Source organism: Ovis aries, chromosome 22, assembly GCF_016772045.2.
Source record: "Ovis aries strain OAR_USU_Benz2616 breed Rambouillet chromosome 22, ARS-UI_Ramb_v3.0, whole genome shotgun sequence".
In the NCBI taxonomy this organism is placed as follows: Eukaryota; Metazoa; Chordata; class Mammalia; order Artiodactyla; family Bovidae; genus Ovis; species Ovis aries.
In genome coordinates this window covers 48,268,325-48,339,757 of record NC_056075.1, presented here as the reverse complement: position 1 = coordinate 48,339,757, position 71,433 = coordinate 48,268,325, and the positions used below count along the sequence as shown (strand labels likewise).

The window sequence follows — 71,433 nt, the reverse complement described above, 5'->3', positions numbered from 1 at the left end:
ATATACTCTGAACAGCCTGAAGTGTTTTCATGTTACTGCGCTCCCAGACCAATGACTGCACATCCCCGCCCTGCCCGCCGGGGGCGGGGCACACTGGTGGCGCTTGCGGTACCAACACAAGTCCGGCAAGGAATACAGGAGACCAGAGCAGGTATATAAAACAGGCCACATGCTGGAGCTCCAGCCAGTCTGCTCTGGGGACAAACGGGTACGACGACTGTCACAGAGCCCCGTTTAAGGACTGCACGCCACACCACAAGGCCCCTCTTATTGATTTCAAGGTTAAACAGAATCAATCACTAATAATTACAAGAGGGGCCTCCAGGTTAATCATATTCTTAGACTCTCAGTACTGAATTAAATGACAAGCATAGCTGCCCTGATAAATAAAACACAACTGAGGATCCAAATCCACATTTCAGGTGTCAACAGGACGGTACTAAGCACAGCACCCAGCGCCGCCCCAGACCTCAGCCTCTCCAGTGCTGAACAGAGCAGTCTGTCCCAGCCACCGCTGGGCCCCGAGTGGACCCAGAAGCAGAGTGCTGGTTATCCTCTGAAGATGCAAAGGGTCGAAGCTCAGAAATGGTGAAAGTTCACAACTTCAGTGTTCCTTCCAACAATCCTAAAAATACCCACACGTTTGAGACATTCTGCAGAACCACAATACATACTGTGGTTTCTGGCAGACTGGCGACCTGGGCAGAAGTAAATCTAAGTCTCCCACCTTTATTTACTACATTCCCTCACCGATGCGCCACAGTTTTAACGTGGGCCAGTCTGGTGCAAGTGTGGGCTGGCAGGCTTCCAGGGAGAAGCACCCTGCTTAGTCCCCAACTCTACAGAGACCTCCAAAAATCCTCAAGACAACTTAGCATGAAAAGCAGCAAACTGCATGGTTCTCAGGATGCTCGCTAGAGCCCAGCAGAATGACCACATGATGCTCCTCGGTTCCAGCAGGAGCAGAGTACGAACTGACCCAGAATCGAGAAAATATAAAAAGCAACAGAAACTCCCAACCAACAAGCTGAGGCTGTAGGCCAGTACTATTACCCCTCTTCGTGTTTAAGAAACCCAGTCATCCAGTATTTACTCCAGTCCCACCTCCCAGCTTCCCTCAGGGCCTGGGGCCTTGACTGCTTTCCAGCAGGTCCGCCCGGCACCAGGATATTCCAGCAGGGTCTGTCCGGCACCAGGATAAGACCAGGCCTGCCATGGTCCACCGGCCCCCTGGTGTCTTGACCAAATCTGCCAGATTTCCCTTCTAAAACCTCTGGGATCCTGGTAATAAGACGGGTTTCTGTTCATCCTGTTTTCTTTTATTCTGATACATCTTTCAGGACGCCAAGAGCTAAACCTGCAAACAGTCCTATTTTTGAACACTGATTACCAAGTTATCTTTATCTCCCAATGCCAACTTCATGTGCAAACCCCTCATGAGTCCTGTGCTTTTCAAGTAACATCATTTAGTCTGCACCTCACCTTGTATTAGTCAGATCGAGCTGCTATAACAGAATATCATATACTAAGTGGCTTAACAGACAGAAATTCATTTTCTCACAGTTCTGGAGACTGGCAAGTCCAAGATCAAGGCTCCAGCTGATTTGGTTTCTGGTGAGGGCTTTCTTCCTGGCTTGTAGGAAGCCACCTGCTGCCAATAACATCACCCTCTCTCTTTTCTTATAAGGCCACCAATCCTACTGGATCAGGGCCCCTTCTTCCAACCTCATTTATTCTAAACAATCCCCTAACATCCCCATCTCCCAATACAGTCACAGTGGGGGTCAGGGCTTCAACATGTGGATTGTAGGGGCACGTTCTGTCCACAGCAACCTGTGCCCTGAATCCTTCGCTGGGCCCTGCGTCAGGCGGAAGCCCCACACCAGGCCATGGAGAGTTTCCAAGACAGAATGCCAGCATCAAGAGACAAGAACAGTACAAGTCAATCAGAAACCCAAGTGTACGTGTGATGGGCCCGAAGGGAGGAGACATTACAGGGGCTGAGGAGATTTCCAGAAGGGCAGGGCTGTGGGAAGGACTCAGGGAGAGCCTGGGAGCAGACAGGGTCTACAATCAGGCTGAATCAGAAGAGGATCCCTAGGCAAGACTCTCTGGGGCCTCCCACCCATTCACTCTGCGATCGAAGAGCCGACGCACGGGTTTCGAGAGAAGCTGCCAGAACAAACGTGGAGGGCCTTGGGGCTAAAAGTGGTGCCAACAGGAGCCTCACAGGCTCGTGTTCCTCTGGGGCCTGGGTGGGAAAGAGGGGTCCCCTTGGAGCATCTCTGCACCCCTGCCTCCAACAGGAGGAGGAGGAAGTGGTCCTTGCTCCCTGTGTCTGCCGGGGTGCCCAGCTTACAGGGCCCCGTGGGGCAGCAGCTCTCAGGGACAGAAGCAGGCAGACGGCGTGGGGCACACCAGGCAGAAAGGACCCAGGCGGCTGAGGCTGCAGCCAGGCAGCGCCTCCATCAGTGGTGGAGAGACAGGAGGCGGGAAAGGTCAGCCATCTGAACCCAGAGTCCATGAGGACTTTGCTCTCCACCCCAAGAGACAGCCTCCAACCTGAGCGCTGACAGAGCCAGCCTGGCCCCACGCAGAGACCCTGCCTGGCTTCCAACAGGTGATGCTCCAGCCGAGCTCAGCCCCGGGCAGCCCGGCGCCAGGGCCCCGCTGTGCTGAGCCAAGCACAGGGCAGCAGTGGGCACCCAGACAGCAGAATGGAGCAGACACCCGCACAGCCAGGCCTCAGAGCTCCCCTAAGAAGTAGGCTCTGCCACATGAGCGCCGGGGCAGGACTGAGGCACGTCAGATAGCTGCTTCCACATCTGAAACCACTGGAAACATGATTTCAGGCCAACACAAAAGAGCATCTCACTAACCTTCTCCAGAATCCACCCTGCCTGGATTGTCCACAGCCGTGTGTAAAAGCACCTCGGGCCCAGAGGTGGCCTCTGAGAGAGAGAGAACACCACGAGGAAATCAGAACTGTGACCTTAGGGGGGCTCTTCTGGCCCGATAAATGGTCCAGAGGGTACCCCTGGACAACAGCAGGTTCTCAGACCACCAGGACAGAACAGCGGCTCCAGGACACGTTCTCACCACACTCAAGGCAAAAATAAACAGGTTAGGAACACCTAAGAGGAGGTCTTTAAAGCCCATACTTTTAGTTTAGGGAAACTGAACTCCTGATTGTGACTCAGGGCCCACGTGGTTTCAAGCTGGTGGTGGGGCGCCAGCAAGCATGTCACCCCCAACCCAGGACTGATCGTGTCCAGGGCTATCAACCACTCAGCCTGCCCAGGGTCCCCAGTGTCAGCCCGGAAATGTCCCGCGTTCCATTAAACCGCCGGCCGCCCAGGACGGACAGGACACACAGCTCTCCAGAGCCTGTCTTTCTTGGGGCAGAAGGCGACCACACCAGCAGTCAGCGAGGTGGATAACGCTGCGTTTCAGGAATACTTCATTTTAGAACCTGCATTTGGTTCTAAGTAACCGTTCTTGCAACAAATTTCAACAGCCCCCTGGCAGGCGCAGCCACCCTCCGGTGACCCCCCGGCCCGCCGCTGCCCTCCTCCCCAGCAGCCCCTGCCCCCAGGGCAGCCCGGAGACGGATGGTCGGTGCGGGTCCAGCAATCAGCCAGCGGCCGCCTCGACTCACCATCCATCTGACTCGACAGCTTAATCTGATGATAACACAGTGGTGACAGAAACAGATTCTTCTGCGCAATAAAGAATAGCACACATGGGCTTTTCTCGGGATAGCTGGCTAAATTCAGGAACTTTTAGAAATACATCATTTCTGTGCCTCGCCCTTCATTCAAGGAACTTCCACTTGAGTGTGGAAAGCCTCACAAGGAAGGGTCACCGTTCACTTCTGGGACACCAGCTCCTCTGAGTCCCTTGCCCCCCAGCACTGCCCCTCTAGCGTGCCGGAGCCCGGCGACAAGCGCGGCACCTGGAAAGCTCGGGCGGAGTCTGGCTGTGGGCATGTCGCCAGGCAGCACCTGTTCCCCCTTCTCCCGCCTCCCCGAACACGCCCACCGGGACCACCGGGGACCACCCGGGCCTCCCTCCCTGGCTGCTGCCTCTCATCCTCCAGCGTGGGCTCCCCGGCCACTCGGCCAGTCCCACCATCTGTGACCTGCATCTGAGGAGGCTGAGCACACACCTTATTGGTGATCTACATTCTGATGTGACTGCACACCCCAGTCTCGACAGTTTCATTGTACGGATTCTGTGACTACTTGCAGGAAAGCACAGGTAACCCCACAGAGCGCAGGCTGGGGATGGGGAGGCCTGTTAATGAGCCTCACCCTCCCCGCTGACATTTCTGCCTGAACGAACAGGTACAGTAAGGCAATCTCCCAGCTTCAGAACCCAAATGCCAGGCCCGACAGACAGGACCGACTCCCCTCCACAGCCAGCTTGCCCCCACTTCCCACTTCCTGAAGGACTGTCTTACGGGAATAAAACATACACACCAAACGCTGGCTCCTGTCTTTAACAAACGGGATCTTCAACTTGGGCCTCTCCCCCAACTGTCCCTCCATCACCCCACACTGCCCACCAGAAATGCCCCCAGATGGACCCCAAAGCACATGAGTTTGAGCAAGCTCCAGGAGTTGGTGATGGACAAGGAGGCCTGGCGTGCTGCAGTCCATGGGGTTGCAAAGAGTCGGACACAACTGAGCGACTGAACTGAAGGGCAGGATGCTCACTAGACTGGAGGGAAACAAGGATTCTGGTTGGCTCTTGCCCTTTTTACAGTTAGTCTCATCGTTCTATGAGTCTATGGTTCCAAATTAAAATTTCTATCCAGGTTGTGCTTCGTGCTTCACAACCAGCCATCCATGACTTCCCGTGCTTACTCTCATCCAGGGGGACTGAGTCTGTGTGATCACAGCCATCCCGCAGAAGAGGAGGCAGCTGGGGGGTGAGCAGCTGCCCAAAGCCACGCAGCCAGGAAGCGGAATCACCGGAACCCCTCCCATGGTTCTCCCACCCACAACTCCAGCACTTCATCTGTAAAAATTCAGTTCAGTTCCCCAAAAATGTATTCGGTTGTACATATGGAAGTTAACCCTGACCTGAGACCATAAAAATGCTTGTACCCAGAGGGTGAAAAGGACAGGCCAGCCATTCAGAAGGAAAGATGGGCGTGAAATATAACACGGCTGTCCCTGCTTAGCATTTGTTTGTAAAACTAATGCCAAAGTTTTGGTAACATCTGCATCTTCTGTCATAACCATAAGACCGAACACTACAAAGCTAGGATAACGTGTTGGGTTTGCAATTCGAAGAGATTCACACGTCTCTGAGGACTTACAAACCAGAGACAGACGACTCAGAACAGCGATGCCGGCCGGGCTGTGTGGGCCAGAGAGCTCTTCTCCACCATGCTCAGGGAGGTGGTGGAGACGCCAAAGACTGCCCGGGAGATGCTCAAACATTCGGGCCCCCTGGCAAGCTTGCAAAGACAGCCTCCTGGGTTCTGACCCAATAATCTCCTTTTTAACCAGCAATCTTGGTAACTCTGAGACCAGCAGGGCTCAGACCACCTCTGAGAAATGCTCTGCTACAGCTCACGAATGTCTGACTTCAAAAGGAGCAACAAAGCCCATGTTTCAGGGGGTGGCTCTTACTTCTGACACCAACAAGAGGGTGGGATCTGAAGGGGACACCCTCAACCCCTTAAAATCCTATGGTTTGGGAGGTAACCTGTAGCTCAAAGTTTAAAAAACAAATGAGAAATAACTACCAGTTTGTTTGTTTGTTTAATTAAAGTACAACATTTAAATGTCTTGTCCCATACTCTGCCCTGAAATTCAGTTCCCTTTCCCACCCAGCTAAAACCTCTGAACGTCCAGGGCTGGAATTGCCCGATCCGTCAACAAGGTCAGAGTTTTCTAAACTACTATCCATATGACTCAATTTGTCAGTAAAAACTGCCACCAGCGCTGCGCTTGCAGAAAAATGTCCATAAATGCATTATTCCGACTGGCAGATCGATGTCTATAATAAAAACAAACAGATTTAACAAGCGCTGGCTTTTACGCGTCGTGCCATTGGTGGACCGCGCATTCAGGTTCGCCCCTAGACTTCTGGGAACCGGCAGCAGAGCCTGGCTGGTCCTCTGCTGACTTCACAAGTGTTCCGGGTAGGGAATTATTCTAACAAGAAAATTTTCCAAGTAGGAGAGCAAGCACGCTCGGCATTTACTGTTCTCTCACAATCGTTTCACGGCCACACACATACACACATGAAAAACACTAAGAAAATGTTTCTGCAGAATTTTTAACTGGTTTTATCACAGCTGTTTCACAGGCCCCAAGAGTTTACTCCAGGTCGGGGAAGCAGGGTATACAAGGGGGATGTGAAGCCTGGAGACCCCCACTCCTCTGCCAGGCCTTCAATCTAACTGAAAACAACTTGTAGTGTCAGAAACAAGTGTCCACATTTAGCACGTGGCCAAGGATGTCCCAGGCTTCCCAGGTGGTCCAAGTAGAAAAGAACCCGCCTGCCGATGCAGAAGGCATAAGAGACACAGGCTTGACCCCTGGATTGGGAAGATCCCCTGGAGCAGGAAATGGCAACCTGCTCCAGGATTCTTGCCTGGAGAATCCCACGGTCAGAGGAGCCTGGCAGGCTCCAGTCCATGGGGCTGCAAAGAGTCAAACATGACTGAAGCGACTTAGCACACACATGCACGAGGATGTCACTGGTGTGTCAGTGGCCCCCGGGGCAGCCTCTGTGTTTAGATGTTCAGCTGGAGCAGATGTCATGAGGGTGGCAGCCACAGACTGGCTGAACTGCCAAGGATTCTGAGCACTTTGACCTGACACTGTCTGTGACCCATTTATACGTGAGCCACGTCTGCCAAAACCACTCTGGTTCCTTCAAAGGTTACAAAATGTCACAAAAATGTTTCTTTCCTTTCCTTAAGCGATTCATTTTAACAGTGGTATAAAGGAGTGAGACATTCACTGGATCCTGTATATTCTTGATGTGGCTTTCACCAAACCTTACAACCCTCCTATACAGTAAGTTTAAGTGCTGCCGTCCATGGGGTTGCAAAGAACTGGATATGACTTTGTGACTGAACAACACTGTTGTTAAAATTTAAAAGAAGACTAGACTATTTCTTTCCACTGACCAGCAGATAAGCAGCAGTCACCCAAATGCCGCAGAACATACATCCTGCGGAATCTTGTCTCGAACAGTGGATGCCAAACACTCACCACCAAAGCCGAATACAGGGCTTCCCTGGTAGCTCTGTGGTAAAGAGTCCACCTGCCAAAGCAGGAGACGCAGGCTCGATCCCCAGGTTGGGAAGATTCCTGGAGAAGGAAACGGCAACCCACTCGATTATTCTTGCCTGGGAAATCCCATGGACAGAGGAGGCTGGCGGGCTACAGTCCCCGCGGTTGCAAAGACTCAGACACGACTTAGTAACTAAACAACAACATGCCCAAGTCAGGCCTCCAGAGCTAACGGAATGGGAAAACTGATGTCAAAGAACTGAAAACTAGCCACGCCACACAGCTCACACCTCCTCCCCTCACCCAGATAAACCACAAACACTTTCAGACCAAGACTGGGCACTGGCTTGGTTCATTTACCGTGAGTATATATGAAAAGCTCACTTTTCTCCAATGGTAACACTGGGTTGGCCAAAAAGCTCATCTGAACATTTTTTTGGCCAACCCAATATTATATGTTTACATGTCTCTGATTTTTAAATCTTCAGGTTTCATTTAAGTGATAATCTGTGGTAAGACCCATGCTCATTCAGCAAACAGTTGTATCAGAAACTACGCAGAAACAGGGGTCAGAGGGGACTGTGACAGGAGCCAAAGGGGCCCCCGACACAAGCCTCCGGCGCCCAGAGGCCCCTCAGGATGTCCGCAACCTCGGGGAAAGCGGCCAGAACAGACGCGCTTCACACTGGGGCCAGGAAGGCAGGCGGGGTGTGCACGGACACAGACTTGGCAATAACATTAACACATCACTGCTGGCAAACTGAGCGAAGGTGAGGGTCGCTCAGTCCTGCCCCTCTCTGTGGCCCCATGGACTGCACAATTCATGGTATTCTCCAGGCCAGAACACTGGAGTGAGCGGCCTTTCCCTTCTCCAGGGGATCTCCCCGACCCAGGAATCGAACCAGGGTCTCCTGCACTGCAGGCGGATTCTTTACCAACTGAGCTATCAGGGAGGCCCAGGGAGAGGATTTACTGAATTTACAAAGAGAATTCAGAAATCACTGTTACGCTTCCTGCTTTTCCTACAAAGGAGAATATAAGCTGAAAATGGCATTGATGCCCCCCAAAAAGGGAGTTGAAATAACAACATTCTTGGTTTGAATCACTGGCCTCTAAATGTTTGTCCTCTGCAAAATAAGAATAAAGACAATTTGGAAGTTCATTTAAAAATACTGAGAACTGTAAACTGTTTGGTGTTCCTGAAAAAGCAGGAGGAGAGGCCTGCAGGAGGAAGTCCACAGGCACGCTTGCCCAGGCCTGCCTTCCCCTCCTCAGAGGGGCCCTGAGTGAGACACCCGTAAGGGAAACTGTGGAAGGGCAGGCCTGAGCTGAAGATAAGGCCCAGGTGAGGCTCCACTGATACTCAAGCAAGACCAAGACAGACCGGAAAAGAAAGGTTTAAGAACCTTCGCAGCTGAACAAGAGTAAGACGTCAACCACTGTCCGCACCTGGGGCTTTTATTTCTTTAAACCTGGATCTCCGACAGTGAGGCCTTTTTAAAGCAGCATCTAATAACACTAGTTAGGTCTAGTTTGTGTGATACAGATTTGTTTTAATGGCAAGAATGCTCACCGAGAAAAGTACCTTCATATAGCTCTGCCCTTGAGGCCTGCTTCACCCTGCCCCCAGACTGTAAAAGACACGACTCTCCCACTCAAATCCTAACTCAAACCAAGAATCCAAGGAGAAATGAAAGGCCTCCCAGAGCCAGGCCAGCTCTGCTTGTGGGCTCTGGACCTCAGCAAGTGTGGACCTGGCGTCACTGCCTCCTGGGACAGACTTGAGTTAAAAGGTTTTCAACCGCCAGCTGGGGGTGGGAGGCGGCAGCTCTGACATCCTTTTCCTAAAGACAATCGCCCCCCAAGGCGTGCTAAGCTTTGTGATGTCTTCTCTACCTCCCTGAGTGTTTTCTGCACTGGGGGACTCATGAGAGCAACTCAGCCCCCACCCACCATCACGCCCTAGGCTGGGAGATGAAGAGGAGCCCTTTGGCTGAGATACTCCGAGTGAGGGCGCAGAGTTCAAGGCCGGCCTAACTCTTAGCTCTTCATGTTCAACACCTCCACGTTCTTGTGCAAATAGCAGCGGTGACCCTTCTCTGGACAAAGGAGTCTCCCTCTGCCCGGTGACCATCCATGCAATCAAGCCAAAGCTGCGCTCATGTATAGAAAACGTCCTTCCGGAACAAAGCCATCCAGGAGCTGAGACACAGAGAGAAACACCACACTTAGGTTCATCATGAGCCCAGCGAGTGAGGAATACCGTTGAGAACTGCTCTGCTGTGTTTATCAGGTCCTTGGGAATTACTGTGCCCAGTGTATGTGGCTCTCAAACTTCCACTTGGTCACTCCACGTGTTAGTGTTTACAGATGCAATGAGGGCATAGAGTATACAGAGGCGGGCCCTCCTCTCACATCAAGGAACAGGACATGAGGCCTCTGCACGGGCGGTTTGCTAAGGGCCTCCTGCAAGGAAGGCCAGAGAAGGGGTTCCTGGAAGCTTCCTGGGAACAGAAGGCTGGGGAGCAGTGCAGAGCAGGAGGGCTTTGCAGGTGTTGACCAACTAGAGGTTTGGCAGGAGCAGCACAACTCCCAGGCCAGGCCACTGTCATTCTACTTGGAAGAAGAACCCCAGGCTGGGAACCCCTGGTCGCTCTTGGAGCCACCAAGGGGGGGGTCCGAGCGGGCCCCACCACCATAGCAAGGGGGACGGGGGCGGTGCCCGGAGGACCACTGGGGGCTGGACTGCCCGACGGGCTGCAGACGCCTGCTCTCCCCGGGGAGAGCCCCGAACTTTGGCGGGAGGTGACCCAGACAACTCACCGCGCTGCCTAAGCCGCCAACCGCAAGGAACTCAGAGCGCAGGACCACGCAGCGCCGAGGGAGCACAGGAAGCCCGGGGGACAGGCGCAGGGCGGGGGCGGGGCGGGGGCGGGGCCGAGGCCTGGGGGCGGGACCTGGCAGCGTGCTCGGGGCCAGCGCGAGCCGGGATTCGGCGGAAGCGCGGCGAGGACGCGGAGGGGCGGGACCAGGCCGAGGCTGGGGGCGGGGCCCAGGGCGGGGGCGTGGCCTGGGCGCCAGGACCGCCCGACGGGAAGCGCGCGGCGGCCTGGGCGGGACCTCGGCGGGCGGGGGCGGGGCCGAGAGTGACGGGGCGGGACCGAGGGTGGGCCCCGCCTCCCCGCCGGCGCGCACCTTGCTAGGTCGGAGCATGCGCAGTGAGGCAGCGGCGTCCGGGCCGACACCCGACTCTGCGCAGGCTCGCTGGCCGGTTGCAGCCGCCTGGCGAGGTACAGGCTGGCTGGCACACCGGCGCTATCTTCGCTGCCGGGGCCTCGCGATCACTTTGCTGGTCCTTCCTACCCGGCAAGAGCTAGGCCGCAGCGCCTTCCCTCCTGTGCACCCTGGGCGCTGCCTCAGCTCCTGCGGGGTAGGAAGGACCGGCAAAGTAAAGCACGTTTGCTGTTTGTTCTGGTGTTTTCCTGTTTGCTCACTGTGAAACTTTAGAACGTTTTTTCAGCTTCTCTAATCCTCGAAGTCACCATCTCTGGGGCTTCTCTGGTGGCGCAGTCGGTAAAGACTCCACCTGATATGCAGGAGATCTGGTCTCGATCCCTGGGTCGGGAAGATCTCCTGGAGGAGGAAATGGCAACCGCCTCCAGTGTGCTTGCCTGGAAAAATCCCATGGACAGAAGAAAAGGAGCCTGGTGGATTACAGTCCATGGGGTGGCAAGAGTCAGACACGACTTCGAGGATCTTTGTAATAATCCTCTGTATGTAGGCATGCACGTAGGGCTAATACACATCAGGGACAAGAATACACCAGTCCAGGACCCAGTCAGAATTGGGATCCCAACAGAACTGAAGAGGGAAAATAACACAAAAGCTGGGTCAAGATGCTTACCAACACCCTAACAAGTGTACTGGGATGTAGTTGGACAGTCCCTACATGTATCCTGCTTTTCTACTTTTCTTTTTATCTGAATAGTATTTTAATATGAATTCCTAAGCCATTATCAGCATCTCTGATTCCCACCCCAGGAAAGAAAGACCATCTTTGGTGCCTGTTTAAGTGGATTACGTGGAGTTGGGGAAGACAGGGGAGAAAGAGTGAGGGGAGGGCAGCATCCAGGGGCCAGGCGGGCACCTGGCTATGCTCAGCAGGACCCCCTCCTGGAGAGGCTGAGGGGTGCTCCAGCTGCCTCCACGGGGAGGACTCCAGGGGCAGGAGCCAGGGGAGGACACAGGAAAGGCCACCGCCAAGGACTGGTCCTGCCACAGACCAAGACTCTGTCTAGAATGCGACTCTACCCGGAGCAGAGCTACAGTCTGCATTCCCTGTACTTACTGGTAAGTTCTTTCCTTCTTGGTGATGATTTTCAAAAACTCAAATCGCTTTTTTCAAAAGCTCCCCTCCACCTCATGACCCTGTCCCATCACACCCGATCCTCATCTATAAGCACAAGGACGGCTCCCAGTCAGGGAGCTAGCCTACTGTGTGAGGTTCACGGGGTTCAGGAGACGCAGGATGCCGTCTTGCTTTGAAGGCCACCTGATCTCGCTGTAGGATGACAGCGTTGCACAGCTCGGTGAGGTTCCTTTGGGCTTTGCCATCCTCAGATCAATAAATCATACCCATTCTTCTCTGGACACAGGTTCCCATGAATGATTTTTTACAAAAGAAGTGTAAAACCCCAGAAGCCTCTGCTCACCTTCACTCTGATTTCTTCACAGACCTCCCAGGATGTCCTTTACCATAAGCCAGCTTTCTTGTGGGCACTGGAAAGTGTTCATCTGCATCATTTCTGTAAACATACAAATGGATACTGGGTTAAACAAATGAACATGACATGTGATTGCTTCCAATGATTTGCAACCCAAGAAATTTGTTTAATAAGCCTCTCTTTCCAAGCTGCTTTGTGACATTAGAGACCATTTACAACAAAGCTGTCTTCAGTAGTCAAACTTAATCCTTACTACCCTGCCTTTGGGAAAAGAAGGGATTTTATAACGATCACTTAAAACCTTGTGTGGTTTGAAAGCCCTGAACTCTGGACAAACGTGTGAAAGTCTTGGAACAAAAGAAACATTACAGAGCTCACTATTTGCCACTTTGTTTTACATATGGTTTTCTTTAGGACCGCATCTCCAGTGGAGAGCGTCGCCTATTAACACAATTGATTTTCTCAGCCCCAGTGTTCTATAAAGGTCGGAGCCAAAAGCTGGCCGGAGCCAGCATCCTGGACCTGGGTGATGTGGTCAACCAGCCTGAGAGGACAGGAGCACGGGGTGTTCTGGATGGGGGAAAAGGAGACCCTCGGGACCTGGGGGTGGGCTCTGGTTGCCTCTGATTACACTCTGCTCTGCCCTAGTGCTCGGCACAGCTGGAGCCAGTGTGGTGTGGCTGCCCCACAGGAAGTCTTCTAAGAGGGGGAGGGGCCTTGGGCTCCATCCTTCTGCAGGGGCAAGGGGAGCAGGTGGAGGAAGGCAGGTGCAGCCTTACCTGGAAGGTGCCACAAGCTCAGCTCTTGCATTCCTACAAAGAAGCGAAAAGTCCTTCTGCCCAGGGGCCCCTGGGTGCTTCTGTTGACAGCTGGAACTGTTTCAGGCTCACCTTGGGTTCCGGAGGGCTCTTCCAGAGGCAGCAGGAGGCCTCCGTTCAAGACTCCTCCTGAGACCTGTGTCAGCTGGCCTGCTTGCTGCAGGGCTGGAGACGCTGCATCTAATGGGACGACCTCCTCGCACGCACAGCTGAGTGATGCAGACAGATGAGTAAATGGGGTTTGTGGCTGAGGCAGCGGGGTGGCACCGCAAGGCCCCTCCCCGTACTAAAGATCCCCTGCCTACCCGGCCCTGAGCAGTGGGTGGCCCCACGTGGAGCAGACCTGATGAACAGCCAGGGTGCCTGCTGGGGTTGAAGGCTTGATGTAAGGAAAGGCCTGGAAGACAGTGAGTGGCAACGTTTTCATTGTCTTCCCGCCACCCCCGCCCCACGCACAGGTGAAGGACTGCTGTTTTTCGCAGACTTTGGATCCAGTTGTCCAGTAACTGTTGGACAGAGAACATCTGAATTTTACATACCCTTCCTTCCAAAATGTGGTGACTTTAGGTAATTAAATATATATGCAAATAAGTGAATACAGGTCAGCTCTTCCTGACTTGTATTCGGGAAGAATACATTTGCATGAGTTGCTTAAAGAACCACTTCTGCCAATGTGAACACTGGGGGGAGTTTTCCCACCCTGAGTCGGCCATTGGGTGTGGGTCACTCAGGACCCAGGATTTTGTTAGATGCTGGCCCTTTTGAAAGCAGTGCCTTCACTCATTACAAAGTGTTTTTGATCCATTTTCGGGTAGGGCTCTGTTGGTAACACATTGTTGGCAGTTTGGGCCGAATCTTTTAAGTGGTGTGAAGTGCTGGGGAGTATGCACCTGGGCCGCCAGGAGGAGGCAGGTCTCCCCCTACCTCTGCCCTTCTGGGATGAGCCGGACGCGCCTGGGTTTTTGTGACTTGGAAATTAAAGCCAGAGACATGGGGATTAAATGCTGAGATGGTGACTTGTCCTTGTTCTCATCTTCCTGGGAAACTGCAAAGGAGAATGCAGACAGGAAAACCAGCCATACCAAGCGTTTTGTCTCAGCCTCCAAAATATTAATCTGAAGAAGGAAAAGTGGTGTCTTCCGTCTAAGGGGAACGTCTTCAATCTATCTCCAGTGCACGGAGCTATTGATTTAAAGTGCTGTGCTTAGTTGCTCAGTTGTGTCCAACTCTTTACGACCCCACGGACAGTAGCCCTCCAGGCACCTCTGTCCATGGGGATTCTCCAGGCAAGAATACTGGAGTTGATTGCCATGTCCTCCTCCAGGGGATCTTTCCAACCTAGGGATCAAACCCAGGTGTCTGGCATTGCAGGCAGACTCTTTACCATCAGAGCCACCAGAGGAGCCCCTTGATATAAAGTAATACTAGGCAAAATTGGAAAGAGTAATAAGCACGTGAGAGGCAAAACTGATGATGAGGATGGAGCAGGGGGCTTTCTGCCCAGTTGTCCCTTTATCTGTTAGCATGAGATGACCCAGCTGAATCTGGGGAGTCAGGAGTGATGAGAGTGAGGTCCTGAGAGTGGTCTCTCCATCTATCTCACCAGCAGCCCCTAGAGATGAAGCCCTCCTGCATCCAGGAGGCCACTGGACAGGAAAAGACGGAGTTCTCATTCCTGGTGGGAAAGGGAGGAGAGTTGTGAAGCTGGAGAGGGTCACTCCCAGGGAGGGGCCTCTACCAGTATTCAGAGATCTTTCTGAGGCAACTAGGAAGCCATTTAATAAGCCATGCAAATAAAGGGCTTTTCAGAGGAGGTCAGCCAGTCCAGCTCAGAGAAGTGGAGAAAGGAGGGCTTCCGGGCAACAGAGAGGCCAGCTCTCCTCTCCTCTTCAGCTCCAGGCCTGACCCTCGTCTCTACCTTGACCTCAACACTACCTCCTTTCAGCTCTGCTTCCTCAAAGATGAAACAAACTCCCTCTCCAGCTTCCCCTCGGGGGGGGGGGGGAGAGAAAATCACAGGGAAGGGCTCTGATTGGCCCAACACAGGTAACTACGACACACTCTGAACCAATCACAGCAGCTGGAGGCGTGAGGTACCATCCCAGGGGACACATGAACCTGTGTGGTCAGGAGAACTGAGGTGATGAGGGCAGGACTGCCAAGAGGTAGGCAGCCACCATGCTTGTACCCGGCCTGCTCACGGGGATGGGCCACCTACTGTGTGCCCGGCCCTGGCACATCAGCTCACATGCTGTGTCTTCAGTCGTCACGACTCTCCATCACTCTCTGTGGGTGGGTGGGGCAGCAGGGGTGGCAGGAGGGGAGCTGCTGGGCTTCCTACAGCCCCTTCTCCTCCCTGGGAGTAGAGGTGTTCTCTGCCACCAAGTAAGTGCCCAAATGGGCTTGACTCTGTGCAGCGGCATCTTTACCAAGTCTGTGGACAAGGGGACCTTTCTCATGGGGCTCACGGATGGAGACCACTTGGTACCAGCCCAGGGTGCTGTCCCAGAGTTGAACCTCCACCACTCAAGGCCAAGCAGAACATTACCAGATGGTGCCTAAATTCATCTACAATGGGGTGCCTTCATCTTAGGGATTATCTTCATTAGCACTTTATTGGATTCATTAAATTATTCAAACCCTAGAAAGATAAGACTCATAGAAATTAATACAATAACAATAGCTGAATATTATCAATGGCTTATTACGTAGCAGCCCCTCGGCTGGGTCTTTGATGCTCATCACCTTTTTGAATCCTCACAATAACCATATAGGGTAGATAGTATAGAGAGTTATCATTATCATGGTTTTGTACATGAGGAAACAGAACAGTTGAGTAATTTGCCAAGGCCACACAGCAGTGAGAGTTAGTGCTGTTTACGTCCTGGTTTACTGTGTCTTTGACTTGCAGAAGCAGCACCAGAATGGGAAGTGTGTTCACTTGGTTTCATGGAGGGGCATTCCTGGCTCTCTCTTTCAAGCTCTACTGTCTCCACTGTAGGTGGCAAATCTCCCAGCAGACAGCCGGTTGGACCACTCAGATTCTTGCCTGGGTAGATGTTCAGTTATTCACTGCTGGGGCACCAAGAAGGGACCGTGTGACTTGGCAATCTTTGCTAGGAAGGAATCCCATCAAGGTAAATAAAAATGGCCCAGACCACACTGTTGAACCCTGGATCCAGCCAGATCTGAAGGTAGCCACCCTTGGACTTTTTTGTGTGACAGTGAATTCTTTTGTTTGAATAGGCAAGTTTGAGTTGTGTTTCTGTTTTTTGGTAAGCACAAGTCTTGGCTGTTATAAGACTCAAGCATCCTACAGATGCTGTACCACCTGTTCTTAAGTATGTTATCCTTTTAAGAACTCCCAAGTTTGTGAGACAAACATCATAACATTTATTGTATAGGGAAGAAAGTGAGACTTTCAGAGGTCAAGTTACCTGTCCGAAGCCACTCAGGTATGAAATGGCGGAGGTACAGCTTGCACAGAGTTATTGATCCTCCAAGGATTAAACTTCTTAAGAATTTTCCGAGTTCTTAAGGATGTAGGATGGTGGAAAGGAGGAGAAAGTAAAGAGGAGAGCGAGGGGGAGGAAGTGAGAAAGAGAGAAGCAGAGAAAGGGCTCTGTTAGCATTTTTGAACTGAGGAATTTAAAATCTTTTGGCGGCAAGTTATGATGGTGTATTTCTAAGGCTTAGGAATTTTATCCTGCTATTTGTTCTTCAAATAAAAGAATCAGAGTCACTGACTTAGTTTAAACCAACTCCAAAGACTGCAGAGTTGACTCCTGATTAAAAACTTGTCTTTCTTAGTCGGAGAGAGGAAGAGCAGATGCGACTTTCCTGAATGTGTTGCATCTTGCAAACTTGACTTTCATTTGTAGCACTTGAGAATGTCGATGATTGGAAACATGAAACTTGATTATTAACAAGCTGGAAATAGTAACTGAATATTCACTCTGCCATCTACCCTGACTGTATGATAAAAACTACATTGGAAGAAGTGTGAACGAGACAGTAAAGGTGATTCTGGACTCATTAGTCTTGCAGTTTTTTGTTGCTCCATACTAGGAAGTCTGGGCCTTCTCAGGAGGGCCTAGTGGTAACGAACCTGCCTATCCATGCAGGAGACTTAAGAGACAGAGGTTCGATCCCTGGGTTGGGAAGATCCCCTGGAGGAGGAAATGGCAACCCACTCCAGTGTCCTTACTTGGAGAATCCCATGGACAGAGGAGCCTGGTGGGCTACAGTCCATAGCGTTGCAAAGAGCTGGACAAGACAGAAGAGACTTAGCATGACACGGCACGCTAGGGAGTCCATGGCTAATTCTCAAGTATACTGGGCTCCTAAATTAATGGACTCTCTAGATGATTGGAGATCAACCCTGAATATTCATCAGACGAACCGATGCTGAAGCTCCGATACTTTGGCTGCCTGGTGCGACACAAGTTAGTGACTGAGCAACAGCAATATCTGTGTCTGGGCCAGAGATCCAAAAGTCAGGAAGACCAGTTAGGCCTAGTTGCAGGAATAATCACATTGCAACCTGATGTCTGCAAAGAGAAGCTTGCACCATGTGCCAGGGCCCAGGGAGCAGAGGGCAGGGAGGCTGCTGCTGACACTTCACAGAGCCCTGGCCTTCCAGAGGAGGGGCACTTCTGCGGAGATGCAGAGAGACTGCCGGTACCAAGTCTGGAGTCAGGAGAGGGATGGAAACGAGCCCGTGAAGTATTTACCAGAAAAGTCGACGCCTGATATGAAAGCCCTTTGGACGGCTGTCACTGTGTCCTCCCACTCGGACGGAGGAAGTCAGGAACTGAGGCCCCCGGTGCGGTTCGGGGAGCATTGTGGTGGGCGGTCCCACTCCCACTCCGCATTCAGCTGCAGACCTTCAGTGAGTCAGGTATTAGGGTCTCTGTTTTACAGACAGTGTGCAGGCGAGGGACCTGGAGAGCGCAGCAGGCCAGGAAGCGCAGGAAGCCGGGGTGAGCACCAGGGTCTCCTCTCTGGAGCCACCCTGGGGAGCGAGGCAGCTACTTTCTTCTCATGCCAGCAAAGCAAGCTGAGGAATTCAATTATTTAAAGGTTATTTTTGGTTCCTTATCAAACACAAGTGGAAATCTCTGTTGGCAGAGTTTAGCTTGAAGAAAGCTATAGTTCATCAGTTCCAATCACTGGACATAAATCCTGGGACCCCCTGAAAAGGCTGGGTGTAGCCATAGACCCTGGTTGGGGCGGGGGAGAACATATCTAGAAAAACTGGCATTTGGGTGCTAATTAAAAATTTTTTTAAAATCTTATTATTAACATGTCTTTTGAATTAGACATTCAAATAATTGTACTTACTGTGTGAGGAACATTTTGCTTAAGAATGAAATAAAATGTGGATGCAGGAACATTTTATGAAAGCATAACCATTAAATTGCCTCAGATTATGTGCCAATTATTTTCATTTCTATGTTCTTAAAAATTTAGGGATAAAATAAAAAAGAATTTAAACTAAATTCCCAAAAGTTGTTTCCAAAATGAGACTTGTAAGTTTAATGTTGGTAAATATGTATTCTGCGGCATCTGTTAGATCACCTTGATTTCTGGGACATCACTGAGAAGCATCACATTTTTTGAAATGACGGGTGTTTAACACTTTTGTGGACTGAGAGCCAGCTCATCTTTCTTCATTCTCCCTGCTCTCTTGTCTTTGTGAGGATTTTTCATCAAACCCAGAGGAACAGGAGCACAGAGCCTGTTTCCACCACCCTCTGGGCATTTCCATCTCCTTCCTAGTGCCCACTTTTTCTTCCATGCACCATGATGTCATCTATCAAAGCCCTAAACAGTCCCTCACTCGGCCTTCTAATGCTGAGCATCAGTGCTTTGTTTTTGCAGCAACACCAGTATCAGAGAACAATTCATGACGTCCGCTTACTGGTGCCGTTTTTGAAATATTTTCTGTCACTGAGCATCTTCGAGGCAGAACGACAAAAGTGCACACGCGGACCTTTCCGTGATAAACTCCAGAACCAGAATCGCCTTTTGATAAATGCTTTCTGGTAGTCATCTTTAAGGAGCTAATTTTTCAAGCTGAGAGAGAGACAGAAATAGAGAGATTTCTATTTCTTCCTCAGGTAACTAATGAGGAAAATAGATAATTTAATATATTTACTTTGGCACATATTAAACCATATCTGGGCTTCCCTGGTGGCTCAGATGGTAAAGAATCTGCCTGCAATGCAGGAGACCCAAGTTCAATCCCTGGGCTGAGATGACCCCCTGGAGAAGGGAATGGCTACCCACTCCAGTACTCTTGCCTGGAGAATGCCATGGTTCTGGTGTAAAATCAACCTCCCTTTGATTAGTAGCAGAGGTATTTTCATTTGGGGTATTGGATTATTTTTGATTTCTACTTATTATACCAAATTGAATATCATATTATGAAATCTATTTCAACTTTTATGGACATCCCTGCCTCCTCCAGGGGCTTCTTTAGGCATTTGGTTTATTGGGGAAGAGTCATTTATTCCCTGCAACGATGCCCACGGTGCTGGCACATTACAGCAAAGAAAATAAGCCACAAAATTCAAGTTCTTATTGCGGAATAGTATCAACTTACATGATTCTCTTAAAATAATGAAAAATGTTAGAATATGACATCCCAGGGAAGGCTGGAAGATGCTTGCATATCTAATCAAAATGTTATCATCCCAGAAACATATTTGTAATATGACCTTTGTCGGCCGCCTCATAGTGAAGAAATCCTTTCAAAACGGCAAAAGTTTTCCACCGAGCATCACAGGCTGGAAGAAATCCTCCAGAAGAAATTGCATTTTCAACAAGAGAGCTTCAAACAGCCAAGGCTGCACTCGGGAGATCCCCAGGACCCTCTCGCCATTGTCTTAAACTGTCAAAGTTTGACTCGTTTTGGATTTTTGAGCAATTCAGAAAAGATACTTTCATAAACAGCTTCGTCAATGACAGCAGATCTAATTCCTTGGCTTCTGAACACTGAGCTGAGTACAGCATGGGGCCGATGGAGAATTTCCCCCGAAGCCGTAAAGCAATCTAGGAGGTGAGTTGCCAAGCTGTTGATGCAAGGAAACGGAAATTCTCCAGGAGTCTCTCAGACGCTCCTCCTCCGTTCTGCTGGCCTGATACTAGCTGATTGGTGCCGTATATCTTGATGTTAGTATCCCATTTCAGAAATGTTCTGACATTATCTATTTGGAAGTTTGAAAAATAGTATAAAACCCCCAATGCATTTGAGCCCACATTTCAACACAGCAATCACAATACCCATCTCCACTGATGCAAGATGCAGGCTTGAACCCAATTCCAATCGCTGCATTTCTAAGTCGATGGGAAACTGAAAATCTTTTTGTGGCTAACAAGGTTAGAAGAGCCTGACTCCCTCCTTCCTGAATATTACCATATCCCTGTCCTCAGCCCTTCCTGGTGTTCAGCAAGCAGGGGGCTTGGGTTGTAGAATATGTATGAAGGGACAAATAATCAGGAAACTGCTTTGGGGGAAAAGTTTGAGATAGCAGCACTGAGAGCAAATGAACCAATGAGGATTTGAAAAATGCAATGCAGTAGAGGTTTGTCCACTAAAAATGATGGCACACCTCCGAAAGAGAGAAGAAGTGAAATGGCTGGAATGTGTTTACTTCTTGAAGGACTCAGGCTCAGCTCATAAATGGCGAAGCTCACTGAATCCTGAGTGGCCTTTCACATTACCGTCATCTGTTATCGTTCCGTCGCTCAGGTGAGTCAGTGTTCGGACTCTTTGTGACCCCATGGACTGCAGCACACCAGGCTTCCCTGTCCTTCACTGTCTCCCGGAGTTTGCTCAGACTCAAGTCCATTGAATTGGTGATGCCATGCAACCATCTCATCCTCTGCTGTCCCCTTCTCCTCCTGCCCTCAATTTTTCCCAACTTCAGGGTCTTTTCTAATGAGTTGGCTCTGTACATCGGTGGCTGAAGTATTGGAGCTTCAGCATCAGTCCTTCCAATGAATATTCAGGACTGATTTCCTTTAGGATTGACTGGTTTGATCTCCTTGCAGCCCAAGGACTCTCAAGAGTCTCCTCCAGCACCACAGTTTGAAAGCATCAATTGTTTGGTGCTCAGGCACATAAGAAGTAGCAATAAATAGTAAGAATTAATTGTTTATATAAAAGAACAAATAGATGGATATGGTCATTTTCATTTTTAGGCAACATTGAAAACATAATTTCTAATAGAAATCCCCTTCTCTCCTCTCCTGATACTGTTGTGGTTTCTTTCTAAATAAATATTTTAAGAAGTACCAGGTCTGTCTGTTTCTCCAGCCCTACCACCAGGGCCTTCATCTAAATCTGAACCATCTCCTCCCTGGGTGACTATAGGAGACTCTACCTGGTCTCTGCTACCAATTTCCCTTTCATAGCCCAGGTCATGTACCCAAGGTCAATCTCATGAAATCTCAGTGCAGCCAAGGATGCAGGCCCTGTCCAACCTTGCCTTTGATCTCCTCTGCAAGTTTACCTCCAAAGCATCCTCAGAGGACTCAGCTCCAGCCAAATCCCAAAGCAAGACAACCCACTGCCGTGATGATGTCTGTCCCTCCCCATTCCGACTTGAGTGGGAATGGGGCTGTGTCTTCTGAAACGGCGAGGCTGTGACTTGTTCATCATGTGTCCTTGACACCTGGAATAGTGTCTGATGCTTGAGGGGCTTCATAAACATCTGATGGACAAACAAACAAGCGAGCAAATGAACCCAGGACCCAATCATTCCACTGAAGAGCAGGAAATTTGAATCCATGGGTTGAGATGGTCTCAGAAGGCTTCCTGGGGCTTCCCAGGTCGCGCTAGTGGTAAAGAACCTGCCTACCAATGCAGGAAGTGTAAGAGACGAGGGTTTGATCCCTGGGTTGGGAAGATCCCCTGGAGGAGGGCATGGCGACCCACTCCGGTATTCTTGCCTGGAGAATCCCATGGACAGAGGACCCTGGCGGGCTACAGTCCATAGAGTTGCAAAGAGTCGGACGCGACTGAAGCAGCTTAGCACTCATGCATGCAGAGGGCTTCCTGATGGAGTCAGGACTCAGAATGGAGCAACGAGGAAACTGAGCTGGGATCAGGAGGCCTGGAGAGGGGAGAGTCTATCCAGAATGGGAGTGGAACGTGGGAAAGGGGTGCGTGCAGGAATCGGGCGGTCAAGCAAGCGCTGGGCGTGATGCAGTGTTGGTGGGTGCGGGGGCCGGGGCCAGCCATGGAGGGCCTTGAGAGGGAGGAGGAGATGGGAGGTAAGCCTCTGGTTTCTGGCTGGTCCCCTTTATATCCCACTTAGGACAGGACTGGTTCTTTAAATCCCAGGGGACATGGACAATAGCCAGCTTGTTCCCATAGACAAGGGGAACCTTCCGGGAAAGGCCTCCAACAATGCATGCTGCTGAGTCACTTAAGTTGTGTCTGACCCTGTGCCACCCCGTAGACGGCGCCCCACCAGGCTCCTCTGTCTCTGGGATTCTCCAGACAAGAATATTGGAGAGGATTGCCATTTCCTTTTCTCCAAGAGTAGCTAGTGTTAAAAAAAATTTTTTTCCTTATCAAATCTATGGGGGAAATATGGATAGAATAACTGTAGTAAAACAGTGAAGATCGGCCCTAAATTATTTTTGTATTAAAGTTTTATTATGAAATCAGGACTCGATCTGAAAATGGCAGCTCCATCAAGCAGTGGGAGGCCCATTCATTGGAGCTGGCGAATGCTGTCACCAAGACACCTGTCAGGCCGACGCAGATGAAAAACTGCCATTTAGGAGAGAATGTCTGAGGAAGACATGTCACAGAAACATGTTCTCCACCTCTGGGTCCTGTGTTTTGACTTCATCTCATTCTTCTGAGGGCTTCCCAAGTGGCTCAGTGGTAAGGAATCCGCCTGCCCATGAAGGAGACCAGGGTTCGATCCCTGGGTCCAGAAAATCCCCTGGAGAAGGAAATGGCAACCCACTCCAGGATTCTTGCCTAGAGAGTCCCATGGACAGAGGAGCCTGGTGGGCTACAGTCCATAGGGTCGCAAAAAGTCAGACATGACGTAGTGACTAAAAAACATCAAATCCTTCTCAAACTGGGCAAATTTATTCATATGAAGACTGTAGCTCATTCTGAATCCAGAATCAGAAACCACTGCTTTCAGAAAGAATCCGTGGACAATCTTTTCCAACCATAAAATCATTTCCATTCTCCAACCAGCAAGTTTTCAAATAGTTTTTGTAGATGTACAAAAGCGCAAAGCAAATCTATTTTTAAAAAAAGATACCGGGATGAAAATGAGGACAATCAGAATAGGAGAAGAGAACACAGCCTGTCAGTGCCCCCCTGGCCTCAGCAGCAGCCCTGTTTTTCTCATCAAACTATAGTCCTCCCCATAAACTCTAAATCATTCTCACCTTCCCGGGAGTCTGTAAGACAGACAATTGTTAAGGGGAGCAACTCATAATATTACTGCAAAATTTCACAGTTGAAAGTCAAATAGCAATGGTTTTGCTCTGCCAGCCTGACACCACCTTGACCACAATGATAAAAAACCCCTGGGCAATGAGCGTGTAAAGCTTGGACTCTGATGGTGGCGCAAGCAACTCTTCAGTTTAAAACATGTCAACACAGCCTTTGAGGACATGCCTCTTTTTCTCAATCAAGATTTTAACATTATGATAACTGGGAAATTAATGCTAACAACCACACAAAACCCCCACTTGTTACAATTATGCTGCGTGTGTGTGTGTATATATATATATATATATATATAACTGGGCCATGTGACTTCAGAGGTTGAGAAACTCCAAGACATTCAGTCAGCAAGCTGGAGACCCCCAAGAGAGAATGGTTTGTAGTTCCAGCCTGAATCTCAGTCTGAAGGCAAAGAACAGTGCCCAACCTTGAAGACAGGCAGGCAGAGGAGGACTTCTCATTTCTCAAAAAAGAGAACTTCTTAGGAAGACAGTGTCACAGAAACATGTTCTCCACCTCCGGGTCCTGTGTTTTGACTTCATCTCCTTCTTCTTAGGGCTTCCCAGTGCTTAGGGCTTCTTGGCGATTTTGTTTTTTTAAATTAATTTTTATTGGAGTATAACTGCTTTATAATGCCGTGTTAGTTTCTGCTGTAGAGTAGTGAATCAGCCATCAGTTCAGTTCAGTTACTCAGTTGTGATGGACTCTTCACGACCCCATGGACTGCAGCATGCCAGGCTTCTCTGTCCATCACTATCTCCTGGAGCTTGCTCAAACTCATGTCCATAGAGTCAGTGATGCCATCCAACCATCTCATCCTCTGTTGTCCCCTTCTCTTCCTGCTTTCAGTCTTTTCCCAGCATCAGGGTCTTTTCCAATGAGTCAGTTCTTCACATCAGGTGGCCAAAGTATTAGAGTTTCAGCTCCAGCATCAGTCCTTCCAATAAACATTCAGTACCGATTTCCTTTAGGATTGACTGGTTGGATCTCCTTGCAGTCCAAGGGACTCTCAAGAGTCTTCTCCAACACCACAGTTCAACGTTTCAAAAAAGCATCAATTCTTTGGCGCTCAGCTTTCTTTATAGTGCAGCTCTCACGTTCATACCTGACCACTGGAAAAACCAGAGCTTTGACTAGACAGACTTTCGTCAGTAAAGTAATGTCTCTGCTTTCTAATATGCTGTCATGTTTGATCATAGCTTTTCTTCCAAGGAGCAAGCATATTTCAATTTCATGGCTGCGGTCATCATCTGCAGTGATTTTGGAGCCCCCCAAAATTAAGTCTGCCACTGTTTCCCATCTATTTGCCATGAAGTGATGTGACCGGATGCCATGATCTTCGTTTTTTTATGTTGAGTTTTAAGCCAACTTTTTCACTCTCCTCTTTGACTTTCATCAAGAGGCTCTGTAGATCTTCTTTGCTTTCTGCCATAAGGGTGGTGTCATCTGCTATCTGGGGTTATTGATATTTCTCCTGGCAATCTTGATTCCTGCTTGTGCTTGACCCAGGCCACATTTCGTGTGATGTACTCTGCATACAAGTTAAATAAGCAGGGTGACAATATACAACCATGATGTAATCCTTTCTTTGTTTGGAACCAGTCTATTGTTCCATGTCCAGTTCTAACTGTTGCTTCCTGACCTGCATACAGGTTTTCAGAAGGCAGGTAAGATGGTCTGGTACCCCATCTCTTTAAAGAACTTCCCAGTTTGTTGTGATCCACACAGTCAAAAGCTTTGGCATAGTCAATAAAACAGAAGTAGATGTTTTTCTGGAGCTCTCTTGCTTTTTCAATGATCCAGCGGATGGTGGCAATTTGATCTCTGGTTCTTCTGCCTTTTCTAACTCCAGCTTGAACATCTGGAAATTCACAGTTTATGTACTGTTGAAGCGTGGCTTAGAGAATTTTGAGCATTACTTTGCTAGTATGTGAGATAAGCGCAATTGTGCTATAGTCTGAACATTCTTTGGCATTGACTTTCTTTAGGATTGGTGTGAAAACTGATCTTTTCCAGTCCTGTAGCCATTGCTGAGTTTTCCAAATGTGCTGGCATATCGAGTGCAGCACTTTCACAGCATCATCTTTCAGGATTTGAAATAGCTCAGCAGGAATTCCATCACCTCCACTAGCTTTGTTCATAGTGATGCTTCCTAAGGCCCACTTGCCCACTTGACTTCATATTCCAGGATGTCTGGCTCTAGGTGAGTGACCACACCATCATGATTATCTGGGTCATGAAGATCTTTTTTGTGTGTAGTTCTTCCATGTATTCTTGCCACCTCTTCTTAATATCTTCTGCTTCTGTTAGGTCCATACTATTTCTGTCCTTTATTGTGCCCATCTTTGCATGAAATGTTCCCTTGGTATCTCTGATTTTCTTGAAGAGATCTCTAGTCTTTCCCTTTCTATCGTTTTCCTCTATTTCTTTGCATTGATCACTGAGGAAGGCTTTCTTGTCTCTCCTTGCTATTCTTTGGAACTCTGCATTCAAGTGGGTATATCTTTCCTTTTCTCCTTTTCCTTTCGCTTCTTTTCTTTTCTCAGCTGTTTGTAAGACCTCCTCAGACAACCATTTTGCCTTTTTGCATTTCTTTTTCTTGGGGATGGTTTTGATCCCTGCCTCCTGTACAATGTCACGAACCTCCGTCCATCGTTCTTCAGGCACTCTGTCTAATAGAGCTAATCCCTTGAATCTATTTGTCACTTCCATTGTATAATTGTAAGGGATTTGATTTAGGTCATACGTGAATGGTCTAATGGTTTTCCCTACTGTCTTCAATTTAAGTCTGAATTTGGCAATAAGGAGTTCATGATCTGAGCCACAGTCAGCTCCTGGTCTTATTTTTGCCAACTGTGTAGAGCTTCTCCATCTTTGGCTGCAAAGAATATAATCAATATGATTTTGCTGTTGGGCATCTGGTGATGTCCATGTGTAGAGTCTTCTCTTGTGTTGTTGGAAGAGGGTGTTTGCTATGACCAGTGTGTTCTCTTGGGAAAACTCTGTTAGCCTTTGACTAGCTTCATTTTGTACTCCAATGCCAAATTTGCCTGTTACTCCAGGGGTTTTAACTTCCTACTTTTGTATTGCAGTCCCCTATAATGAAAAGAACATCTATTTTGGGTGTTAGTTCTAGAAGGTCTTATAGATCTTCATAGAACTATTCAACTTTAGCTTCTTCAGAATTACTGTTTGCGGAACAGACTTGGATTACTGTGATATTGAATGGTTTGCCTTGGAAATTAACAGAGATCATTCTGTCATTTTTGAGATTGCATCCAAGTACTGCATGTCTTACTCTTTTGTTGACCATGAGGCTACTGCATTTCTTCTAAGGAATTCTTGTCCACGTAGTAGATATAATTGTCATCTGAGTTAAATTTGCCCATTCCAGTCCATTTTAGTTCACTGATCTCTAAAATGTTGATATTCACTCTTGCTATCTCCTGTTTGACCACTTCCAATATACCTTGATTCATAAAACTAACATTCCAGGTTCCTGTGCAATATTCTTTACAGCATCGGACTTTACTTCCATCACCAGTCACATCCACAACTGGGTGTTGTTTTTGCACTGAAGACCTGTGGGAACCAGCCAGGCCCAAGCCAAAGGGGCATCACCGGTTCCTCCCCTGTCTCTTGGTCCCTCATCTCACCTCCAATTCTTTTGAAAAAATCTTTTTAAAAAATTTTTGGTAAAATATGCATAGCATAAAATTTCCCATATTGCCCATGTTTAAGTGTCCTGTTGAGTGGTCTTTATTCGTGTACGTTACCATGCACAACACCTCCACCGTCCACCTCCAGAACCCTTTCCATTTTGCAGAACTAAAACCTTGTCCCGATTTAACAAAATCTCCCCACCCCGCCGTCCTCAGCCCTGTGTGGTCACCATTCTACTTTCTGTCTCTGTGAGCTGGGCTAACCCTAAGCACAGGTTTCCCCTGATGTCTGAAAGCAGAGCATTCCTACGAAACCTGTCAGAAGCCAAAATGGTGTAAAGCAAAGACGCGATGACCCCAGGACGCATCTTGCTGGAGAGAAAGCACAGATGCTCAGACGCACAGTCCACAGCTTTGGCGGCTGGATGCCGAGATGCCAAGTGAGCTCCTGGGGAAGGAGGTTGGTGGGGGCTCTCTCACTGCTCACTGTGTGGGGCCTCTACAGTGGCTACTGCGAAACAATGGGGAGTGCTGCTTTCACTCTTTTCGTGACCGTGATTTCTCTTGATTGGCAAGAATGCATACTGACGCAGGCCTTGCATAAAAGCAAAGTGGCATAATGTGGACTTTCGAAAAGTGGGAGAACCTGGATCCCATTTGAGCAGAATCATACAATACTTGTCCTATAGTAACTGACATTTCACTTCGCGAAACGTCTTTGAGAGTCATCCACGTTGTAGCTTGTGAAAACTTAGGTCGGAATTTCCTTCGTGTTTAAGGCTGAATAAGATTGCATTGTATGGATCGGCCACATTTTGTGTTTTCATTTGTCTGCTGACAGACATTGGGTTGTTCCCACTTTTTGGTTACTGTGAATAATGCTTTTATGAGCTTGGGTGTAGCAACCTCTTTTTGAGTCACTGCTTTCAGTTTTTCGGGGTACATACCCAAGAGTGGAATTGCTTCAATGTATAGTAATTCTATTTTAAATATTTGGAACAGTCATCTTGCTATTTTTCATAGCTGCTGCACTGTTTTACATTCCCGTGGGCAATGAACAAGTGTTCCATTCTCTCCGCATTCTTTCTGATATTTGTAGTCAGTCAGTTCCGTCACTCTGTTGTGTCCATCTCTTTGCGACCACGCCAGGCCTCCCTGTCCATCACCAACTCCTGGAGTGTACTCAAACTCATGTGCATTGAATCGGTGATGCCATCCAACCATCTCATCCTCTGTTGTCCCCTTCTCCTCCTGCCCTCAATCCCTCCCAGCATCAGGGTCTTTTCCAGTGAGTCAGTTCTTCTCATCAGGTGGCCAAAATATTGGAGTTTCAGCTTTAGCATCAGTCCTTCCCATAAACATTCAGTACTGATTTCCTTTAGGATTGACTGGTTTGATCTCCTAGCAGCCCAAGAGACTCTCAAGAATCTTCTCCAACACCACAGTTCAAAAGCATCAGTTCTTTGGCACTCAGCCTTCTTTGTGGTCCAACTCTCACATCCATACATGACTACTGGAAAAACCATAGCTTTGACTAGATGGACCTTAGTCGGCAAAGTAATGTCTCTGCTTTTTAATATGCTGTCTAGGCTGGTCATAGGTTTTCTTCCAAGGAGCAAGAGTCTTTTAATTTCATGGCTGCAATCACCATCTGCAGTGATTTTGGAGCCCCCCAAATAAAATCTGTCACTGTTTCCATTCTTTCCCCATCTATTTGCTAAGAAATGATGTGACCAGATGCCATGATCTTGTTTTTTGAATGTTGAGTTTTAAGCCAGCTTTTTCACTCTCATTTTTCATCTTCATCAAGAGGCTCTTTAGTTCCTCTTTGCTTTCTGCCGTAAGGGTGGTGTCATCTGCATATCTGAGATGATTTATATTTCTCCTGGCAATCTTGATTCCAGCTTGTGCTTCATCGAGTCCAACATTTCTCATGATGTACTCTGCATAGAAGTTAAATAAGCACGGTGACAATATGCAGCCTTTCTGTACTCCTTTCCCAATTTGGAACCAGTCTGTTGTTCCGTTCTGGTTCTGACTGTTGCTTCCTGACTGTTGCCAATACTTGTCATCTCTGTTTTACTTTCAGTGATGACCCCTATCTTGTTGTCCATACTGTGGATGCCCCAGGATTCGGTCCCGACGCTCTCTTCTGTGTCTGTCCTCTGCCCTTGCTGGTCCGTCCAGTCACAGGGCATCACAGAGCACCACACGCCAATACCTCTCTGCTTCAGCCCAGCTCTCTCTCAGTCTCTGTCCCTCCCCAAATCCAGACTCATTCACGTAGCTGCTTACATACCCTCCTCTGGGTGACTAAAAGACGTGTCAAACTCATTATTTTCAAACCTCAGTTCCTGCTTGACTCCCTTCTACCTCCTCCCCGCCTACTTCATTCGCAGCTTCTGCATCTCAAGTGATGACAAGCCCTTCCTTGAAGTGGTGCTGCCTGCAGACCTGAGCCGGAGGAACACTTCAGAGGGGCTTCTTACTTAGAGGGCCCCCATACACACACATCACTTTCTTAAGAACACCTGTGATCCAGAGCTTCGATCTGGTTGAGCAGGACCACCATATCCACAAACATACACTCCAGTCTGACACCATGTAGACCCCACAATCCCCACATTATCTCTGCAAGTCCTTGTTGGAGTGCCAGAGAGGAATGTGGCCAAGTTCCAGACAATGCTGGAGACAGACCCTGCTGGGGAGCCTAGGCAGGATCCGAGCATCAGAGAGCTTCAGAAGAGCAAAGACAGGCATGCTGACTTGTTAGACTCTCCTTGAAGCAGGAGTGCAATGGATTCTAGCCTAATGAAGTTGCACTCCCCAGGACTGCTCAGGGTCCATTTTCTTACTTGTGTTCATATTTGATTTGTGTTTCTAGACTTACAGAAGTGCACAACACTCATCACAGTGCTACCCGGGTGCTAAGGAGCGCAGATTGTAACATTAGACAATCTGCAGTCTCAAATTCGCATACATGTAAGTCTAGATATAACCTACGGTGTGAAATACCACTTCTTTACATTGGCACCTGGATGAACAATGCCAAGGAGGACAACAAATAGTTTTATTTTTATCAAACTACTTTGTATGTTTTAATTAAACTTCAAAACTATAAATTAAAGTTTCAGTTATATATTAATTCAATAATTGGAGAAGGAAACGGCAACCCACTCCAGTCTTCTTGCCTGGAGAATCCCGCGCCCAGCAGAACCTGGTGGGCTACACCATGGGTTCACAAAGAGTCGGACACAACTTAGCAACTAAACCACCAATGCAATAATTAAAATGTGTTTTGCCCCTTAATTTTAATAGCTAGTTTTGAATTTTAGAAGCAGAATAATTTTTGAAATCATGACAAATAGTTTAAATTTTTTCCTTTTTACATTCAATTTACATTTTTGACAAAAATACGTTCACATTTCCTTCTCTTCAGTACAATTTAGTTCTTGGTTCTTTATTTATTAATGATATTGGAAGACAAATTATGTGAACATCTCGGTCATACAACATAACTAATGATTATATTGAAATGAGGAAAGAAGAGTGAGTCTGATGGAGAAAGTCCGTGCTAATTTATCGATTGTAGATGTTTTTATTTTTTTCACTTATTCTAATACTGCTGGTGCATGAAAGTACCCCCAGACTGCAGTAAGCATTAAATTTAGTGACATGTTGCCAACGTCTAGCCACTTAAAAGCCATAGCTTTACAGGTAATTTTCTATTTCGTCATCACAAAAGCAAGAGGATAGAAAATATCAAATAGTTTGGGAACTCAGTTAGACTTCTTAGTTTAGATTGTACTCTGGCTCCAGGCCCCGTGTGCCTATGGGAGGTCACGGCAGTTGTCTGTCCCCAGTCCTCCCTTCTGGGGTGGCAGGTTCACCTGTTGGCTGGAGGTTCAGGTACATCCAGAGTCAGCCCAAGACTCCAGCAGTGTCTGCTGCTGGAGGTGGGGAGTGTCCTGGACGCCATGCTTCCCTGCAGCCGTCTCCCAGCGTAGAGCCAGAGCAGACTCTCGAGGCAGCTGGTTGCTCCTGGGCTCAGAACCCAGAAGAGAAGAGGAAGGCAAGGGAGACAGCGAAAGGTACACCAGCTGAATGCAGAGTTCCAGAGATGAGACCTTCTTAAATGGACAATGCAAAGAAACAGAGGGAAAAAGTAGAATGGAAATGACTAGAGATCGCTCCAAGAAAATTGGAGATACCAAGGGCACATTTCATGCAGGGACTGGTATGATAAAGGACAGACATGGCAAGGAATTAACAGAAGCAGAAAAGGTTAAGAAGAAGTGGAAAGAATACACGGAAGACCTGTACCAAAGAGGTCGTACTGAACCAAATAACCAAAATGGTGTGGTCACTCGCCTACAGCCAAACATTCTGGAGTGTGAAATCAAGTAGGCCTTAGGAAGCATCACTGCAAACAGCGGAGGTGATGGAATTTCAGCTGAGCTAGTTAAAGTCCTAGCAGATGCTCTTAAGTGCTGAACTTAGTATGTCAGCAAATTTAGAAAATTCAGTAGTGGCCACAGGACTGGAAAAGAGAGTTTTCGTTCCAATCCCAAAGAAGGGCAATGCCAAAGAATGTTCAAACTACTGTATGACTGCACTCATTTCACGTGCTAGCAAGGTTATGCTCAAGGTTAGGCTTCACCAGTGTGTGAACTGAGAACTTCCAGATGTATAAGCTGGGTTTAGAAAAGGCAGAGGAACCAGAGATCAAATTGCTAACATTAGCTGGATCATAGAAAAGGCAAGGGAATTCCAGAAAAAACATCTACTTCTGCTTCAATGACTATGATAAAGCCTTTGACTGTGTGCATCACAACAAACTGTGGAAAATTCTTAAAGAAATGGTAATGCCAGACCACCTTATCTGTCTCCTGAGAGACGTGTATGTGAGTCAAGAGGCAGCAGTCAGAACCAGACAGGGAACAATGGACCAGTTCAAAATTGGGAAAGGAGTACTAGAAGGCTACATCAGTTCAGTTCTGTCGCTCAACGTCATGTCCAACTCTTTGCGACCCCATGGACTACAGCAGGCCAGGCTTCCCTGTCCATCACCAACTCCCGGAGCTTGCTCAAACTCATGTCCATTCAGTTGGTGATGCCATCCAACCATCTCATCCTCTGTTGTCCCCTTCTCCTCCTGCCTTCAATCTTTCCCAGCATCAGGGTCTTTTCCAATGAGTCAGTTCTTCACATCATGTGGCCAAAGTATTGGAGTTTCAGCTTCAGCATCAGTCCTTCCAATGAATATTCAGGACTTATTTCCTTTCGAATGGACTGGTTGGACCTCCTTGCAGTCCAAGGGACTCTCAAGAGTCTTCTCTAACACCACAGTTCCAACGCATCAATTCTTTGGCGCTCAGCTTTCTTTATGGTCCAGTTTTCACATCCATGAATGACTACTGGAAAAACCATAGCTTTGGCTAGATGGGCCTTTTTTGGTGAAGCAATGTCTCTGCTTTTTAATATGCTGTCTAGGTTGGTCATAGCTTTTCTTCCAAGGAGCAAGTGTCTTTTAACTTCATGGCTGCAGTCACCATCTGCAGTGATTTTGGCCCCCCCCCAAAAATAAAGTCTGTCAATGGTTTCATTGTTTCCCCATCTATTTGCCATGAAGTGATGTGACCGGATGCCATGATCTTCATTTTTTTAATGTTGAGTTTTAAGCCAACTTTTTCACTCTTCTCTTTCACTTTCATCAAGAGGCTCTTTAGTTCTTCTTCGTTTTCTGCCATAAGGGTGGTGTCATCTGCCTATATGAAGTTATTGCTATTTCTCCCGGCAATCTTGATTCCACCTCGTGCTTCATCCAGCCCGGCATTTCGTATGATGTGCTCTGCACAGACGTTAGATAAGCAGGGTAACCACATACGGCCTTGACGTCCTCCTTTCCTGACTTGGAACCAGTCTGTTGTTCCGTGTCCACTGTCGCTCTGTTTATCTGACTTATGTGCAGAGCACAGCTTGAAAAATGCCAGGCTGGATGAATTACAAGCTGGAATCAAGACTGCCTGGAGAAATAACAACCTCAGACACAGGTGATTCCACTCTAATGGCAGAAAGTGAAGAGGAACTAAAGAGCCTCTTAATGAAGTTGAAAGAGGAGAGTGAAAAAGCTGGCTTAAAACATTTGAAAAACAAAGATTATGGCATCTGGTCCCATCACTTCATGGCAAATAAAAGGAGGAAAGCGGAAGCCATGGATTTTATTTTCTTGGCCTCTGAAATCACTGTGGATGGCGACTGCAGCCATGGAATTAAAAGACTCCTGCTCCTTGGAAAGAAGGCCATGGCAAACCTGGGCACTGTGTTAAAAAGCAGAGACATCACTTTGCTGACAAAGGCTGTTTAGTCAGAGCTGTGATGTTTCCAGTAGTCATGCACAGATGTGAGAGTTGGACCATAAAGAAGGCTTAACACTGAAGAACTGATGCTTTTGAATTGTGGTGTTGGAGAAGACTCTTCAGAGTCCCTTAGAGATCATCCAGTGAGGAGACAAACTAGTCAATCCTAAAGGAAATCAACCCTGAAAATTCACTGGAAGGACTGATGCTGAAGTGCCAATACTTTGGCCACTTGATTCAGAAAGCAAAGTCATGGGAAAAGACCCTGATTCTGGGAAAGATTGAAGGCAGGAGGAGAAGGGGGCGACAGAGGACGAGATGGTTGAATAGCATCAGAGACTCAATGAACACATGTTTCAGCAAACCCCAGGAGACAGTGCAGGAAAGAGGACCCTGGCAAGCTGCAGTCCACGAGGCTGCAAAGAGTTGTACGCAACTTAGTGACTGAACAACAACTAGTCCAATGGACTCCAACAATCCTAGGAACAGAAGGATCCTGTCTTCAGACAGGATTTGAAGTCCAGCTTATAAATAGGCAGGCTCCCCAGGTGGCGCTAATGATAAAGAACCCACCTGCCAATGCAGGAGGCGCAAGAGACACAGGTTCAATCTCTGGGTCGGGAAGATCCCCTGGAGGAGGGCATGGCAACCCACTCCAGTATTCTTGCCTGGAGAATCCCATGGACAGGGGAGCCTGGTGGGCTACAGACCATGGGGTGCAAAGAGCCGGACACAACTGAAGCGACTTAGCATGCCTGCGCACACTCATGCATGCGTATAAACAGACACAGTCATCACTGAATTGGTTGCTGGAAAGAGTGGTCCCAGGGCTTGTGGGCTCTGTGGAGTGTTGTTGGCAAAGCCCTGGGCTGGTCCAGCCCCATCTGGGGCAAATACTGACTGGAAGACCCAGAGAACACAAAAATCTTGGCTTTGGTTTTGTAGGTTTCCGGGACGGGGCTCAGGTGGGCACCTGGTCTGAGCATCAGGTGGCTGCTCCTCTGTCCTGCCTCTTGGAGGTACTTGCACGCCAGACCCCAGAATGAAGATTTTGCCTGCTCAATAGCAGAGTGCCCCTGGTCTTGAGACACGGAATAATACCCAGAGGAAGAAGACTCTTAGAACTTGCTTGCCAGATCACTTGCGGTAGAGAGAGACTAGAGTTTAGAAGAAGGCTCGCTCCAGGACCTTCCCAACCAGGGCAGAGCCAAGGTGCTCAGGCCCAGAGCCACGACATCTCCTCCATCTTAAACCTGCTGTGGCTTCCTAGCATTTCCAGATTTAGCAAATAGAATTTGTGGATTCCCGGCTAAATTTGCATTTGAGATAAACAAAGTTTTCATATAAATAGAGCCCCAAAATTATCTGTATCATTTATCTGAAATGCAAATATACCGGGACATCTGGGTTCCTTCTGGCAATTCTATCTCCAGGCCCCTGCAAGGGGGCAGGGCCCATCTCAACAACCCATCTTCAAGATCATCTCCCTCCCCAGGCCCAAGAGATAAAGCAACCAGAGGTCCGGCTGCTCCCGCTTCTTCAGCTCCAGGTAAGCATATGCTCTCATGTCTCCTTGGAGCAAGCCTCTAACCTCCACTCCTGAGCTCTTCCAGCCCAAGACTTAGCGGGCCTTGGATTCAGACAGCCTCTGAAACATGGAGAGCAGCATTTCACTTTTTCCTGGGCAGGGAAGCCCTATCTCAGGGTGGGCTGGCTGTTCTTCCAGGGAGGGAGGAGGGAAACTTGTAATCTTTTCTTTCTTTCTTTTTATTTTTTGACCGAGAAATTGATATCAATGGAAAAGACAAAATACCAGTTATTTTGCCAGGGATGTGTTTTAGAGAATTGGAATATCATGGAACACACTTAACATGAAATCTACCCTGAAGGTTGATCCTTGGCTTGAGGACTGTGAAGATATCAAGGCATCCCTGTGTGATTCCACCAGGCCTACTGGTCTTCTGACCACAGGGAGGGTGGGAGCAGGGGCGTGTACAGCCGCTCTGTGGCGGAGCGGCCCCCATCTCATCCTGTGGAAAGGCTTTCATCTAGAGTCCAGCGAGAGGAAGGGATGATTTCTATTTCTTTCTTTCTCAGAGGGGAAAAAAAAAAGTGCATTTTGCTAGTGAAAACGAAGCCCCTGTTGCCCCACAAAAAGGGCTTTGTCTCATCCCCCCTGGGGAGTGTCTGCCTTGCACAGTAAGAGGAGTCACTGACCATGCCTTACTCTCCAGGTGTGGTCTACTTAGCCAAACGAGCAAATCACATCTATAATTAGAATTATATGCAAAATGAAAAGACTCTTTAAGGAACATCTCTGGGTCCTCATCATCTTAAGTATCTGTTGCCATGGAAGCCAGAGAGCAGCTCCAAAAATCTGGAGTGGCGAGCAGCACTCGTCCACTCGCCACGAGGGTGCCTTTAAATGAAGTTGCCTTTTTCCTTTGGTTTCTGAATAAACATGAACCTGGATTTTTCGTGAAAAATCCTGATTTCAAGGTTATTGATGCTATACTAAATTAATACAGTCTGTGCAACAGCGAGCACCACCCAGCAAAGCCGGGGAGCCTCCTGTCTTCTGAAAGCTTGACATTTGTTTTTCATCATGAACTTAAAGGTCAAGAGCTACAGATGGATCAGGGTACCTGCCTGAGTTTACATTTACATGCATTTTATTTTATTCCCACACGCGCTTTTTATGAGACACATCACTGGAATAAAACTGTAGCGTTTCCATATCCTCTAGGCTGGCTAAACTAGGAGAGCTGTCAAGCTGCTCTCTCTACCTAATTTGAATTAAAATAAGAAATATATGCTGATTTGATATTTTAAAAGCAAAAGCTTTACATTTAACATTGGCTATAACTGGCCAGCATAGAGAGCACACAGACTTCTTAGTTACTTATTAGCATAATTTGGGGGCAGACTGCTGATAGAATCTACTTTTTTTTTTTTAATTGAAGTATAGTTGATTTACAATGTAGTGTTAATTTCTGCTGTACAGCAAAGGGGTTCAATGATTTATACGCTTTTCTACTATGGTGTGTCAAGGATATGGAACACAGTTGCTTGTGCTATCCGGTAGGACCTTGTTATTAATCCATTCTATAAATAATGGTTTGCATCTGTTAACCCAAAACTCCCAATTCATGCTTCTCTAGAATCTACTCTAGTGTGCACTTTTAAGTAAAAGCCAGAAACATCTCACTTTCCAGATAAAAACATGATTAGCCAATAATCTATTTCTAATTGCTGGGAATACACGCTCACTCTTTGTCTTCATAGATGAGTTTTTGTGTGTGTTTTGCTTGTGTGTGTGTGTGTTTCTGTTCAAGGTAAGCCTGCTGCTTATACTCTGGTTCCCCCCTTTTTCGTGTGATTCCAAACAACATTTTATATTTTTACCAAAATACCTGTGGAGCTGACAGAGCATGATGCGTTCGTTTTCCTTGATTTTGTAGAGAGGGAAAAGGCGAGCATGAATAATTCAAAAATAATGCTGAGACTGTTAAGATTTAGTATTGGAGAGGTCATCACAGTTGGGAGAAATGAGCTAGGAGACTATTACTATTCCACGATCTTTGAATCTCAAGGTGACATCATTATTATTTCTCTATATCTATAATGTGGCGCTGCAACCAGCTTATTGCTGTGTTTCTCATGTAGGGGAGAAAGATCAATTACATACAGACCTCAGAATGTGAACCATAAGCATCGTGCCCAATAAAACTGCCATTAACAATCCCTACAATTTCAGCTGCCTGCTTCCAGGTCAAGCTGCTTTAAAAATGATAACTGACATTGAAAGGTTGAATAAAGAGCATTCATCCTAAAGGGAGCCATTTCTTAGCCAAATAACTGAAAGTCTTTAATAACACTTGCTAATTTGGATCTGAATGGAAAAAAAAAAAAAAAACACCCTAATGGTGAGCTTAGCGCTGAGGCTGCTTAGAAGAGTGAACACGCCCTGGCGTCCCCCTTTGAAACGTGGGCCTGCTATGGGGCTGCCCTCCACCACAAGCCCTCTCGAGTAAGCATCAGGCAGTCCCACGCAATCATCTTTAATTTATTCCTATTTTCAACCAGAAGCGGAAAGATATCACCAAAAAATAAAATGCAGGCTAGAGCAGTGTTTACAGCACCTCCCTCACCATTTGTTACCACTGCATAATCAGTGATAAATCTTGCTTTCTCTGGAACGGGATTAAGAAACACCACTACATTCAAAAATATTAAAATGGAATAGAGCTATTACTATTGCAAAAATCCCTTTTTTTTTCCTGCCCCCAAAGGGTCCCTGCATGTTTAAAACATCTTTTTTTACTTCACAGAATTTTACAAGCCTTCCCACCAGCTTACTTTTTAATTAAAATGTTCTTGTTAGTGTCAGACCTCTGAAACATCACATTTGGTTTAAAGGTTTAACAGTTCGTAGCATTTGCGATTTTTGTAAGTGAGAATGCGAAAGTACGAGAGATTTCCTTTCCTGAGTGGTGCCCACACAGTTTGAATGGCGGTCGTCACCGCCGATTTCACTCATCACCCCAGTGCCCTCTGACCGCTGCACCTGTTCACGCAGATACCTCTGAATCATCAGGCTGCAGGCGTCGCTAATAAAAGACACCCTCGACCCATCCCAGAAGCCATGCTGGTTTTTAAAGGGGATTTTGAAAACGATGAGCAACTACTGCATCTGTTATTTATAAAATTCTGTCTTGTTATTATCGTGGATAATATGGATGATACCATCCACAATAAGCCTCTATGTTCAGTTCAGTTCAGTCGCTCAGTCATGTCCGACTCTTTGTGACCCCATGAATCGCAGCACACCAGGCCTCCCTGTCCATCACCAACTCCTGGAGTTCACTCAGACTCGTGTCCATCGAGTCAGTGATGCCATCCAGCCATCTCAGCCTCGGTCGTCCCCTTCTCCTCCTACCCCCATTCCCTCCCAGCATCAGAGTCTTTTCCAAGGAGTCAACTCTTCGCATTTGGTGGCCAAAGTACTGGAGTACTTTCAGCTTTAGCATCATTCCTTCCAAAGAAATCCCAGGGTTGAACTCCTTCAGAATGGACTGGTTGGATCTCCTTGCAGTCCAAGGGACTCCCAAGAGTCTTCTCCAACACCACAGTTCAAAAGCATCAATTCTTTGGCACTCAGCTTTCTTTATGGTCCAACTCTCACATCCATCCATGGCTACTGGAAAAACCATAGCCTTGACTAGACGGACCTTAGTTGGCAAAGGAATGTCTCTGCTTTTGAATATACTATCTAGGTTGGTCGTAACTTTTCTTCCAAGGAGTAAGCGTCTTTTAATTTCATGGCTGAAATCACCATCTGCAGTGATTTTGGAGCCCCCCAAAATAAAGTCTGACACTGTTTCCACTGTTTCCCCATCTATTTCCCGTGGAGTGATGGGACCAGATGCCATGATCTTCATTTTCTGAATGTTGAGCTTTAAGCCAACTTTTTCACTCTCCTCTTTCACTTTCATCAAGAGGCTTTTTAGCTCCTCTTCACTTTCTGCCATAAGGGTGGTGTCATCTGCGTATCTGAGGTTATTGATATTTCTCCCGGCAATCTTGATTCCAGCTTGTGTTTCTTCCAGTCCAGCGTTATTTCCTTGAATTTTCCTTAAGTGTTATAATTTGGGATTTATTGTGAGATAATGATCTCTAAGCTCAAATGAACTATATCTGTGACAGTCATGTCACTCTTTCTCCCCTCCATCTCTTTATAGCAGCTCCTCCCCAATGAGGGGTACAGGGAGCCCAACCAGGTGCCAGCCCTCTGAGGATGCTGAAAGGCAGGATGGGGACCCAAGGTCCTTGTGTGGGGGGACAGCTGTGCTCCTGACTTCCTCACCCCTAGACCTGCCCTTTACCTGCCTCCTTCCGTGAGGAACAGTCGGGCCTCCATTATGGAGCCACCTTTAGCCAGCTCCTATGTCTTGTGTCCACATACATCCTGACTGAAACAGTGTGTGCAAACTTGTGTTAAATGGAGAAAGGTCCAGGACTCTGAGGGGTGGACCATGTACCCAGGGACCAGGACTGGGGAAGGACAGTGATGAGTAAGCCAGACTCCACATGCTCAGGAAACATGCTAGCCCGGGTGGGATGAATGCACTGTGGTTGGTGGGATGAATGCACCGTGGTTGGTGGTTAGCAAGAGAAACACAGAAAGTGTTCTTTGCAAAACATCAAAAGAAAATTAATGGCACGGTGCGCCTCGGAGTCCAGGACAAATGCATAAAACACACACAAAAATACACATTCAGCGCAGACAATATTTGTTTGCTTTTAGCTATGCGGGCTATATTTTAACTCCCTGTGTCTGGCACCAGATTCTCAAAAGTCCTTCCACCTCTGAGTGAAAGTGCCTGAGGGCAGACATGGCCAGGGTAGGGGGCTCATCATTCTGCTCCCGGTAGGGGGCTTGCCTGATCGCCATCTGCTGAGCGGTGCGGAGACTTGGTCCCTGCGTTAGCGGCCATAATGATGTACTAACAGTGTGCTACCAACCGCAGGAGTCGGATATGGAGGTGTCAGCAGCACTGGGTCCTTCTGGAGGTTCAGAGGGAGAGAGTGTCTCAGGTTTCTCTCCCAGATCCTGGTGGCTCTGGCTATGCCTGGCGTCCTAGACGTGTAGACACACCCCTCCACTCTCTGCATCCCTCATCGCGGCCTTTGGGCACCACGCAGTGCGTCTGTGTGTCTCTGTCTCTCAAATGTCCCTCTCTGAATAGGAGACCAGCCATCGCACAAGCGTGTGCACGCTCAGTTGCTTCAGTTGCATCCAACTCTGTGCGGCCCCGTGGACTGTAGCCCGCCAGGCTCTTCTCTCCTTGGGATTCTCCAGGCAAGAATACTGGAGTGGCTTGCCATCCAGGACCCTCTCCGGGGGATCTTCCCGACCCAGGGATCGAACCCATGCCTCGTGTGTCTTCTACATTGCAGGCAGATTCTTTACCACTGAGCCACCGGGGAAGCCCTGCCATTGCACCAGGGTCCACCCTAATCCAGTGTGACCTCATCTGAACTCGATCGCAGCTGCAGAGATCCTGGTTTCTGAGTAAAGTCACATTCACGGGTACTGGGGTTCAGGACTTGGAGACACAATTTGACCTGCTACTGTTGTTACTTGTCAGGTGAGCCTGTTGCTCCTAGGGCAGTGACACCCAAGGGCCTGGCATGGTGTCCAACCCCCGCATCTGGTGCCCCAGTATCCAACATCCTAGAGAGGATTTCTCCAGCGCTGCCAACAGGCTGCTAGCTCCTCTAGCCCTTCTGCCTAGAGTAGCCAGGACTCTGGGTCCCTAGCTGTCTGAACCTGGAGTCTAGGGTGGTAGGGAGGCTTCAGAGCCTGTGCAGAGGCACCAGGCCAGCAGCCTAGTGCGGAAGGAGCCCAGGAGCCCTGGTCCCACCCTGGGGGCCGCCTTTGAAGTTGGTGGAGAAGCCTCTCACTGCAGGGACAGAGCAGAGGAGGGAGGCCCAAGTGAACTCTGCTTTCCCCACTGATGCCCTGTTCAAAGAGAATAGTTTGGGCAATGCCTAGCGAATAATGAATGATGGCGGCCAGGCCAGCCCGACGGGGCACCTGCCCGCACGGCTGTCCCTCCCTGTTCTCTGCACCTGCCTGAGCCCTGCTGGGCTGGGGATGTGCCAGGGAGGAGGCGGCCTCTCGCCTTTTGTTTTATTGTTAACATTTAATACCCATCACGCTGTCCCGAAGATGCTCAGTCCTGACACAGGTGGAACACAGACGGGCGATATCGGCCGGCGTCTTACTGCTCACCCGGGCTGGGGAGAGATGGAGGTGAACGTGGACCAGGAGCGAGTTTTCATGGGTGGAGGTGCTGTGACACTCCGGAGGCTTCTCCTCCCAGCCTTCGGCGGCTGTATCCCCTTCGGTCCATAATCGCAGCTAATGGGCTGGCCACAGAGGCATCAGGGGCATAAAATGGTCTAACACTACATTGACTATAAATAGCAAAGCCATAAGTGACATTACTTTGCAGATAAGAAACAATCACATCATTAAGCAAAGGTGTTTAGTGTATCAGTCGCCCTAACTTTGATTTATTGCAAGGCGTTTGTCACCAGCACAATGGAAGCTGTAATGCAACTCAAGGGTTTAAAGAGAAAATTAAGATGAATATTGCTGCTCGCACTTCGGTTTGCACAGATGCAAAATGGGTGGGCTTCCCCCGCTGCCTGCAGGGCTGGCCTCAGCCCAGCTTCCCAGGCCCAGAGGCTAAAGACTGCCTGCGCGGGGCAGAGAAGTTCACCCTGGGGGGCTGGAGGCTGGGGCTGCCCAGGGCAGGAGCATCTCACAGCCTGGGTTTCTGCAAAGGGGTAACACATTGCAAACGGCCGGGGCTCCCCCTTTCATTCTACCCGTTTATGGAATGGGAGCAGCGATTCCTTCTTTTGATGAACAACGTATCCTGAAGCACTGTCTTATTAAATAACAACTGTTTCTGTATTCCGTTCAGTTTTAATCCAGAAAGCAGTTTTGGAAAGCCTACTGTAAGCCAGGCACTGAGCCAGGCCTGGGAAGTTTAATGACACATCAGTCAGTTTCTCTCCTCCAGGGGCTCAGGACCCAACTGATAAACTCCCAGGAGCTGCTGGTGGGGCAAGTGTGAGCTGGATGAAGGGACGGATGAGGGGGAGATAGGATGGTGAAGGTTTGCGGAAGCGCAAGGGGACTCGAAGGAGGGACAACATTCCCGCTGGTTGGGAAGATCAGGAAAGAGGAAGGGAAGGGGGATTTGAAAGGGCCTTTGAGGGCTGGAGGACCGCCGGGCTGAGGAGACGGGCAGGGGTTTCTCTAAGATGCCGTTGCTTGTCCGTAGGCTTGTGCATCTGGGTGGAGTTGATGGGACGCCGAGCTCCAGTCTGGCTGGTTCACCATCAGACCCAGGGAGAGCGGTTGGAGGAGAAAGGCTAGAAGGGCAGTCAGATGAGACGAGGAAGCGTCTGGGGTGTGTGGGTAAGGAGGTTGCTCTTTTTTTGACGGGCGATGGGACCACTGAAGGCTCTAACCCGGACCTAGTGCACAGTCTGACTTGGAGCGCAGTAGGGAGGAGGCGCCGGAAATCGCAGGCCATGGAGCGTGTGCCGTGAGAGGCAAGGTGGGGCTGGCGGGCTGGATGGCTGGGTCGGATGTGGATGGTGGGCGGCGAGGAGGGGAGGTCAGGGCACAGAGGGAGGTGAGGTTACACTGAGCTGAGCACCCGCTTCACGCCCAGGTGTGGTCTGGGGTGCGGCTAAGGAAACCTCAAGGGACAGGTAGACCTGGTCATCAGCTTCATGAGGGGCCCTGGTGGAGAAAGAGCTGTTTGAAGGAGATGGTTAAAAAACTCAATGAGACAAAGAGTTCATCTCCCTTCACACTTGAGCTATGTCTTCTTGGAAATGGATGAAACACTATCCACTTATGAAAATATTAATCTAATGGCTATTCACCACCAGTTAATCATGAAACTGAAGCTCCAGTACTTTGGTCACCTGATGTGAAGAGCCAACTCATTGGAAAAGACCCTGATGCTGGGAAAGATTGAAGGCAGGAGGAGAAGGGGACAGCAGAGGATGAGATGGTTGGATGGCATCACCGACTCGATGGACATGAATCTGAGCAAACTCTGGGAGGTGGTGAGGGACAGGGAGGCCTGCTTGTTGCAGGCCATGTGGCTGCAGAGAGTAGGACACGGCGTAGCAACTGAACACCAACAACCCGTCTTATAACCACTTGCTCAAAAATTCTTTGAAACCTGGAACCATCAAACAAACCCTATGGTCTGTTTTCTGAAAGAAGCTATTTCAAAATGACTCAGCATTTCACTGCAATCCTCAGACCAAACCAGTGCCCCCTGGATTGGTCCAAGTGCAAACACACGGCCAGTGTGGAAAGGTGACGTGGTCCCAGCCCTTGCTCAACCAGCAGGAGCCCGCTCTGCCTGCTGAGGGTCCAGGGGCAAAGAGGGCAAGTTCCCACCTCCCACAATCCATCCACGTCCTTCCGGTCTGGCACAACGCTAGGGGGGCTTCAGGACAGAGCAGGGCAGGGGACTGGGAGGACAGGCTGCCCAGCTCTGGCCCAGGTCTCGCCCCTGCTTCAGGCCCCAGAGCTGGAGAAAGGGCTGCCCTGTCTCATCTATAGCGCAGATCCTCTTGCTCCATGGGGCCATGCTGATAGGGTGGCTGTGTGCCCTAGCTGGGTGTCCACTTAGCTCTTCCCAATCGAGTCCTCGTTGGTGTTTGGGAGTATATATCTCAAGAATGTGAAGTGAGAGTGGACGTGTTAATCAGTCATGTCTGACTCTTTGCAACCCCATCGACTGTAGCCCACTAGGCCCCTCTGTTCATGGAATTTTCCAGGCAAGAATACTGGATTGGGTAGCCAATCCCTTCTCCAGGGGATCTTCCCAACCCAGGGACTGAACCTGGGTCTCCTGCATTGCAGGCAGATTCTTCACTGCCTGAGCCCATATCTCAAGAATAGATTTATTCTTTAATAAATTGAATGTTAATTTTTACTCCAAGTCAAACGTGCAGGTTTAAAGAAAGCTATATTTGGGAAGATAATCTCAAAGTCCATGGACTTCTGACACGTGGTAACTGGGTCCTGCTTTCTCTGGATTATTCTAGTCCTTCCGCGCTGCAGACTGTTTCAGGGCCACGGGGTGAGCGTGGTGGTGCAGAAGCAGGAAGCTGCTTTTGCAGGCTGCCCTGCTGGGATCCTGAGTCTGGCCTTCTGCAGCTAGAGCTCGTCTGGTCCTTTTCCTCCCTCCTCAGCTGGCTACCCCCAGTGTCTGCACAGAGGTGTCCACTAAGATTAAAAGGTCATCTTCTTAACATGGGTGATTCCTGCCTGGCCAAGATACGAGAAGGACCTTAGGGACGCACAGTTCCCCCTCCTTTCAAATCACCACTCTTCTCATCTTAACAAGCCCCAAATAACAACTTTCAGTCAACTCCTGGAAAAAGAAAAAAAGACTTTAGTGATGCAGAGGACCATCTCTTTGGGGAAAAATAAATAAAAACGGAATGATAAATTAAGTGGCCCAGTGCTTTTGGGACTAAATTCAAGCAGCAGAAGAAAGTCGGTTCTTCTCCCCTTGGTCACATGGGTTCTAGAGGTGGGACTCAAGTGCGTTACTCAAGCTTTCCAAGGTGGTCCTAACCAGGGTTTGGCAGGGAATGTTCCTGATGCAGCATGGTACACCTGCCAGGCGAGGAGGCAAGAAGAAAGAACACTTGAGTATGGGATCTAGAAGGATGGCCCTGATGAACCTATCTGCAGGGCAGCAGTGGAGATGCAGACCCGGATAGCAGACTTGTGGACACACTGCGAGAGCGAAGGTGGGGTGACTTGAGCGAGCAGCGCTGAAACACACGTGTTACCGTATGTAAGGTGCATAGCCGGCGGGAGTTTGCTGCATGACGCGGGGAGCCCACATCCTTGTTCTGTAAGCACCTAGAGGGGAGGGGTGAGGGGGAGGTGGGCAGGAGGCTCAAGGGGGAGGGACACATGTATACCTATGGCTGATTCGTGTTGATGGATGGCAGAGACCAACACGACTTTGTAAAGTAATCATCTTCCAGTTAAAAAGAAAACAAAATTTAAAAAAGAATAACAGCAACAACAAACCGAAAAGGAACTTGGAAGAGAGACAAAAACGATGCACTTCCCTCACATTACAAACTGAAGGGCAGTCCTGAGTCTCAGCACAACGACCTCTTGGAGGCTTTTCTGGGGAAACTTAATGTGAATGGAATGCCAGTTCTCCAGCTTCCGTATATAAGCAGGTGGCAGGAAGTGTCCACTGCTGGTGTTTCATATCACTGGTGATTCAAATTAATGTTTGCCTCCCTTCACTCACTCCTCTCCTAATTCTGCAGGCTCACCTTCATATCCAGTGGAACTTACATTTACTTGTAATCTCACTGCTTACACTCCACTGAACAATAAAAGAACAATAAACTTAATAAAAAGCCCAAGTGATTGGAAACTGCTCTGGGAATGGCAGTCCAGTATGAAAGCTATAAATTTCCTTGTGTGCTCACGACAATGTCAGCTAATTTTTATGAAAAGCCCATCACGGAACATGGCACCAAAACACCGGATCACTAGTGTGTCAGCCTTCAGACTTCCCCTGATAACAAAATAGAAAATGCATCATAAAATGATGTTTCGAGCCACAAATTCATCTCGAAATGCTCACTCTATCCAGGAACATTTCTTTTCCGACCCTGTCTTGCACCTGAACTTTGAATTAATCATTCCTTTTCTATACTGTTACACAATACCCACTGGTACCGTTGTGGGGGGGAACCTAGGAAAACAACCGCTAGAAATATCGTCTCACGTGATGAACCTGATCGGCCCACATTAGCGAATCTAAGGTAGACGCAATTAGTCCACAGAACAATGGCAGTGATCACGGAGCCTAAAAACTTAATCTGAAACCATTATCTTCAACAATACACTTTTAAATAAACCACTGGGGGCCCATTTCTCATTGAGTGCAACCCACAGAGAGTACACAGTTACGCGGTCACCCTGTGGGATTACAAAGGAGGAGAAATTGGGCTTCCCTTCAGGGCTCAAAAATATCCTTTCTACCTAATCATTAATGATGGCTTCTAACCTACTCTTCAGATCCCAAAATATTCTGCATGCTCTAGAAAATCAAGCTGGTTTAACAGAAAAGTTCTTTGGCCGGATGATTGAAAGGAAAAAGAGCATCGTCTTGAAAAATGCTCTGGGTACGTGAACCAGACATCAGCAACGGTGATTTACCCCCTGGCCACGGAGAGCTGGTGAACGTCACAGCTGTGAGCTGGGGAGTGGAGCCCCTCTGTCCTGAATTGTATGGTTATGGTCGTCCGTAGAGAACATGGTGACATTCACGGTCACCCAGGGAGGAAGAGGAGGGCAGGATGAAGAGGAGGTGTTTAGAACCTGCCCAGAGATCTCTGTCCCATGGTCCCCACCTGACTGGCTGCCCCATCTCAGGGCCCCTGCTATCTGCCCTGAGCCTGGCACCAGGTGGGATCTGTGAACGTCTCTGGAGCAGGCGGCAGGCTCCCCTCGTTGGGCTTTTGCTGGGCAGTGGTCTCACCTGAACGTCCTGGGGCCCCTGGCGGGAGGGGCGGGGGTGTGGATCCAGCACCAGGGACCCCAGGGCTGGCTCCTCCTCTGTTTGCCAGCTCCTGCGTGTCCCAGTGACACATGCTGGGGACCCGGGTCCGAGGGGCGGCCGCGCTGGCTCTTTCTGGATTGGCTCGACTCCACCTTCGGGCTCCCCTTCTGGAACCATTCCCCAGCGGCAGCGTCCCTGCCCTTGCCCCGCTCCACCAGGTAGCAGGTGGAGGTCCTGGGCACTGAGCCAGGCCCTCTGTGTGCAGCTGGGAAGTTACCCACGCACGGGGGGCCCAGCCTTCAGGCTTCCCGGGGGTCTGAATCAGCCCCAGCCCCCTCGATCTCATCAGATCAGTTACTCCAGTCCTCACCTGCCTCCCCCTGAGTCGAGGGCCCACACCTGGAGCCTCCCTGCCCATCCGCTCTGAGCCCAGCCTGCCGCAAGGCTGTCCTCCCGCTGTGTGTTAAAGTACAACTTAGCATCAGGGTCTTGTCTTCTTTTGCAATCAGCCTTTAAACAAGGGGGATCTTCATTCCTGAGCGAAGCACCATCAGCTCGCATTTGGGATAAGCAGCATATTGTGCACCCTCAGCTAAAAAAAGAAAAAAAAATTCTGGGTATTTATTTCTCCAGAAATGCACAAACATCACACAAGTAAAACTAAAACCACTTTAATAAATAACGAAAGTTCATACTAAGTGAATCGACTCTCAGTGCTTAGGCATACAGCCTTTTTTTTTTTTTTTTCCATTTAGAGGGTGTGTCTTAAAAGGTGGTGTCTCCTTGTGATTAATTCCCAGGATATGCAGCGGACTTGGCTCTTATGAAAGGCCATTTATGGCAAGTTAGGCTCCAAGAGCAACTCTCCCTGTAACATCATCAACTGCAGCGTTTTCTAATTCCTGCTGGAAGTATGATCCATGCCTGCTAAATTTAACCTGGTTGGGGAGGAAGTGAAGCTTCCATTGCCTCTTCCAAAGCCTTTGACTTAAAAGTTCTGCATTCTTTCGTCAGCCCAAGATCACATTTTTACTGTAAACTAGACCCGTACATATTGCTTTGTTTTGTCTATCAGGGTGTACAATTTGGCAAGTCTTAATTTTAACCCAGTAAAATCCATTTAAATCTTCTGTAAAATTTAGGTCTTAGAACTAGACCTATAGCTGTAGTCATTAAAAAAAGGAACATATATAGAGAGGGGCAACTAGATTTATAATCCATCCCTGTGTAATTAAGATGTTTTTTTTATTCCAATGAAATGACAATGGCATAATGGATTTTGAAAACAAGATAAATATGAAGAGGAAGCAATGCTTATGAAGCACGCAGGGAGAGAAGCGGCGAGACTTATTTTTCAAGTGATAAAACATCAACCAATCACAACATTCACTTTTATGGTTATAATTTGCCAAATGATCTCAAATCTTGTTAATTAAAAAAGGGGGAGGGTGACATGGCTAAAAACAGAAGAGATGTCTTTTGTGCTTTGAAATGGAAAGATGCCTGCTGATTTTCTTAAGCCAACCCACCTAGAGAAAGCCATTGCTCAGAAATATGTAACCAGTGAGTCTTTTCACATTTATTGATTGTTCTCATATGTACCTCTCGTTATTAAAACTTGATTTATAATAGACTATCAAAATATTTGAGACTTTTAGAAAAAGTTTCACCGTCTCAGTATTTGATTTCTATAGACTGGAAAAATGAACTCGTGTAAAGTAATACGCTTTTTCCCATGACCAGTGTGGTTGAGGGAGCCACACTGTCTCCTACCCAATGCTTGGCTTGAGTTTTTAAAATTAAGGGTTTTTATCTTGCCCACAATAAGTATAAGGGTGAAGATGAGATTGGAGACATCTATTTTGGCTCCAAGCCAGCCCAAATTGGCCAAGAGACAAGTTTCCTATAATTTGAAGATCTGCAGTAAAAAATGAACCTATTGTTTTTGCCAGCCTTTATTTAGCTGTTTGCAAAAAAAAAAAAAAAAGTTTCTATATTGCTTTAAAGAAAACTGTTCTTATAACTTTCAATTCTACAAGACAGAAAAGTTAGTCATGGTGAGTAAGCGCACAAGGTTTCTGTATGGGATTTCTGCTTTGGTAGTTCTAATATCCCACAGTTGCACTGATAAAACTAGAGTTGCTTGTCTCCTAGAGTCTAATGTCTACCTTTAAAAAATGTACTTACTGTGATAAAGCTAAGGAAGAAGCATGTAAGTGACGTCTCCTACACGCTTCCACGGTAGGAGCTGTCTGTCACCTCTCCTGTTTTGAATATGGTTGAAGAGAACTAATCTCTGAATTGAGGAAAAATCAGGGCAAAACAAGCAAAATGTAAAACATGTTATGAAGGCATTGACAGATCAATGCTTTGATATTTTTATCTTTGGATTTACAGTATAAACAAAGAACTTGGCATCACATGTCTAACTTGGATGTAGTGGCAAAGACTGCTAGCTGCCCTTCAATAGTGTCACGTTTGCTGGTGATGACTTTTTCGGGGCACTCTTGAGTGCCTAGAATGAAGGCCGCATCTTCCTGTGACCTCGGAACTGGTTGAGGCCACAGGATTCAGTTTCAGGCAATGGGAAGAGGGCACATTTCTGGCTGTGAATGTAAGGAGAGCCCTCCACGTGGGCTACAGAGTGTTTAGGTTGAGTAGGCGTCTTGATCAGTGGGAGAAGGAAAACCTCTGGACCAGGGGTGCTCATCGCCACTTAAAAGCAGTCATTATGTCAGGCAGTGTTGAAGGTATTTCACATCGTATTATCTTACAGTGACCTAATAGAGTAGCTGCTGCTGCTGCTGCTAAGTCACTTCAGTCGTGTCTGACTCTGTGCGACCCCATAGGCGGCAGCCCACCAGGCTCCCCTGTCCCAGGGATCCTCCACTGGAGTGGGTTGCCATTTCCTTCTCCAATGCAGGAAAGTGAAAAGTGAAAGGGAAGTCGCTCAGTCGTGTCTGTCCGACTCCTCGAGACCCCATGGGTTGCAGCCCACCAGGCACAACCACTATCTCTGCACAGGTGACAAGCACTCATTCGTGTCCGACTCTTTGCAACCCCATGGACTATAGCCGCCAGGCTCCTCTGTCCTTGGGATTCTTCAGGCAAGAATACTGGAGTAGGTTGCCACGCTCTCCTCCAGGGGATCTTCCCGACCCAGGGATTGAACCTGGGTCTCTTGTATCTGCTGCACAGGCAGGCAGACCCTTTACCACTAGCGCCACTTATGAGACATCAGCAAACTGGGGGACACAGAAATGACACAACCAGGAAATGACAGATTGGGATCTATCTCAGCAGCCTGGCTCCAGAGTGTGCACACTTCGCTGCTCCCCAGTGTTACCTCTAAAGATGGCGGAGCCACCAGAGAGACGGAGCCTGGGTCCCACCCCTGAAGCCCCCGCCTTAACCCTGTACCACCCGGCTGGGGCGGTTACTTTCTTCCTCCTAAAAGCAGCCAAACCCGTATCCTCGTGAGAGAGAGGACAATGGCAGTGCACACAACTTGCTTATTGAGAGAAGCCGGCAAAGCTGGTCTCAATATCCATCTGAAGTGACAAGGCAAGAAACCCACAACTGAAAGCAAATCGAGACATAACGGAAATCAGAGCCTCAACTCCAGGAGCTCTGATATCCAAGGAGACATACTTATAGTGTCTCAATCCAACCCTCAAAATCCAGGGTCTCGTTAAAAGGAAATCTGTGCGTCCCTTGAGAAAAAGTTGCTTGTCACATGGTTGATTTTCTAGAATTTACCTTTCCTCTTTAACTTAATAGAAGAGTAGGCCCTCTCTTGATGAAAAGTACATGAAGAAGGTTGTTTGGGTGGGAAGAGGGGGTAGATTAAAGTAGTATTCAGTTTTTATATTGTTTTGACTTTGTTAATGTCCAGAGCCATTTACTTTGATATGTTAATTTTGTTGTAAACCTTTTTGCTTTTTTCTGAAGTTAGTGGTTATCTCATTAGAAAAGAAAAAAAGAAACACTTGTGTAAACTTATTCGATACATTTCTTTGTTTCATATGCCAGATCTTGGCATGGGGTATAAAACTTGCATTAACGCAGCAACACGCATAAAGAAGTTTCACTTTTTTAAGCTGCAGGCAGCTGCACTAGAGTCCTCTCTTCTCTTACTTCAGCTGCCCAGTGACATTCAGGGAAAAGCTCCATGTGAATAAGTTCCTCCTTGCACAAGTGAAGCTGTTGAGTCTGCCCTCACCTAGAACTAATCACTTGGCTGTGTATAGAATTCCAGGTTGTAAGTAATCTTATCTCAACCTTTTGAAGGCAGTTTTCCCTTGTTACCTAGCTTCTAACGTTGCTGTTAAGAACCCTAATAATAATAAAAATCCTTCTTTTCCTCCTCCTTCCTCCTCTCCTCCTCCTCTATCTTCTCCTTCTTGTCCTGCTTCTTCCTTTTGTATGTGGCCTATTTCTTCCTCATCTTTGCAAGAACATTTTAGAATCTTCCCTTTATTCCTGGTCTCTTAAAAATTTCATGGTGATACACCTTAGTGTAGGATTATTTGCATTCATGGGACTGTGCATTTGGTGGGCTTCAATCTAGTGATCAATGGCCTTTAGATCTAAGGACATTTTTCTAAAAAAAACAATGCTTTCAATTGTCTCCCTTTATTTGGCTAGCTTTCTCCTTGTGGCACTCCTATTGTTTAAATATTAGACCTCCTTGATTAATCTTCCTAAACTTTTTATCTTTTCTTTACTATTTTCTCTCTTTTTAACATGTGTTTCTTGGACATTTCCTCAATTTCATCCTCTAAACCTTCTATTGCATTAAAGTTTTTTAAAAACTGTATTTTTAGTTTCAAGGACTTTAAAAAAAATTGTTTTCTGAATCCTCCTTTAAAAAAAATTAATCCTGTATTCTTGTTTCAGAAATGCCAGCCCTCTCACCTCGGAGAGTATTAATTGCGTATTCATTTGCATTTCACTCTGCTCACTTTACTCTCTGTTTTCTACGCATTCTCACCGTTTACTTATTCTGACTCAAGTTAGTGGCTTTCTTCTAATATGTGAGGACTCTTGGCTGTTGTGAGGCACTGCAGAGGTTTCCGGGAATGCTGTCCATGAGCAGGGCTTCTGAACTGGTGGTTTGCCATCTGGTATTCAAGTAGACTGGCCATGCTATAGGGGCGGGGCAAAGAGTTCAGCATCAGAAAATCTCTTCCTTTGAATGGGCCAGTTTCTTTAGATAAAAATCCCTGCAGCTCCTACCTGGAGGCTGTCGAGCTTAAGGCCCTGGAGGAGAAGCAAATGGGGCATCATAGCCTCAGCACACAGACTCCCCCTCTCCTGCTTGCAGTACGGTGCCATGCCTTCACCTTCACGTGGCCTGGTGTCCCCAAGTCCAGACAGTCTTGGGGTCAGCCCATCCAGAAGGCAGCCTCTGCCTCTCTGCTGCCAGGGTGGAAGAGGGGCAGTCTCCAGGCCGTCTGGGCTGGGGGAAGGGTCTCAGGGCTCTTTAGGAAGCCTTCCAAGTACTTTACTGTTTTTCAAGTCATTATATGTACTGATGCCTTGAAGTACCAGTTGCCTTCAAATCTGGGCCTTTCTGGAGTTCTGCAGCATAAATGGACTTAGTTCTTATTAAGTCAGTAGGTTTCAGCTGTTTGTACTATTCTCATCTGTCTGCTTTCTATCACCCAAAACTTGATATCTTTTCTTGTTGGCTGTCATCCCCCATCCTGTTTTCTTTATCCTTATGAGTTCATGACTTTTTATAATTCGATTACTGTCATTTTAGTGGTATTTCAGGAAGAGATGGAGATTAACAAGTGTGTTCAGTCCGCCATGGTTCACTGGAAGTACAGGTTTTACTTTTCATTTTTATTGAAAAATGATTATTTTCATGGGTGAAAAATGACAACCAACAAAATTATTTTAGAAATAAGATAACTACTTTTGTGAGGCAGAGAGAAGAGGTTAGGAAATTCGATTCTGATTTTGCCTTTTTACTGTAGTTAATGGAAATGAGATTCTAATGACCAAGAGATAGTCGTATTCAGAACAGCTAACCATGGAGAGAGACTTCTGTTTATTTATCAGCATCTCCTGTGAGAACGTGGTGTTTCCCCTGTCCTCCTTTGGCTCTGTCTTCTGATATTGTGTCCAGATGGCCCTCGATCATCAATATTGAATCTCAGAAGAATAGATTCATTTGCTTGCAACTGACTAGGCTGTTTTATTTCACATTTTCTTTTTAGGACTGGTAATGTGGTTTTGGCCAAATGCTCTCATGGGTCTAGATAATTCTCTATTTTGGAGTCTTGGAGAACTTGCCGAATGTGTGGTCATTTTCCTACAACAGTTCGAAGGTTCCTTTTCTCCAGGGATCAAGTAGAGGCAGACAGACAGGGTCTTCCCAGGTTCTCAGGTTTGAGCACAGGAAGTTTCTGGGCAGATCAGTCTTGCTGCCCCCTAGACGTGGGCGGCCCTCCATGGCCTGTCCATCAAACAACACCGGAAAGCGCTCTTCACTGAAGCAACGTGAAGCTTTCCCTGGATGATCCCATTTTCTCAGATGGGCATCTCAGTTCACGTTGTTCCAACATCTTTCTGTTTTTTTTTTTTTGTTTGTTCGTTTGTTTTTTTTTTTTTTTATGCTGAGGATGAATTTCCGTATCCTACAAAGGTACCACCACAGAGATGTGAACGAGGGTCCCTCCTCGTAAGACCTAAACATCTGGTTGCTTCAGAAATTGGCTTCTCTGTTACAGCAAACTGGGAGAAAGGGAACGAATCTTTTGAAAAGTGGGTCAAACCGCATCTGGACTAGTTCTCACCGGGAGAAGCAGTGTCTCTCTATAGACAGCACGGCTGATTCACGGGGCTGGCCAGAAACCATTCCTCCTCCGCATCACTTGTCCCCGTGACGCTCGGGCCCCGCAGTCGGCGGAGGACCAGGTCTCTATCGGAGGGGAGCTTGTAGCACCGAAGCATGGAGACAGCGGCAAAGCAGAGAAGAGCAGGGAAACCAGACGGTCTTCACGCCCGCCGTGTTCCAAAGTGTTATCAGCACGTCCCCATCCACACACATAGTGGTCTTCCCACAGACCATTCACACACAACGCGGCTGACGAAGGCCACGACGGGCTTCCTCTGGTCCTGGACACGTCGGACCGCAGCAGGCTGCCTAACGGCCCAGGTGACCTGCTGAGCTGTCCCCTGGGCGTCTCCGCACTCCCTGGCTTCTTCTGTCGTTCGGGGTTTGCAGTAAAAACGCTGGCTGTCCTGTGGCGCGTACTCTGGGAGGCTTAGCTCCTCCTCGCTCCGGAGGGTTTGGGGGTGAAGGTGCTCCAGTGCCCTGCTGCTCTGGCCGCTGCTTCTCTGGCATCCTTGGGCTCAGCCCTGCTCCTCCGTTTCTCGCCCTCTCTGGCTGGCCCCCTCGTCCTTCACTTCCCCAGTGTTCTCCTAGCGCTGGACCCTTGTGAGGGGCCCCTTTACTGACGGTTTGGAGGAAATGGAAAGAGGTTGTAAGTCATCACAGTATGAGGTGACAAAGTGCAGGTGAGTCTGGGCTCACGGCTCCCATTGCCCTGAAAACCCATCTGACATCCCCTCCCCGGGGCGTCTCCCTGTCTGGGCCCCAGATGCAGGCTCCCACGGCCGCCGTACTTTGCATTTCCCTGGCATTAGCAGCCCTCGCAGGAGACCCCTCTCCCCGCTCCCCCAGGCCACTTGCCTCCCGAGCTCTTGGATGCGGCCCCTTTCCAGCCGCTGTCTCCTGGGGGGGGGCAGGACGGATGAGTGATTTCCGTTTCACTCTTTCCTACTGCATCTCTCTCTCAACCAAAAGGCCCAATAAGTTCTTTTTCTACCCCCCAAATGACCATCTATCCCCAAAATGAGTTCTGCCGAACCCGAGAACTCAGGAGCTGGGCAGGCGGCATTTGCTTCTAAACAGGAGCTGTTCTCGCCACATCCATTTAACCTACAGAAAGGAATGTTTCTAGAATCGTCAGTGATAGCACCGTCAGTGCACACAGGCCCCTCAGGGGTGGCCTCCCCTCCTGCAGAGCATGGTACAGCCTGTTCCGCACACACGGTGACCAGCCCGAAGGCCACCTGACTCCTGCCGGGGCCCTGACCGTTTAGCGCGTCTGAATCGGAGTGGCCGCTGTGGGCCCTCCCAGAGGCCACACAAAGATGAAGCGTTAACTAAAGCAGCTTTGCTCTTTTCTTTTTAAGGAAAATGTCAAGTTCCATCCATGGATGTGGCCGCCTAGCCTGCGGGGTTAGGGCATGACCTTCACAGCACGTGCTAGGGGCTGGGGTGCCGCCGGGCAAAGAGATCGCCAACCGTGTCTGGGTGCTGAAGATAACTTCTCCGTCAGCTTCGGGAAGGTGAAGTTTCCGGGAGCCAGGGGGCTGTCGGAGGGGCCTGGATCTTCAGTCTGTGCAGAACCAGCCTTCCTCTCCACAGGCTTCCCCACAACAGGCCAGTCTTGCCCTGTATCTCCAGGGATGTCCCCTCTGGCCCAGCCCGGCCTGCGGTGGCCCCATCACGTGGGCACCGTTGTCAGAAGCCCCCGTGTGGACAGGCTAGGCCGCCCGCCGAAGGCTATATGCAGTAAACGACAGAGCGGGGATTTGAAAAAAGCCTGGATATCCACCTTTCTGGTTTCAGAGCCCTCCTCCACTCCGGAGAATGCCTTGTTTGCAAGCCCTAACGACACACGATGGACCATGCAGGCTCACAATATTCCACCGTATGTCTCTTTGTATTCAAACCCGGCTATGTTTATAGTTGGGTTTTATATAAGCTCAACTTTAGGACAGATATTAAGAGAAAGAATGTTGCTCCTGGGAAAGCAATAATAGGGGAGAAAATCTAACCCCCCCCCCACTCCCGCCAATATAAAGTAGGAGTCCTCATTACCCCCTTAAAACATTCTGGCTTCTCCCCCTGCTGGCACTTATCTCAATTGATAAATAGTAATTATTTGCTTGTTTATTTTTTCTGTGTTCCTCACCAGACTGCAGGTTCCACGAGGGCAAGGAGAAAGTCCACCTATCGCCCAGGGTATCTGCAGCTTCTAGGTGGTGGGAGGACCCGAAGGACACGGTGGAATGTGGTTGATGAATAAGTGGCTTGATTTAAAAGCCACAGAGAGGAAAATGCATGTATTCCTCTTCATCTTTTAATAAGTTGGCCAGGAATAAAGATGCATCTTCACGGTCCTAAAACCTCGTGTTAACAGCGCTTAGGCTCTAGAGTGGGGTTTCCCTGGTGGCTCAGGTGACGAAGAAGCTGCCTGCAGTGTGGAAGACCTGGGTTTCTGCTCCCGTTTGTTGAAACTGATCAATGTTTAGGAGGATTAGCCAAGTCAAGGCTGATTTGGATCTTGGTTCTTTAAAATCATTTGAAGTACCCCTACCAAATTTGAGAACTTAAAAAAATTAATAGCTAATTCTTTCCATTGTTACTAAGGAGGTTTTTACCAAGTGCTTGTTTTTATTGCTGAAGCTTCCCTTAGCGTTATTTGCAGGATGTACTTTTTATTTCACCGAAGCTTGAAATGAAAACAAGTTCATACTCACTATCAATTACATGTGAACTTGTTCTTGCCACCAACGGATCCCAAGCAGACTTTAGTTGTATAAAGTTGAAGCTGAAGGAAGGTGCTCTTTGCTGAGAAATCAGAAGAGAGTCACAGATACAAAAAAACCATTCTAGCGTCCCAGAGACTTCGAAGCACTGGTGTGCGCGTGCCAGCAGTTATGAGGTCAAGCCTCGTATCACACGGATGGGGACATGTGACGCAAGCCTCGGACAGATCCTTCTTCCTGGAAAGAATTGTGTCGCTTGGAGTCATCCATGGGAAGTGACAGAAACTGGAAGCCAAGGAAATTAGCTGATTCATGACTTTGAGGACGCCAGCTCTGGCACAGCTGGATCCAGGGGCCAAAGCATATTCTGGGTCTTTGTTCTCTGTGTGTGTGTCTCTCCCCCAGCTCCCCACACATACTGCTGTCCGAGCTTGACCCCATCCTACATAAAGCTCCTTCCACGGGGTTTGCCCAAGAACCAGCTCCAGGCACCCTTGGATGGCACTTATAGTTTTCGTGCTGGAGGAAGGGATGGAGGGAAAAAGAGATGGTTTCAGCATCGACATTTCAAGTCTTGGGAAGCCTTTTACTGACCTCTTTGTGGTCTATGTCTTTGCCTGAACCACTAACGGGGATCACCAACCAGGGCTGACTTGGTCCTGTGCCCTTTCCTGTGGCAGAGGGAGATGGTCCTTATAGATGGGGCTGGTGGAAAAATGAAAGGAAAGCTGCTCAGGGCAGAGGCATGGATGTGGAGCAAGCAAAATAAAGTTACCCACTCCATCAAACTCAAGAGCACAGAAGGGAACAAGGAAAGGGCATACAGCCTGTTGTCCAGAAAGTGCTCACACTGTTTTGAAATGTAAAGTAAGTGAAAGAAAGGTGTACCTTAACATGCCCAAACTTTAAAATACCCACTACCGTTTTATTGCATTTTCCAAATATTATCCAAATAACTTGGATGTAAATGTATTCTGTTCTTTAAATGGAACTATTGAAAACATCTCGATGGTTTGATTTATTTTCTTACCATATGCTCTAGGAAATATTTAGTAAATGTTAGGTTCCAATTCACAGTCTTGTTTTAGTTACTCAAGAGTTTCTATCATCCATATTCGTTACTAAATCCTAGGTTTATGACTCTAGTTCTTTCTTAAGTTTGCTTTCCAGAGCTTTTTATTCATGTATTCAACCAATCAGTATTGGGTAGTAAGTGTTATCAGGTACTATTATAGGTTCTGTGAAGGAATTCAAAATAACTTACAGAGAGACAAACTTATAATTTAACCAGAGGATGGACAACTAAACCTTTGAAAGTGATGGATATAAAACAGCCAGTAGGATGTTATTAACATGAGGGAACGCACCAGAAACTTCGTGCGCCGAAGACAGAGCAGAGAATTCCAGCTGAGAAAAAAACAACTTCAGGGAGCCTCATAGACAGATGGAGAAATGCTGCTCGCCTTGTCCTCCAAGGGGCTGCTCCAAGACCCTTTTCTTAAAGCCCCCACCAAACCCCAGCGATACTACTGCTCCCCACTGGTCCAGGTGGGTGCCCCAAAGGCGTCAGCGCCCCTGCTCTCCTAGGCTGTGCTTGTGTGGCCACCAAGGAGGTCTTCTTGGGCAGCCAGGGGCAGCAGGGTAGAGCTGTGCGGTACCGTCTGAAGAGAAATGCTGTCCCCGGGGTGTGCAAGGTGGTCGGAGCCTGTGCGCAGCAGGGGAGGCGGTGGCGCGGGGCTGAGAGCACCTGCAGAGGCGCACGGAGCGAAGGCGGACGCCGACGGTCACGCACGTGGCTCGAGGGCCACCTGCGGGAGACTGGGCGGGGCTGGAAACCCGTCCCTGGACCGGCCAGTGGCCTTGCGTCTGCACCTTGCGGCCAGTCTCTGCTGACAAGAAAAGAAATGGCCGTAAAGGCAGAGGGCTTTTCAGTCTGGATGCAGTGCGTGCCGACAGACAGCTTCACGCGGACTCATTTTACACTGGGTACGTTCTCTGTGATATGTACACACAGGAAGTTAATGTGAGTGAAAGTTGCTTAGTCGTGTCTGAGTGTTTGCAGCCCCATGGCCTATACAATCCATGGAATTCTCCAGGCCAGAATACTGGAGTGGGTAGCCTATCCCTTCTCCAGGGGATCTTCCTGACCCAGGAATCGAACCAGGAAGTTAATGTGGTTAAGTACAAACATTAGAAAATAACCAGTGCAGAAGGGATTTCCGTTTACCCAGAGACCTCCAAGTCCTTGGCAAAGAGGAGACATTCTGCTTTCCATAAACTCTGAAAAGCCACAGAATCTGTGGGCAGGGCTTTGTCCTTAGGGAACCGTACAATCTTCAAAAGCACAGAAAGTGGAAGTGTTGGTTGCTCAGTTGCGTCCAACTCTTTGTGATCCCACGAACTGTAGCCCACCAGTCTCCTCTGTCCATGGGATCCTCCAGGCAAGAATACTGGACTGGGTTGCCATTCCCTTCTCCAGGGGATCTTCCTGACCCAGGGATTGAACCCAGGCCTCTCAAATTGCAGGCAGATTCTTTAACATCTGAGCCACAGGGAAGTCCTCATAAGGCGCCCACCAAAGAACCAGCACAGTGCAGCTACAGAGACCTGAGCTGAGCCCTGAGCTGAGGAATTAGGGAGAGCTTTCACATCAGATCTCAGCGTCCTCCAGAGTGGGAAGCAGAGCTCAGGCCGGGGGAGATGGCCAAAGCACTCACTTTGGACTCAAAATTTAATGGGCTCCGGAGAACCCAGTAATCAAAAGTTGTAATACTTCAACACAATCTTTAAAAAAATCAAAACAAATGCAAAAAATCCACAGCGAATTGAGTACGAGCATTCAGCATGGAGACAGCATCATCACCGATGTGTCCTCTCGATTCGGCCAGTCCCCACTGCGGTCTGATGCAGCACTGTTATTCATTAACTTGCATGCTCCTTTATTTTTTAGAATATCAAAATGTAAATGATGAGTTACACAGTTTGGGGCAGCACGGCAAAATTCGTGCCCAAGGAGGCTGTCTCACTTTCCATCCCGCTGGGAACATCACTGGGAACTTCTAGACCAGAATGGATGCTCTGAAGCTCAGCCCATGATGTCACAGGGCTCTCTCAGATGAACCTTGAGTGCATACCGTATTAGTTGTTTTCATCTCTGGCACATGCAGCATAGGTCTAGAAACCCTTGCTTTTCTAAACGTGGGTCTCCTCACTAGTCAGCATGTCACAGTCTCACTTCTGAGATAAGCAGGAGGCACAGAGTTCCCAGATCACCCAGCTGCTGAGGGCTTGGCAAGCTGGCCCACTGCCCCATCACCTGCTGGGCTATGTGTCCTCCATAAGGATGGTAGCCTCTGAGTGTCCCTAGGGATTCTTGGGTACCCCTAGCAACACTTGGGTATCCCCATGAACACTTGGGCACCCCTACAAGTACTTGGGTGCCTCTATAAACACTCGGGCACCCTTATGAATACTTGAGTATTCCAGCAAATAATCGGGTACCCCTATAAGTAATTGGGTACCCCTGCAAATACTTGGGTGCCCCTGTGAATACTTGGATACATTTAAGAATACATTGGTACCTCTAGAAATACTTGAGTATCCCTGCAAACACTTGGCTGCCCCGTGAATACTCCAGTATCCCCACAAATACTTGGGTGCCCCTCCCAACTGGAAGACAGCCTTCCTCAAACGCTCAGCGGCAGAGGAGGCCCACGGTGAGGGCAGGACGTGGTTAAGTGTCTCTTACCTGGAGAGCTGATGCTGAGGGAGTGACGTGGTGGGGCGGCCAGATGAAGTCTGAGCGCGGGCGTGATTGAAAAATGAGGTTCCCTGCGTGAGAAAGGGGCGTGCGGCAAAGGGCACCGGGCCCTCGCCCAGCACGTCTCCCCGTGAGGAATGGGGCCATCTTTCACCCGCCTGCCTGCGAGGAGGCTGCGAGCACTCTGGCCTGGCTCCCCGGCTCACCTCGGCAATGAATTTGCGGCTTCTTAATGTAAAACCTGCCTTTCCTGGTCATTGTGCCATTTTATTTACGGCCTGTCTTTGGGGGGCTCTTGATCAATAGATTGAGTCCCACAATATATTTCTTCCCTTCAGTTGTTCTTGGTTGTATTTTTAAATTACACGGAGCTGCTAATGATGGTGCGGCTCGCCCTTGAGTGAGCGGGGTCTTTGGGTGCTTGGTGGCCAGGGTTTAAAGGCATCGTGGCTGCAGATTAATACAGCCTCACAGTGATTCCATTTCTGGGCTTGGCTCCCCCCTGGGAGATGGAGGAGGCGAGCCAGCTGGAAGGAGTGGGCAGCAAGGAGCCGAGCGGTGTCCTCACGCCGGACCCTCAGCTCCATCCTTGCTCGGACAGTCAGAGTTACTGAGGGCAAGATACTGAGGGCCTTCTGCCCAGGTACTTACTCAGAAGAACCCCCAGCTCATCCCTCCAGGGGGCCGTGCCCAAGTGACATCACCTTGCCGGTGTCAGACCCGAGCCCTGTGTGTGGTGGGGGTGGTACCGTAACAACCGCGGGTGGGTCCCCAAGGGGCCACAGCGAGGGGTCATGATTCCTGCCTAACTTGGGCCCACTCGACAGTATGGAGCGCAGCGACAGTATAGACACAGATTTGTGAGATCCAATTAAATTATTGTTCGCATTTTTATGCAAATGAAGATAAGTTCTCTTGGCACGTGAATTGTGCCTTTAATAAAAGCTGCAGCTTTTGGCTGTGAGAAGAATGTGTTAACTCGGGTGGTCCTGGAGGTGTGGGTTGCCAAGCGCCTCCGATCTGAGCCCTGCAATTCCCACTGACTCAGTAATTCACGGGCCAGGTACTCTCGCCCCTCCCCTTCATTCCCCTCTCAGTATTCCACAGAGCAGCCTCGTCTCCACCTATCAATTACAGCCGTACTAATTTATTTCCCTGTATCTCTCTCCGCATGCATGGTGGGGGCATGCTCACTTAAAGTATATATATTTTCCCCTTTGCTGGAGGCTTTCATGAAACAAGGCGAATATTCGGCACTTGGGATTCAAGCCGCCGCATCTCACAAAGTTCGGACGTATTAATGAACAAAAATAAGAGTGCAGAGAAACTGGAAAATTAGCAGGCAGTTGAGAGCAAGCCAACAGGAAGCTGTCTGATTATGTGCATGCGGGCAAAATTAGTAAAAGAATTTGAAATTGTCTTGTGCGCAGAGATTCTATTGTTTTCAAAGAATAATTCCATCTATTTTAACATTTTCAAGTGTAACGCCGTGGGTAAGGGTTCTTCCTTTGATTGTGAGTGATGTTAATTGAAGGGTGCGGCTCCGCGTCTGTTTTGGCTGTTAGACTTACATCTTTTGTTTGAAAACGCGGAGTGCAGGCTTTCCTGCCCAGCCTCCGTCCGTGTTTCTGTTTTGGTGGCGTGATGACAGGCTTGCAGTGTTTCCTTGTGTGTATGGTAACAGATGTTTATGTGAATAACAGACTTTTTTATGAAGGCATACACTTTATAGCCAAATACTAATTAAAAATAATTGCATGTAAGCATTTTTGTTTATTCCCTGTCGTGCATCTTTAATCATTTGAAATCACCTGCAGTTGGAAATTGAGGCAAAGATTTGATACTGCAATTAAAAGAGGCCATCTGACTATATATTAGGTAGGAATAGCAACATATTTGAGGAAAAAAAATATTAGAGCACAATGCCAGGTCATTCTGAAGTCTCTTGTATACTGGGTCAAAACACTAATACATTACTTTGTTAAACTAATAGGATTTTAAGGCAGTGTTCAGCCACCAAAACACCTGCTTCGTGAATAATATCCTATACCTGACACAGTGTGTGCGCTAACAAGCTCATTACAAGTGGGTTTTAATTAGAGGCGTAACAGATGGTTCCCAGTAAATATGGGCAGTGGTGACTCCCTGGCCTTTTTTTTTTCCCCCTTTTAAAGACAAAAATTGCAGGTAATTGTGAGACTCTGAATCTTAGTTTGGGCTTAATAGTATGTGTTCAATTAAAACAAAGTGTAAAGCGCCAGGAATGCGGCTCAGAGTGTGCTCGCTGCATCAAGAAAACAGGGTTAAAAATGACTTTCCTGTTTAGAGGACAGCTTCCCCAGGCCATGGCAGGGATGGGCCACGTGTAGCCCCCGGTGACTCACCAGGGCTCGCTTGTCCGGGCTTTGTTTGTTAAGCATTGCCTGTCACTGCGTTATGAAGAATTAATAAGACCCTTCAGACTGTTCTTGAACTCCAGCACAGAGCACTCTCAGCACTGTGACATTTAACAAAAACATTTAAGCAGGAAAGAAAAGGGATGGTTCTAAAAGCAGCCCGTGTCTCTCTGCAGAAGCCTTTTAATACTATTTGGGGACAGGAGAGGGGAGAGGGAACAGATAAACCCGGCAGTAAGTTCCACTCTGAGAGTTTTCATTTTCGATGAGCCAGACTTGACATTTGTGTTACCAGCTTGGGGTGAGGAATTTGGTGAATCTTGCGCATGAAGGTTTATGTGTTGAGATGAAGCTTACTATTTTTTTTTAAAAAATTTCCCTTTGGTGCAGAGGAAATTCTTAATAGAAAATGAACAAGCAGACTCCGACACAAAAAATAAGTATAGAAATGGATAAGAATTTAGAAAAAAAAAATTCATCCCTTTCAATCTTAAATGTGGTTTTTAAAAATAAAAAATAGCCATGGGGCATGAAGAGTCAACTGCAAACTCCCAGTAAACACTAGTGGTTTTATAACCTTTCACCCCCATCTGAAAACATGGTTTTCAGAATCATGGTGTTGACTGCCCTAAAATATCAGGTCTTCCTATGAGACTGACAAAGGGCTGTTTAAGGAAAAGAGAGAGATTCCAGCTTGCAAGGAAGCTCCTCCAAAATTTCAGAATTAGAAATGTAGATTATTGGGCTTGCTTTTATATTTCAAGGGCATTCCCCCGCTGGCTTCTGTCCAGCCTCTCTCTGCCTGTTTCCAAGCGGCATCTCTTCTCGAGCACACAGTGGCGGCATGTCTCACCGTGTGCCATTGCCTGAAAATAAGGCCACTCCAGGTATAAAATATTCCACCCACATCCCCTGGGGCCAATCGCTGACATGCCGCAGCTCCTCTGACGTGGAGCCGCCGGCCGACAGCCGTGTGGAGGTGCTCGCACGTCGGCAGCAGCCAGCTCCACAGCCAGAAATAGCATTAGTTAGAGGGTGAGGGTTTTAATTTCATTAAGAATTTTTTTGACAGCATGACACCCCAGGGTCTTGTTCCAGTTGTTTCTTATCACTTAAGGAGGGGAGGGGGCGGGGAGGCGGGAATAGGTCCCTAGGCTGGACTTGCATACCTCACTTCCAAAGGCAAGAAGCCCCACTTGGCATTCCTCAACTACGCACTTGGTGATGATCCCGCGGACATTGCAGGAAGGTTCCAGAAGGTGCCAGCGCCCGAGTGCCCCCTTGGAATGTGGGCACGGGGTGGAGGGCGCCGGCTGATTGGAGCCTGATCGCTGTGTCACTGGAGTGGCACGGTGACTAAGATGTACTGAAAGACGGGGGGGAGGGGTGGGGGGGGGGAGGGGGGCGGTGTTATTTTATGTGACTCCAGGTTGCAAATAAGCACGGCTTCCATTCAATAGATGGAACCAAGAGCATGTGCAGCGTTGGGTCGGGCAGAGCCAGCCCTGCCCGGAGAAGCGTGGTCCTCAGTCTTGGGGCGGCAAGCCCCTCTCCTTTCTAGATCGACCCTCTGCCGCCACCTGCCCAGCGTTGTCGACAAAGGCTGCACCCCCAGAGTCTGACAGTCCTTACCTCCCACCGCCCCTCCCATGACCAGGCACTGGCAGAAGAGAGAAAGTTACCTCTTACTCCTGAGATGCCAGAACTACGGCGCCCCAGGACCTTCAGTCGTCAAGGTCCCCGGGGCCTGGGGCTGTCACCCTTCATGCTTAACTAGCTCGCGAGGCCTCTAGTGAAGATTAATAGATGCCACGGCCTTCACTGTCACGAGCACAGAGATGAAACCCAGCCCCACACTTGACAAGGAGAACGGCCTGGTGACGAAGGGGCATCGGAGTGGAATTCGGGGCCCCAGGACCATGTGGCGTCACCACTGGCGGGTTAACCTTGGAAAGTCATTTATTTCTGTCCAGCACAGCTCTGCCTGCTGCCCTGTGTTGCAAGGGGGGCTCTTCACTGGGTTTTCCAGTGGCTTGCAGGAGGCAGCTGTGCTGAAAACACGTTAACTGGAGACCATGAGATGCTGGGGCCTTGGCGTGTCTGGGGCCTGGCCAGCCCACAAGCCCTGATGCTGGGCACGGGCTCTGTCCTGGCCCGCAGGCTCAGCTACATCAAACTACCGGAGACTGGAGGCTTACCCTGAAGCATTCACGTCTCCCATTCTGCAGGCCGGGGGCTCCAAGCTCCTGTGCAGCAGACCCATGTCTGGTGCCTACCTCTGCCTGGCTGGCAGATGGCCATATTCTTGCTGTGTCCTGCCTTGGTGGTCAGCAGGCAGGATTCTCGCCTCTGTCTCTGTTACGAGAGCACTAAACCCATTGAGGCGGGGTGTCCACCCTCATAACCCAATCACTCCCAAGCGTCCTGCCTCCTAATGCCATCAGGCTGGGGGTTAGGGCATTTGAATTTGGGTGGGGGAAGCACAGATATTCAGTCCTTAATGGGCTCTGTAATGTGGCGTTGGAAGTTTGGGGTTTTCCAAGTCTGTTTGGAGAGTGTCTTTACACGCGGTGTACCTGGCTTCCTCACTTCCAGTGGGAGCACCTTCCTTCCAACTGGAAGACCTCTCTCCCAGGTGTGTGGACCTCGTGTTTAGCAGAGCTGTGGCTAAGCTAGACCAACAAGGGAAAAACTAAGTCTGGAGAAGAGGCTTGTAAGCAGATTCTTGAGTACAGCCTTGTGCAAAAGATACTGTGTTTTGTTTTCAGCTTGGTTTTCACAAGATTTCCCTTTCTCTCTCTGCATCATACAGAGCCTAGAGCTCCATCTAAGTAACCTGCTTACCAACCAGCTGAGAAGGAAGAGCTGTCAGATCTCCAGGTTTAAAAAGGTCATGAGGTCGTGTCCGAGGAGGAGCTTGGAAAGGGAAGATTGCACAAGGGCTGTTCTGCGGAGAGGTCGGCTTAGGGCTCCTGGACAGCGGTCCCGGCTGAGGGCGAGGCGGGGACAGAGCCAGGCCCCCCGTGTGAAACAGGCTCCATCGGGCAGCTCGCTGTGTGCTGTGCTTCCTCCAGCGTCACAGGGCCTTGGTTGTGGAGGAGTCAGAATCGCTTCGGCCCTCAGATCTGGCTCAGGAGTGCACAAGCAACGCCTCTGAGGTCTCTGGTCCAGGTACACGCGGGGAGTTGGTCTGTTTAAGATTTGCCTGATTCATCTTCATACGCATTCATTCACGCCAGGACGGCCCGCCTCCCTGCGAACGCCGTGATGGGGTGAGGACTCCCTGGGGTTGCCCGAGCCCTCTCCCATTTCTCCAGTGGAGCAAAGCCCTTGTTCGTCTCCACGTATCCAATCCAATTCAAGAGAGTGGCTGCCTCACTTCAATTAAGTTTGAATTAATTCTTGCTGGTTTCCTTTACAAAAACACCCAGGTTTTAATTGTTTCACCTAATTACTGGACTGCGACCCAGATTTAAGACCTGACACAGGTGATAGGAAACCATGGGTCTCCTTTGATTATATTCATTTATCGTCTCCAGAGATTTTTGGAGCAGAATATTCCTCCTTCTGTTACTACTTATTTACATGTCCGACCTTCCTGACTTTCTGACAGAATGAAATTTCTCTAAATAAACATCAACTCTCTAGATGTCTATGTCTTCACATTTGGGATCGAGTTTAGCGGGAACCATCCTCAAGGCAAGCCTACAGTGGTTTTTGATCAAATGAGGAAAAAACCCATGACTTGCCTCTTTCCCCAAATTGTGCAAGGGGCTAGAAGAAGACAGACCTGCAAGGCCTATGGATGCTAATTATAGTATTCATTTCTAGCTACATACCTGCATGCAAATATCAGCCTGTATAAATTTGGCATTGAAAGCACCCCAAGGCTCCCGTCTGGCAGATGGGTATCGGATCACAATGGAACTTAACAGTACCTGGGGGCTTTGGGGCCAAACAGAGGCCCTGAGCAACAGGAGAGCATCCGTCCTCCCCTCTGAGATGACAGTGGGGGCTTCATACATTGTTCTGGCCAGAAATATTTAAGAGGTGGTTTGGAGAAACACTTCGGGCTGATCGCCCATCTCCCTTAACGTTCTGCAGACAGTCTGTAGATCTTGGAAAGTAGGACATCTTTAAATCACTCTCTTTTGCTTCACTTTAAGTTGAGGAGAATTCGCATAAGCTGCGAGTTCAGCATGGCCCACTCCACTGCTTCACGGGGCCTCTGATGGGAGGCGGGAGGCGGGGGCAGGTGCTGAGGAGGGCTGTGTAAACCCTGGGATCAATTTCCCATCCCTTTCTTTCACGATGAGTATCACAAAGATTTCTTGGCCTTATCCTTTCTTACTTTGCAAAAGAAAAACACTCATCCGGGGGGGAAAAAAAAAGGTGAAATGAGTGCTTTTCAAAGATGGAGAGGTTTTTGAGAGACCTTGGGCAGTGTGGCTGCCCTGGCTGGGACCTGATCTGTAGGTAGACACAGCAGCACTTATTCCCAGAGAAAGGGAACGTTGGGAGGCCGCACAGGCAAGTCTTTGCTTCTTCGACTGTTTTGAAGTGCGTGGACGCAATTAAAAAACATCAGGATATCTGAAAGAAAAATAGGAGCGAAGAAGAAGAATTTGAAAGAGGACATTCCTCCCCACCCCTGCGAGGAGGCATTCAGAGTCGGAGGGAGTAGATGGGGTCTCATACAAGAGCATATTATATGGAGAGGCCTGTCTTGTGCAACTATAATTTATACACTCACATTTTTGGAAAGATTTCAACTTCTCCCCCCACGTAGATGGGCTTAAAGAGCTCCCTGAACCATGAACGGAGTCTGGCTGGGCTCTGGAATTGTTATCCTTTAAGGTAGAAAAATGAACTTAGGAAAATGATACTCATCAGATTTGTAGATGTCCAAGGAAATATATTCCACAGCAGCTTCTGATTCTCTATTGTTTCCTTGAAAACTTCCTTGCCTTGAACTTGGTAAGGCAAACATCTCTGGTTTTCCCAGGGTCTCAGGTAAATGAATAAAACGGGGCAAAACATCAAGTATATGTGTTCTAGTTTTTCATAGTTTCCCAGATGTTTAGAGTAAAAGGCTAAAGCCCCCTCTGGCCATGGAGCCCTGCTTGATCCTAACTGCATGATCCCTGATGGATCCCAGTGATCCGTCTCTGCATCCTCCATTAGTGAGGCCAGACCTCTCAGGACCCCCCTGCCACGTGGGCCTCTTCCTCCATCCCTATCACCTCTCCCCTCCCACTCTAGACCACCTCCCACCACCTTCCCCCACCCAATGTCAACTCACCTTCCGATTTCTGATAAAGTGAGTGGAGGACGTGAGGTCCCAAGCATACTCTGTCCCAGTGCGTGGCACCTCCCTTTTGCTGTGCTTGTCACATTTATAATTGCTGGGCCATCTGTCTGCCCTCCTAGCCCTGACACTCCACCGGGAAGCTGGCTCTGATCCTTGGTGCCTGGGACAGTCCCTGGCACAGGCAGATATTCGATGGGTGGCTGTAGAAGGAACGGGCAGGACACCCCAAACCGCCCCCCACCTGGCAGTGGACTGAGGCCAAGGAGAGATGCTTTGGATTTGTTGTATTTACAACACTTTGTTTAAATTTGCACACTTTAAAGCAGTTACAAATTTCAATTGCATAAAATATTTAAAAACCTTTTTTTTTCCTTTGAGAAGTTCTGCTAATCCAGGAAGGAGTTTTTTAAGAAGCTTAAATGTGTTCCTTGCCTCCCTGGCCTCTGTCCACCCGCTGCTGGCCCTACTGACCCAGTAACAGCAACTCACGTGTTTGTGCTCCAGGATCGGAGGGGCTCCCTTAGACGCCCACCCCGTGTTGTGATACCCGCTGTTGGGGTTGGCACTACTATTTGCCCCATTTTATGGATGAGGCAGCCAAGGCCTGGAGAGATGAAGTGAGCTGTGTTCAAGGTTGCCCAGCCAGTGAGTGTGAGGGTTGAGTCCGAGGCTGCACTGCTTGCCGGGCTTCTTAGAAGGAAGGGCAGTGACTTGTGAATCCTGGAAAGAAATGCGCCAGGGGCCAGCAGTGGAGCCAAGCACATCGTCACTGACCCTGCCTTCACATTCAATTCATAATGATCTCGGTTTCCCAGCTCATGGTCCGCTGGAAGCTCCGCGCTGGAAGGAATCCGGGAGGACTTTTAGAAGATGACACCGTGACGGCACAAGTGACAGCTGACAGCCTGACACAGCGGGTGGAGACAGGACTCAAAGGAACCTTGGAACTGTGCGCTCGAAAGTCCCAGAATAGATGAGTCCTGCATTGTTAGAAAACTTTCAGGTCTTTCTAGAGCTTCTGTTTGAGAGGCTAAAAAAAAATTGTGGCGATTTAAAATAATGATTTTCCTTTAAAGGCATAAGCTACAGTCACACAGCAAATTAATTTCCCTGTACCCGGGAAAGGAAATAGCAGGATGGGTGCCTGCCAAGTGTGCCAGGAGGGAGGCCCCCTTAGGGCGCTTTGCCCAGGCACCCCACTGTGCAGCAGTCACCTGCCTGTCCCCAGCTGTGGGGCTGGTGACTTTTCATATTTGTCCGTCCCCCGATTTTCATTATTTCATTCTCTATGCCTTTTCCTCGCTTAGTATGTTACAAAGTCTATCCACCACCCTACCTTTGTCTTGCCAGCGGATTTATTTTTAGCCCTTTTAATTAAAAAAATAAACAAAATTATAATTTTAATCTTGCCCAGGTTATCAAGAACATGGAACATGGAGCATGATACGGAATATACAGACCTGCAGAAAGAGTAAATCTCTGAGAGATGTTTTCAAGCAACTAATTTTCTATGAAACTTTGGAGAAAATTTTTTTTAAAGGTATGTTTTAATTAAAATGAGTTTTAGATATTGACAAATATCTAAATCATTCAGTTTTCACTCACTGCACTCGTTTTACAAATTGGAAAGTTTCAATTCATTAGAATGGGGTTTAAGTTTGATGGTATATTGTCCCAATTTTTCCTTCTTATGAATTAATATTGGGAGCTAAATTACCTTGAATATACGTTGTTGACTTCAGTTATTACTGAAGTAATGCATTTCTTTATTAAGAAATTCACATCATCTTTTAGCTTGTATTTATAAGGGCAAATAACACTTTCAAAGACTTTTAAACTTGCCCTTTCATTCTAAAGGCAACTGAAGAAGGTGCTGGAAGTCACTGGGACTTGAGCACAGACACCAGCCTTGTTGGGACCTGGATTCCGACTCCCCCGTATGTGAGGTGGTGCTAGTGGTAAAGAACCTGCCTGTCAATGCAGGAGACATAATGAGACGTGGGTTTGATCTCTGGGCCGGGAAGATACCCTGGAGAAGGTCATGGCAATTGACTCCAGTTTTCTTGCCTGGAGAATCCCATGGACAGAGGAGCCTGGCGGGCTGTAGTCCATGGGGTCACAAACAGTCAGACACGACTGAAGCAACATAGCATAGCAACCTGTTCTTTGCTCTCACAGTCTTGGGAAGAGAGTCAACAAATGGTCTCTTTGCTACACATTTCAGTTTGCAAAGTGATTTGAAATCTGAGTTACTGGAGAATCGCAGCCCCGTGTAGCTCTCATCTTTTGATGAGGGCCCGTGTGTGTCTCTTCTGGATACACTCCCTCCTTCTCCTTCCCAGGAGGCCCCCATTGCCACTGGGGTACCCCTGGCAGAGGAAGGCTAACTCCAAAACTGGCTTCGGGGCTGGAATAGGACACCTCATCCAAGCAGTCGGTACGTCCATCCTGGGGCCACAGCTAATGCTTTAGAGGCAGACGGGTCACTCCGATGAGACTCTCCAAACATCTGTTGGAAATTCTGGGCTGTGGGATATGCCCAGTGAAGATGAGAGGGCTGGGTCCTTTGCAGCCATTTTGTTGCCATGAGGCAAGCCAGACAGGCAGAGAGGATTAATTAGAGGGACAGGGCAGGGAGAAGGACAAAAAGATGGAGCCAGACAGCAGGATGAAAGTTATTCATGGACCTGGCCAACTCTGGTCTTGTAAGGCCTGTGAGCCAAGAATTCTCCTAAACCAGCTGGAACTGAGTCATAGTATGGGTCCTGATTGAGATGCATATTTCCTTGCAAGTCCTGAAACAGAAGATCCTTCTTCCCTGTCCCCCTGCTCCCTCTCTTCGTTTTTTAGTGAGGGGGACTAGGTGGCCCTTTCTTTCTCTGTTTCTCCTTGAGTTTGACCTGGTTGACAGGATCACCCAGACTTTTGATCTGAGACAGCGGAGCTGGGTGGGCTGTGCCCTGGCGCCCAGGTGCACAGCTGGGCTGCCTGTGGGGGTGGGGTTTCTTTGTTGCAAACAAATGTTAGCCTTTGCATTACTCTCCTTTATGCCTGGTTTTCTAGTGGAATGTTTTTTCTTATCGGTCTGAATGTAATCTTTTATATATTAAGAATACTCTTCCTAATGTGTGTTGCAGAGGTGATTTCTTCATTTGTTGTTGGTGAATTTTATTTGTTCATGGGTTTTTTTTTCTGTATAAAATTTTTACTTTTTTTATGTAGCCAAATTTAGTACTCTTAAAAAATGGTAAAACAGCAACGTGTGAATTTATTTGGTTTAATAATGGTAACAAAATATTAGAGCTGATGATATTTTTTAATTATGGAAAATCTAAAAAGTATAGAGAAGTACAAAGAATAATTTTTTAATATAAATTTATTTATTTTAATTGGAAGCTACAAAGAATAATTTAAGAAAATATCAAGAAATGAAATTTTAACATATTTACTTCAAATTTTAAAAAGTTTATGCATAAAATGAAAACATAAACACAGTATTGATCTTTTTATCACTCTCACCCAGGTTATTTACCTCCTCCTATGTATGAAATTACTACAACGGATCTTATGAGGTCATAATAAATATTTTACTTGGAAAAAGAGATAATTATAAAAGGTATCTGGTATTGTTTTGTGTGCATTTAAAATTTCATGAATGGCACTGTACTTTTATTTGGTAACTTATCTAAACTCACCATCATTTTAAAAATAAAGTCTCTTTTCTATTTTTATTTAAGTTTTGGCTTGCCCTGGTTGCGGTGTGGAGGCTGCTCATTGCCGTGGCCTCTCTCGTCGCGGAGCACTGGCTCTAGGGTGTGTGGGCTTCAGCAGCTGTGGGGCACAGGCTTGGTTTCCCCATGGTATGTGGGAACTTCCTGGCTCAGGGATTGAACCTGTGTCCGCTGCAGGCGGATTCCTAACCACTGGC

General features: G+C 48.2%; 1 protein-coding gene and 1 long non-coding RNA gene across 4 annotated transcripts in view; one reads left to right on the top strand and one right to left on the bottom strand.

Annotated features, from left to right (window-relative positions):
* Positions 1-10,148, bottom strand: part of MGMT (O-6-methylguanine-DNA methyltransferase) — a 273,109-nt gene extending 262,961 nt beyond the window's left edge. Inside the window, exons 1-2 of one of the 3 annotated variants that reach the window (XM_042238454.2) lie at positions 10,083-10,148; positions 9,213-9,461 (exon numbers count right to left, since the gene is read on the bottom strand). In XM_042238454.2, the coding sequence (XP_042094388.1) occupies positions 9,213-9,215 (3 nt within the window). In that variant the 5' untranslated portion in view covers positions 9,216-9,461; positions 10,083-10,148. Of the gene's footprint in view, positions 1-7,238; positions 7,338-9,212; positions 9,462-10,082 lie in introns of all 3 variants that reach the window. The other 2 variants (XM_060404831.1, XM_027960175.3) reach the window with 2 other exon arrangements.
* Positions 10,149-34,754: 24,606 nt separating this feature from the next.
* LOC121817622 (uncharacterized) lies at positions 34,755-60,150 on the top strand. Its single transcript, XR_006057633.2, has 3 exons — positions 34,755-34,860; positions 54,677-54,832; positions 55,465-60,150. It is a non-coding gene; the product is annotated as an uncharacterized LOC121817622 (long non-coding RNA).
* The last annotated feature ends 11,283 nt before the right edge of the window (positions 60,151-71,433 follow it).